The sequence below is a fragment of the Diplotaxodon limnothrissa genome, linkage group LG7 (genome assembly GCF_057381915.1).
Source record: "Diplotaxodon limnothrissa isolate DT_005_m linkage group LG7, D_limnothrissa_male_GT1.1, whole genome shotgun sequence".
NCBI lineage: Eukaryota > Metazoa > Chordata > Actinopteri > Cichliformes > Cichlidae > Diplotaxodon > Diplotaxodon limnothrissa.
Window position 1 is genome coordinate 36725710 of NC_140602.1, and position 71628 is coordinate 36797337.

Here is a 71628-nt window from a genome sequence, read left to right on the forward strand (position 1 = left end):
GTCACTTAATAATGCATTCGTGATAGCTTTCTGCTGTGGATGAGTCATGCTGTACTGTCCGGCACAAGTGTCCATAAACTGTGATATGAAAGGCTGTTAAGGTTCATTTGTGATCCTCTTTTTCATCTGGTATTCTTCAAATCTGATGGAGGTAAGCATATTGACTATGTGCACGTTAGCATATGCTACTTCCGGTGCGGAAACTCCTGTGGGGAGCTTTGTTTCCGGTGTCCTATTTGCGCCCTGTTTACGGTCCAAAACAAGTTAAGCAAATGAATGAATCAAGTGGCGATTTACATTTCTATAGATGTCTTGGGCATTTACCCAATATATCTGTAAATGATGTTCATCGACTTGTCGATATTTTTCCCCCGCGCCTCAGAGAAAAAGAGAAAAGGGATTCAAATGTTATATTTCTCAGCTGTCCCTCGTTTATCGCGGGTGTTATGTTCTAGAAATAACCAGGGATAGGTGAAATCAAGTAGCCAATTTTATTTTTTGACGGTGCAAAACGTTTCGTGGACATACAGTACTGCACTTCAGAGTCACACCGCTAGCGATCGATGCAGCGATTCTGTACTGTACAGGAGAGACGTCACGGAGGAGATCATCTGCAGCGATCAGGACGCAGGAAACAATGTGACGTAAAAAAAAGCATGCAAACTTGCACTAAAAAATCCGTGAAACAGCGAGGTGAAAGGTGAACCGCGTTATTAGCGAGGGACCGCTGTAATTTTGAAGGTAAGTCACAACATACCCTTCGTAAATACTAATGTATAGAAACCCTTACCAGCAATCATTCATTTTTTGTGTGGCTTTTTTCACAGTTTGTTAACATGCTGTGTAGGTGTGTACTTGACTAGCTGATCTCGACATAATGGGAGAAACATCTGGTTTGACTATTCTTCACCTGTAGTTTGAATGCTGCCTGTTTAAATCATAATAACTGACACTATACAGAGATGTGCTTCTGAATGTGGATGATGTGTCTTCTGCTGCAGTAATGCAGTTCTGCTTGTGTTGAGTGATGTAAACAACTGATCGATCTAAACGCTTTAAATGTCAAAATTGATCATTAGATTTTTTATGACACAACAGTGGTGAGTGTTCCCACCTTCTGGTCTTTGTAACTTAACGCAATCTTTACGTTTTCGAGTTTTGGACATGATTTTGGAATATATCTTCGCAGTAGCGATTGACCGCAAAGTAAAGCTACCGGAAATGCACAACCCCACATCCGGTCTCAAACCAGTAAGTTAGCATTTTCTCGTGCACATAGTCAATTAGACTCATGTCAGAAATTCCATTTCAGCCATTCATGAATTGCATTTGACTTTAAGTGTGCGTGTGTGTGGGGGGGGGGGGGGTGGGGGGAGATATGTGTGTATTCACATCATTTATGTTAATGAGAGTGCGGGGAGTGAGTTGGAGGGTGGGGTGGGCTGCTTTTAACTATGTAAAGCACTTTGTGCTACATTTTTTGTATGAAAAGTGCTTTATAAATAAAGACTGATTGATTGATTGATTGATTGATTAAGTTGATCCTAATAATAATAAATAACTATTAACACTTAAACCCTCATAGTTTTCAGACAATAAAAATATAAATAAAAAATATATAAACAATATTTATTAAAACACTTTTCTCAAAACTCTGCATACAGTTCTAATAAGCAATGTTTAGCATCCCTGTTAAGAATAACTGACCTTTGCAAATAAACAACAGCTAATAACATAAGATCAAAGTATTTTATTTCATGTATTGACATAAATGACAGAAGAAAAAGGCCATATATAGCAGGACTACTCAATTACACACTAAGGTGGGCCAGATTTTCTAACCAAAAAAAATTTTCCCTGGCTCAGACTTGCAAAAGTTAAACACGACCATACACTAATTGCAAATTAAACAGTGATTTTGAATTGTGATGTGATGGTAAAATAAATATTTGTCAGTCTAAACTGGGTCAAATCTACGGGGTTAATGATGGGGAGGAGACGGAGAGAAACTCTCTTCCCTGAGTACAGCTACAGAACCCACTTTCTGAAACGGACCCTGCTCACCAATTCTGAGCTAACAAGTTGCATATTATTCTTGGATGCGCTTGTAGGACCGGATTTAAAATAGCATGACAAACATATCATACCTGTTAAAGCCAAACAGTATCATCAACGTAGCCCGGAGAACATTTGCTAATAAGATGAAGTTAGCTAAGTCGCTATCTCATCGTAGCAAAAAAAGGCAGCACCTACCGTTCTTTATGCAACTTCAAATGTCGGACAAAGTTGGAAGTTGTTCCATCTCCGTCTGTAATTCTCTTCTTGCATGTTTTGCATGTTGCATTTCGTTTTTTGTTGACTACTTCGTAGTTTATGTAGCCGAAAGAAATTACTCTTGGGAGCATTTTTGGCTCGAGCGTTTTTGTAAATCTGGTTAATTTGATTGGCTGTGCTACAGCTCGCGCTCACATACATACGGAGTGTGGTAAGAATGAATGAATAAAGTGAATTAATGGTCCACACTTTTTATATAATATGTATGTTAAATTTTAGATTTGGGTAAAATATCAAGTCTTTTCAAGTAAACAGGTTCAAGTCCAATTCAAGTCCCAAGTCACTGGTGTAAAAGTCCAAGTCAAGTCACAAGTCTTACAACCTTTTTTCAAGTAAAGTCATAAAATTAATGACTCGAGTCTGACTCGAGTCCAAGTCATGTGACTCGAGTCTACACCTCCGCAAATTTCCGTACAATCAGATATCAAGTATATACAAATGTCGTGACCCTGACGTTGCCAGTACTAGTTATTCTGAAGATGTGATATTCTGTGATGCAGTTTGCCTCGCCACTAGAGGGCGCGGTCGTTTTTGTGAGTAATGTTCTGTTGGGATGTGAAATGTGTTCATGGAGGCAGTGTGAATCAGTGTGAATCTGCAGAAATTATGCTTAGGGGCAGTGGATGTGGTTTCTTTCAGAGTGTGTGTACACAAGATTGGTGAGTTACATTAAATCTCCTGTTTTAGAAGGATAGTTTGTCAATTTTATTGCTCTTGTTATTTTCTGCTCACTCATTTTACCTAGTGGGAGATATAGCTAAGCTAAGTTATGGCTAAGCTAAGTTTTAGTTTGAGTCATACTTGCCAACCTTGAGACCTCAGAATTAGGGAGCCATTCAAAACGGCTGTTGGGGGGGGGGGGGAGTAGTATACATATACATATATATACCAAAAACTTGAATTTTACATTTTTTATTTATTGGATAAAGTAAGTTAAATGTCACCGTTATTATTGTCCAGCCGGAAACAGCGGGGCTGCCCAAATTCAGAAGCTGCATCCACCTGAGCACCTGGCCTTCGCGGTCTAAGTGGGCCGGGTCCTCCGAAAGCCGGGTAGGCCGGAAGCGAGCAACTGTGAAATCCAGTCTTTAAGAGTTCCTGGGACCATTTTGTGGCTTTTGCATTTGTCAAATCCAAGCCATTTGCACTGTGTTGAATGGAATATAGCCAAATTTTCTAAAAAAAAAAAGTTTTTTTTTTTAAATTTCAGTCTGATTTCCTTAAATTAGCTTCAGTGGCTAAGCTACAGAAACACATCCTCTATTGTTCCTAGTGGTCGATTTGTGCCCCATTGAAAACCATTATAAACGCTGTTTTTCATTGCATGATTATTTTAACTAAAGTTAATGCAGTCCTGTAAGTGACGGTGACACTTTGGAGCCCGGGCTTGTAATGTTTTTATATGTCCACCAGGTGGCGCCATTGTTTCACATTTAGCGCCTGCTGGAAAATCCCACATTTACAGCAAATTTTCTTTCTGCTCAAATGATGAGCGTGGGTCACTATCAATGTGTGTGTGTTAAAAAAAATAAAGGTGTGTCTAATCTCAGAATAAAAGAGTGTGCGTCTAATTTCAAACTTTTTTTTCTCCTTTGAAGTCCACACTGCAATACAAACAAATCAAATATAACACTAAAACCCAAAGCCAAATTAGACTTTATTTTGTCTGCAAGCTCAGGTTGTTTATGCAGCTGCACTAAAGCCGTGGTTATAAGAATGAGCAGAAGCGCGGGAGTAGTCATTTTCACAATGGCAAGACACTGCAACACAGAGGAAGCTTTGAAAATGATCCTGGACCCCGAGGATAGCTCCTCATCATCCGCCGAGGATTCTGGGGATGACGCGGAGATCTCATCGGAGGAGGAAACGGAGGAGCTGGAGTCAGGTTCCGACTCATGTGGAGCAGAGTCGTCTGAAAATGAGAGCGGAGAGACGGAGGAAGCACCAGCAGTGTGGATTGCAAAAAACGGAATAAAGTGGTCTCCTACACACGCCGAGACGCTCCGCTATGTTCCAGCAGCCACGGGACACACCGGACCTACTCATTATGCCACCGCTCGTATCAGTGACCCACAATCCAGCTTTTCACTGTTTGTTACCGATGAAATTATGCTGCATATTGCGTCAATGACCAATCTCCAAGGGAGACGCACAATCGCATACTGGAGAGATGTGGACACAGACGAACTGCGCGCTTATGTGGGACTACTGATTCTTGCCGGTGTTTACCGTTCCAAAAATGAATCTATGCTCAGTCTCTGGAGTGAGAAATCCGGGCGGATGGTTTTTCGCGCTACCATGTCCCAGAAAAGATTTCATCAAATCAGCAGGGCTCTGCGATTTGATGATAAACTTTCCAGACCAAGACGCCGTGGTAATAAATTTGCTCCATTTCGTAAAATCTGGGATATGTGGACCCACCGCCTCGAGATGATGTTCTGCCCAGACCAGGACATTTGAACTTGTTCCGTTCAAAGGGAGGTGCGGTTTCAGGCAGTATATGCCCAAAAAGCCAGCGAAGTATGGTCTGAAAATATGGGCAGTCTGCGACGTCATACGCCTGGAGACTGCAGCTCTGCACAGGCAAAGCTGCTGGGGAACGCGCTGAGGTCAACCAGGGGATGCGGGTCGTTCTGGAACTGACAGAGGGGCTCCAGGGACAAGTCATCACATGTGACAACTTTTTCACTTCCTTTCCTCTGTCAGAATAGCTGCTCAGGAGAAAAATGACCCTGGTTGGCACCATTAGAAAAAACAAACCCGAGTTTCCGCCACAGCTGCTCCAGACAAGGCAGAGAGAGGTGTTTTCCTCCATTTTCGCCTTTGCCATGACGCACACGGTGGTGTCTTACGTCCCCCGCCGCGGCAGAAATGTCCTCCTATTGAGCACAAAACACCGCACTCCAGGCGTAAGTGGTGACCCAAAGAGAAAGCCCCAAATAATAAAGGATTATAACAAATCCAAGGGAGGTGTCGACAAACTTGATCAGGTAGGTGTCATTACGCATCAGTTGCGCACGAATTTATTCATTCTTGCTCATATATTCTTGTGTAAAATATACGTAGGCTTAATGTTTTTTTGTTTTTTTTTAATTAGGTGGTTGGCACCTACTCGTGTAGTAGGCAAACGAGTCTGTGGCCATTGGCCCTTTTCCACCATGTCATTGACGTCTCGCTTTACTACAACGGTTACGTCTTGTGGACCGCAGTTGACCCAGCCTGGCAGCAGGGCAAATCATACAGGAGGAGGTTGTATATCGAGAAGGTTGGAGAAACGTTAGTTAAACCGCAGATGGCGAAGAGAGAGCGTCTTCCCCGCCCATCACACCTAGCAGAGTTACTCAAACATGCGCAGGGTGCTGCTTCTGCAGGCCCCTCTGCAGCCATCAAATCGAAGGGCAGGAGGCAATGCGAATTTTGCGCAGAAAACAGAAGAGTCGTCACCACCTGCTGCAAATGTGGAAAGGGCGCATGCAAGGACCACAGCCTGACCATCTGCAAAAACTGTTCCACCTGAGCAGGACTACCCGCCCCACCACCACCACACTCCCATCTCTCACTCTTTCTCACATCTCATATCTCTCATACCTTTCCCCATTCCAAACAGTATATGTTCATTGTTCTAAAGTTCTAAAATAAATGTTTTCTGGTTCAAAGTGATCTTGTATTTTTATTTTCATATTTTATTCTAGAACACAACAATGTAACGCGCATTTAGTGGTAATACGCAATAAGTAAATAATAAGTGGTAATAAGCAGTTAGCATAAGCAAATGTGAAAACATGATTACCGTTATATTACATTTACTGTGCTCCTAGAAAAAAACAGTACTTGGTTAGAATAATGGTTGGTGCCAATCTTTGGACCATCTAAAGGCCTAATTATAATAACAATCGAATATTACTTCAAATCTATTTTATGGAAAATATTTAGGTTTTTTGTTTTTTTCGGCTAAAAAACCAGTGTGCTCATGTAACGAAACTGGGATTTAAAGGGTTAAATCCCCCGAAATATAATTAAAACTTTATATGAATATTTCAGGGAGAAGTAGTTTTAAAAGGCTGACTAATTTAAAGTGGGAAAAAATATGAATATATAATATTTTTATAGCACTTTTTGGGGCGTGGCCGTTTTGTGGCCTTAGGAACACAAAAGGGTGCATTTTTTGAAATGTGCTCCTGCAAAAAAAAAATAAAAGTGGATCAAAATGAATGTTGGTGCCAATCTTTGGACCATTTTAAGGCCTAATTATAATAACACTCGAATATTACTTCAAATGTATTTTATGGAAAATATTTACGTTTTTTTCAGCTAAAAAACCAGTGCGCTCATGTAACGAAACTGGGATTTAAAGGGTTAAAACCTCCGAAATATAATTAAAACTTTATATGAATATTTCAGGGAGAAGTAGTTTTAAAAGACTGACTAATTTAAAGTGGAAAAAAATATGAATATATAATATTTTTATAGCACTTTTTGGGGCGTGGCCGTTTTGTGGCCTTATAGAATCCGGTTGTTAAGTGATGACGTGACAAATCCTACTTCCGGGCCTAAAGTAATCTGCGTTTAATATGGCTTTTGTGTTGTTAACATGTTTAATGTTTTGTATTTTCTTCTATTTAATCTCAAAAAGCTCCTAAAACAGTCAGTGATCACTGTTGTCCTCCCTCTGCTTTTATTACCGCTAATCATTTATTTAAGCTCAGTTTTTAAAACCTTAGGATGTAACTACAGCACAGCCCATGCAGCAGTATATGAATGACTAACCTCGTATTGTGGATGGATTATCTCAGTTGTTCTCCTGGCTGAAGTTTGGTCCTTTTACAGCATCCTGCCATGCGATTACATTTGTTCCTGACCACCGAGAACACTCACGTTAACTTTTATCAGTGGAAAAAAAGTTAGCTTGTTTATATTATGCTAACATAGCTGTGTCGCTAGCGGTCACGTAGCACATCATTATATACCAGCTAGCCAAACTTCAGTAACCCTACAAACGTCACTGCTGTTTAGTTTTCTGTCTTCATTTATGCTGGAAGTGATAACAGAGCTGTACGTTTTAATTTGTTTCCAAAACCCCGCAGTCAGGACATGCTATATTGTATTTAGATAGAAGCTAGTGAGCTAACTTCCTGCTAACTTCTAACTCCGTTAAATGTCATAAATTCCGTTTTCATGGATGCCTGGATGCTAAACTCAATTGTTACACCTGGTAGAGCAGAACGCTGATCATTTTATTAAAGATGAAAGACTTTAGACAGTTTTTCAACTCTCAGTAATGCCATAGTGATCGTTTGATATATGGACCTGCAGCGGAGTTTAGGCCCAGACACGGCTAGTGATGTCAGACTTAACCGGATACGAAAGGGTGCATTTTTTGAAATGTGCTCCTGCAAAAAAAAAAAAAAAAGTGGATCAAAATGAATGTTAGTGCCAATCTTTGGACCATCTTAAGGCCTAATTATAATAACACTCAAATATTACTTCAAATGTATTTTATGGAAAATATTTACGTTTTTTTCAGCTAAAAAACCAGTGCGCTCATGTAACGAAACTGGGATTTAAAGGGTTAAAACCTCCGAAATATAATTAAACTTTATATGAATATTTCAGGGAGAAGTAGTTTTAAAAGACTGACTAATTTAAAGTGGAAAAAAATATGAATATATAATATTTTTATAGCACAAACGTGGCTGTTTTGTGGCCTTATGCTGGGCTTACCCTGTGCGATTTATGGCCCATTTTGAGACGATTTTTGAGTCGTTTTGGCGATCGGCCCGATTTTGGCCTTCATCGTGCATCGTGTAGTATACGTGGGGTAACGAGAAGCGATTAACACCTCACGACCAGGTCCTGATCCCTCGCGACCGTTGTGAGGGTGTCACCGCAGCTTCTCACACTGCGCACACGCAAACAAAAATGTCAGCGAAAAAGACGGCGCAGCACGGCAGTGCAGCGTGTGATCTGGACACAAGCGATGGAGGCACAACTTGTAGAACTATGGCAAGCTCATCCGAGCCTTTTCGATGTGGCTTCACAAAATTATCACGACCACAACAACCGTGAAAATAGTTGGATCTACACTGCTGCTCAATCACAGCTGCCTGATCAATGTTTTTCATTAGCAATTTAGCAAAGTTGATGGTGGTGGTGTGCGTGTCTGTGTGAGTGAAAGACAGAAAGGGAGAGCGAGCGACAGAATTTCTGTTGTAACCTTCATTTTATGGACGCACAGTGTGAGCACTCAGGTCGCATCAGGCCGTATAGTGTGAGACCCTGCATCGTGACCTACGAACTTCCAACCCCTGCAAGTCAATCGTACAGTTTGAGCAGAAGCTGAATAACACGACTGAAAAAATCGCACAGTGTAAGCCCAGCATTAGGAACATGAAAGGGTGCATTTTTTAAGGAACAACCAGGGGTTAAGTCTGATGTCATTAGCCGTGTCTGGGCCCAAACTCTGCTGCAGGTCCCAAAGTCACTCGATCACTGCGGCATCACTGAGAGTTAAAAACTGTTTAAATCCTTTCATCTGTAATAAAATGATCCGCGTTGCTGCTCTACCAGGTGTAACTAGTAAGTTTAACATCTAGGCATCCATGAAAGCTGAATTTATGAAATTTAACGGAGTTAGAAGTTAGCAGTAAGTTAGCTTGCTAGTTTCCATCTAAATATAACATACCATGTTCTTACTGAGGGATTTCTGAAACAAATTGGTAAATGATAAATGGCCTGTATTTATATAGCGCTTCACTAGTCCCTAAGGACCCCAAATCGCTTTACATATCCAGTCATCCACCCATTCACCCACACATTCACACAAATTAAGACGTACAGCTCTACTATCACTTCCAACATAAATGAAGACAGAAAACTAAACAGCAGTGATGTTTGTAGGGTTACTGAAGTCGGGCTAGCTGGTATGTAATGATGTGCTACTTGATCGCTAGCGACATAGCTATGTTAGCATAATATAAACAGTGAAGCTGGATGATGAACGCTAACTTTTTTCCACTCAATAAAAGTTAACGTGATTCCCGAAGGTTCAGGGCAAATGCAATCGCATGGCAGGATGCTGTAAACAGGCTGAACTTCATAATGACTGAAACTAGCACCACTGAAGGAACAATCAGTATTGCCAACTCCTCAGTAAGGAAAATTGCTATTGGTTGTCCTAAAAGTCACTAGAAGTCGCTAAATGACGTCATTGCCTAATTTGCATAATTGGTCATGCTAATGTGATTTAATCTAACCTACGTTGTTGAAGAGAGAAATAACATAGTGGAAGAGACAAGAAGTGAGTAAAAACATTGTAAATGCATTTAGAATTTATTTAGAACTATAAATTAAATTTCTTTTAGCAATTATTGTTTTTTAATGTCACAATTCCAACCCTGCTCCTTTACCCGGGCTTGGACAGGCATAAGTGACCCGAAATTGGCACTCTGGTGGAGTTTGTTAGATTATAATATTATTTTATGCCATGTTATACCCCTAATTAAAGATTGTGAATTATTATGTAGTTTTAGTTTGCATTATTCTCCTGAATTAGAAGAAGCTGATAACTATTACATTAGTTAAACTGATTTGCATTACATTAAATTGCTGACTTGTTGTGAATGAATGATATTGTTTTATGATGCATTATATTGCTGAGTTATAAGAAATACTGTTCGCAGAAGGTTATTGTCTAATTTGTCTGAGTAGAAGAGAACAGAGTGTGCTGGAGTTTTCTGCCCCATTTCAGCAGCAGCAGATAAACAGGGAGCCAAGGTCGTAGCTCAGGCGCTGTGTGAGAGAGAGCATGTGAATGTTTAGGCTTTTTATGATAAGGAGGCACCAGAGGCTATAAAAGTTTGAGCAATGCTCCACCATTTTGAGATTTGAGGCTGTCTGCATCAGTGTCCATCTCCCACGTGTGTGATCATTAAATCATCGTTTGACTCAACCCGACCGGACCAGTGTTGTTATTGTGGTTTTTCTCTTGTCTCCATCCCCAATATTTTGAACCTTAACAAGTTACTGTGTGTGTGTGTTTATAAGTAGTAGTGGTGTGCGGATCGATCCTGAAATATCGATTCCTCCGATACCAATCATTTATGTTCTAGAATCGATTCTCACATTAAAATATCGATATTTTAGTAATTTAGGGTTAATTTGTAGTTTATCATTAACAGCAACACAGTGGAAAGAAACTATAACATTCGGATTGTCTACATTCAAAGGAACTACTTCCTCTTCCGCCTTTCATAGTCATGTGTGAAATACGGCTGTATAAATGTCTGGCCGCCCCCTGGCGCGCACTCACAACAATGGCTGAGCGTAATTGTGCGGACGTATTTTACCTCCACAAACAGCTGAGACGTGGTTTGCTATACATGTGGCAAAAAAGTGCTCCAAGAGTGAGGTGTTGTGGCCATACTAGGGAGACATTCAAAAGGGATGCTTGGGGGGGGGGGGCATTTCTGTACCTTTTACAGGGTTTATTTATCGGATAAAATATGTTAAATATCACCGTTATTATTGGCCGGCCCGGAAACAGCGGGGGTGTCCAAATTCAGAGGCTGCTTCCACCTGAGGACCCGCCCTTCGCGGTCTAAAGAAAGCCGGGTAGTACGTCACAGGCTCCATTGGTGGAGTGAAACTCTGCCGTCTGCTCCTTGCTATCTAAAATATAACCGGACACTGGCGTAAACTCTTCTGTTTAATTAGTTTTCTGTTTGATGTTTATTCAGCTTTGTGAAAACCCTGGAGGAACCCACCCGATGGATTAATAAAGTTAAATTTAATTTAATCTAATCTAATAATTTTAATCTCAGCCAAACCGATTTGCTCACGAACAAATAAAACACTGAAAAAGCCAAACAATAACATTTTTAAGTTATCAAAGTGACTTATATATCATGTTTAACCCGAGTAGCGAAAGCCCGCGGGGGATTGAAAACGATGTGTCAGTTGGCTCAGATATTTGAAGTTTACACAGCTACATTCTGTGTAAATACAGCGGGGAAAATAAGTATTTGACACATCAGCATTTTTATCAGTAAGGGGATTTCCAAGTGGACCATTGACACAACATTTCCACCAGATGTTGCCATCAAGCCAAATATTGAAGTCATACAATCAAATCAGAACATATAAGTATACAAGTTAAACCATAATAAATAAAGTGAAATGACACAGGGAATAAGTATTGAACACACTTTATTCAATACTTTGTAGAAAAGCCTTTGTTGGTGATTACAGCTTCTAGACGCCTCTTGTATGGATAGACCAGTCGTCTGCATTGCTCAGGAGTGATTCTGGCCCATTCTTCCACACAAACGGTCTTTAAATCTTGAAGGTTCCTTGGGCCTCTTTTATGAACTTTAATCTTCAGTTCTCTCCATAGATTTTCTATGGGATTTAGGTCAGGTGATTGACTGGGCCATTCAAGCAACTTGATTTTCTTTCTTTGAAACCACTTCATTGTTTCCTTGGCCTTGTGTTTGGGATCATTGTCTTGCTGAAATGTCCACCCTCTTTTCATTTTTAGCTTCCTGGTAGATGGCAGCAGATTTTTATCCAGAATGTCCCGGTACATCTCTCCATTCATCCTGCCTTCAATAATATGAAGTCTGCCAGTACCCCTTGCTGAAAAGCAGCCCCAAACCATGATGCTTCCACCCCCAAACTTGACTGTTGGTATGGTGTTCTTGGGGTGGTGAGCAGTGCCATTTCTTCTCCAAACATGGTGTGTAGAATGACTGCCAAAAAGTTCAATTTTGCTTTCATCTGACCATACTATAGTCGTCCAATAATCCACAGGCTTCTCCAAATGCTGTTGCGCAAATGTTAACCGAGCCTTGACATGCTTTTTGTTCAGCAATGGAGTCTTGCGTGGTGAGCGTGCATGGATGCCATGGCGGTTCAGTGCATTGCTTATAGTTTTCTTTGAAACAACAGTACCTGCTGATGCAAGGTCTTCCTGAAGTTCTGTCCGAGTGGTTCTTGGCTCTTGGAGAACCCTCCTGATTATTCTTTGGACTCCTCGGACAGGGATCTTGCGTGGAGCACCTGATCGTGGCAGGTTTATGGTGAACTGATGCACTTTCCATTTCCGGATAATGGCCCCCACAGTGCTCACAGGAACATTCAGCATTCTGGAAATGCACCTATAACCATTCCCATCAAAATGCTTTTCAACGATAAGATTACGAAGATCTTGAGAGAGTTCTTTGCTTTTACCCATCATGAAGTCTTTCCTGTGTGCCTTCTGGGTAATGAGGAGCCTTTATAGGCCATCAATTAGGACTAAAGCAGCTGATATCAATTAGTACTGATAGGGGACAGGATTTCTCTATCAATACTGACAGATTTCAGGTGATCTCCTGGCTTTCTATGTCATTTTGCCCCTTGTTATCTCCGTGTATTCAATACTTATTCCCTGTGTCATTTCACTTTATTTATTGTGGTTTAACTTGTATACTTATATGTTCTGATTTGTTTGTATGACTTCAATATTTGGCTTGATGGCAACATCTGGTGGAAATGTTGTGTCAATAGTCCACTTGGAAATCCCCTTACTGATAAAAATGCTGATGTGTCAAATACTTATTTTCCCCGCTGTATGTTAAAAGGTTTTTTGCGACCCAGAAAGAGAAATAAGAGTAATATTAAAACTAAGTAGCTGCCACCGTTGTTGGAAACTGGAATTGGCTGGGCTGCGCTATGAATTCTGCGATATGGTTTTTCAATGTTGTTGTCCGGGTGGAAAATCGGGAAAATTTCGGGAGAATGGTGGCTCCAGGAGATTTTTGGGAGGGGCACTGAAATTCGGTATTCTCCCGGAAAAATCGCGAGGGTTGGCATGTATGGTTGTGGCAACATCACTAACCTTGTCAAACACCTCAGAGTAAATCATATCACAGAATATGACAAGCGTATGTTGAGGCGAACTGAAGAGGAAGAGAGGGACAGGTGCTGCTAGGGCGAGACAGACGTCTCTCACGGAGTCCTTTAGTGCTGCAGGCAGGCAAGGTGTTCAGATAGCCACAACTTCAGTTTTTTTATTTATATATGATGAACTCTGCATTAAGTGATAAGAACAAGTAATCTGATGTCCTGCAATCATTATGATGCTATAATTTGAGATACAATAAATAAAATACGTTTTTGTACAAAGTATCGGTATCGGATCAGTATCGTCGATACCACCCTGAAAATTACTTGGTATCAGATCGGAAAGGAAATCAGTGGTATCGCACATCACTAATAAGTAGTTTTAAACCTTGTGATCCACAAAACAGCATCACAGTAAAAGAAGAACTGACTGCGTTACAGTCAGTGCGGAGCAGCGGCTTCACTCATACGCACTTTAATTTGCAGTTTGGACGCATAGGTGTGAACGTCTCGTGCCCTGATAGCAGCTGGGGGAGGACTATCCTCCGTCCGTGAGCGCTTTGGCACTGGCGAGGTGCCCACGGCAGCACCACTGCTTATTTAGCGTAAAAGCGATAAGCATTTCACGTCAAAACGTCGTCATAAATAAGTCTCCAATAACACCAGAAAATGTCGCCAGATTTGTTGCTAGTCGCTTTTTAGAAAAAAAGTCGCTAAAGGGGTCTGAAAACTCGCTAAATATAGGCAACACTGGGAACAATGGGCTGGGAGCAGTAGCGGAGCTGGGGTGGGGGGGTGGCTTACTGGGCTTAAGCCCGGGTTGTTTTTTCAGAAGCCTGGCGTCTTTTGGAGTGTAATTTTTTCATAGTTAGATGCCTGGCTGACAACTGTATAAAACAAAAACTACACACAATATTGTAGTGCACACTGTGGGAATTTACGACTGTGCGTAAATCCCCCCTAATATTGGTATGATCCGAGCTCAGACACTAAACGACTGAGCGAGGGGGCGGGGGGAGCTGCTGCCTGCGAGTTTGCTGTTGGAGAAGTGGAGACAGGCAGACAGAGGAAAACTGAAGTTCGACCAGGTACCAAAGCAAATCATTCATACTGTACAAATAATGTAAATATGACGGTGTATCACGAAAGATTGATATCAAACTGATCACTTGACCCATATTACGTTACTTGTTCAAGTGAATCAACAAATGGCGAAATGAAAAGCCGATCAACAACAATGCTGCTTCTTTAGAGAGTCTTAGCTTACGTGTGTTTATTTCATATTTTCAGTTGTTACCCTCCACGGCTAAATAAATCAGTTTCAGTAATGTACTGATATACAAGAATGGACATAAGGAGCTTCTTTCAAAGAAAAAACTCTGGTAGATGTTATTTTCTATATTATGCTTCGTATGTTGTTCAGTATATTTCTATGCAAAACAAGAGGAATTTCAATACACAGCAGTATATTCACAGTTTAAACCAGATATTTACGTACACTTTATGGAAAACACAAGAACATTTTTTTACTGTACAACATCAATTTAGAGCAGGGGTAGGCAACCTTTCTGATGGTGAGTGCCATTTAAATTTTCCTCAGAGGTCAGTGTGCCATATGATTGCATTAGCAATACATTTAATAACGCTCTATATTAACACTTACACACTATATAGAACTACTTTATAGAATTATATTTGTTCGAAGATGTTATCAGCGAATAGTTATCAGCTATTTTGAAACAAAAAGACACTTTTTATCCATAACAGCAAATGAATTGTACAACAGAAAATACAAATGCTATTTATGGTCTCCTCCCAAGAATGATAAGAAAAATAAACTGGGCCAATATGGCATGTCTGTTAATACAGAGACACACATGTTAATGTGATCTCTGGTCTCCCACTCAGAGACACAGGTCTCCGAGTGTCCAGCATTCAGACCTGAGGACACTCATGTGAGAGAAAATCTGCTCACACAGATATGTAGAGCCAAATACTGTCAATAAGGCCTCTGCAATGTTCTGAAGACAGTTAAACTTGTCAGGTAGTGATGTCCAGCAGGTGAAAATGAAAGCTCCATGAATACGCACAGCTGTGGATTCTAGCTGCTTCGATGTTGCATTAACCCAGCCAGTTAATGCGAGACAAACCCAGCTGCTCATTAAAGCTTTCTGGTTTGATCAGAAAATAAAACATTGGTCCATACACCTGAAAGTCCCAAAAATGCATTGTGTCTCGAGTCTACGGATGTATCCGTGTATTTCCGTGGTGCTGATGCTGTGCTGAGCGGAAAGCTCCTGAAGCTTTGAAGTGTCAGAATGTGGAAAGCTAGCAACGTCCCTCTCACCAGTAGGCTAAGTTATTTTTAGCCAATTACAAGTTGAATCTGGTAGTTGGGGTTGTTAGTTAAGATACCGTCATTAAGAAGAGGCACAACTAATGTGTCTATGCGAGCTGATTTGCGATGTGATGCACCTTCTCAGATTAATTCAGTGCATGTCGTGCCCAGGGCTGGACTGGGACAAAAAAACAGCCCGGGCTGTATTTCTTTGTGCCCCCCTTTCCCTGTTAATGCCGCCACCCCACCTGGCCCCCTGGCAAAACTTTGCTAGACCCACCCCTGCACAGTTACCAGCTGTCAGCTACTTAGAAAATGATATTGGTGTTATTTGTCTCTCAGAAACAGTTCATAACTTCCCTTCAACTCATTCATGTCACCTAAAAGGTAAACCTGTTTCTCCATCACCTGTTCAGCTCTGATGATTCAGTAAGGACATCTCCTGGTTTCATCTTCATGTTTCCCTCTCACCACATATCCAAACCGATATCATGACCAGCAGCTTTTACAGCTGTGGCTCCAGCAAACATCAGCTGATACTAGAAATTAATATTAAATAAATTCTAACAACAGCTGATCAAGCTTAAACGTGCTGCTGTTGTTTAGCGTGACATCCAGCAATTTCCTCTTTCTGGCGCAAAGTGAGCGATAAACAAACAAGAGAGAAAAGCTGATCAGCTGATCATTGATCAATTTCATGATTAAAGTAGCAACAGGAGAGAATGAGAGGAGAAGAGGCAGCTGTGCAGCAAAGACAAAGAATAACTCCACCTTTGTGTCTTTTTTCATTGTAGCTGAAATCCGGGACAAACTGCGTCCCCTCTCAGCTCAACATGAAACGCACAATAATTTCTCTGAATGCGGGACGATTCCGTCTTTTTACGGGACGGTTGGCAACTCTACTAACTAACCTTATGAATAAAACAAAGTTCACTATCAGTAACATAGTAGCACCCACCCAGCTGTATAGAAACTCCGTCATGCTAGCTAGAACGCAGTACGAGTTATTGTAACTGGCTGTAAAAAGTCAGCACAACGAAAATAAACTCCACCTAAACTTGGTTTATATCTGACCCAGATAGACTGCAGGCCATAACTTCTTACCTGAAGTTCAGTTCACCTGACACTCGGACCGCCCCGCCTCGGGTCTCTCCTCCTCCTGCCTCCAATCTCCCTCATCCAAGTGCTGGCCTCCACCACTTGTTAATTTTACTGAATCTGTGGAAGCTCCGCGATGCCACTACCAAACAACTGAGTTATTTTTACACACCGGCCAGCATCTGGCCAATCCAACACCTTTCATTGTTTATACCGTTACAAAAAATATATAAAAATCATCGGGCCACCGAGCAAATGCCCGGTATGCCCGATGGCCAGTCCAGCTATGGCCGTGCCATCAGTTAACCCTTTGCGTGCCAACTATGGCACGCGTGCCCAGGGTTGCCGACCCCTGATTTAGAGTAAACTTGTTTTGTTTTGGTTAAATAAATATTGAAATATCTTTTGAATTAGTTAAATGTCAGAATAAAGAGAGACAGAGCTGTCTATTTTTTATCACTTTCATCAAATGTAGGAGTACATATACACCAAGTTTGTTGTTAATTAATAAGAAACTCCAGACGATTCCATTCTGAGCTGAAGAAGCTTCTGATAGGTTAGTAGAGTCCATGTGAGTAAACTGGTGGCACACCTGTGGATGCATATAAGGCAAAACACAGAGCCTGTTTCTATGACATGGGAAAATCAAGAGATGTCAACCAAAACACCAGGAAAAGAATTGTGGACCTCCATAAGTGTGGCTCAATTTTGAATACAATTTGGTGCCATGTGCAATTAAGAAATACAGATAGTTTCTCTCTTTACTCTTAAAGTTAACAATTATGTTTTTTTATATTTATCAACCTAAAAACCTGTTTTCAACTTTATATTTGATGATGTTGGTGTTTGGCTTGATTGTCAGCACAAAGAGGGAGAGAGAGAGGAACAGAGAGGGAGATGGAGAATGAGGACAAAACAGAAATGGAACAGGAGCAGGTGAAACAGACATGTAAGTAAATATGGTTTGTTTCCTGAGCGCAGAGCTGCTGGTGCTTGTTTCCCTACAGAGCACTTTATAGGCAAACCCACTTTATCAGCGGCTGATATTCAGTCACTGGCACACAGCTTTGAACCCTCTGCTGAGTTTTAGCTCTCAGTTGAGTTTAAACAGGTTTTAAGCCTTCAAGGCGTGATTGTAGATGCCGTACAGGTGAGTATTTCTCACCTGCAGTGGCATTGCAGGCCACGCCCCGTCACAAGCATTTTCTATTTAATTGACTATGTGCACGTTAGCATATGCTACTTCTGGTGCGGAAACTCCTGTGGGGAGCTTTGTTTCCGGTGTCCTATTCACGCCCTGTTTACGGTCCAAAACAAGTTAAGCAAATGAATGAATCAAACAGCGATTTACATTTCTATAGATGTCTTGGGCATTTACCCAATATATCCGTAAATGATGTTCATCGACTTGTCAATATTTTTTCCCCGTAGCCAATTTTATTTTTTGACGGTGCAAAACGTTTGGTGGACATCGTGGACATACAGTACTGCACTTCAGAGTCACACCGCTAGCGATCGATGCAGCGATTCTGTACTGTACAGGAGAGACGTCATGGAGGAGATCGTCTGCAGCGATCAGGATGCGGGACACAATGTGATGTAAAAAGAAGTAAGCATGCAAACTTGCACTAAAAAACTGCAAAACAGCGAGGTGAAAGGTGAACCGCGTTATTAGCGAGGGACCGCTGTAATTTTTAAGGTAAGTCACAACATACCCTTCGTAAATACTAATGTATAGAAACCGTTACCAGCAATCATTCATTTTTTGTGTGGCTTTTTTCACAGTTTGTTAACATGCTGTGTAGGTGTGTACTTGACTAGCTGATATCGACATAATGGGAGAAACATCTGGTTTGACTATTCTTCACCTGTAGTTTGAATGCTGAACATTTGCCTGTTTAAATCATAAGACCAGTCACTATACAGAGATGTGCTTCTGAATGTGGATGATGTGTCTTCTGCATGCAGTAATGCAGTTCTGCTTGTGTTGAGTGATGTAAACAACTGATCGATCTAAACGCTTTAAACATCAAAATTGATCATTAGATTTTTTATGACACAACAGTGGTGAGTGTTCCCACCTTCTGCTCTTTGTAACTTAACACGACCTTTCCATTTTTCGAGTTTTGGACATGATTTAGAAGTTAGCATTTTCTCGTGCACAGGGTCAATTATAAACTTTGTCTAAATTATGTCCTGGGTTTTAACTATTTAATAATAAAAAGGAAACACAAAAAACACTGAAGGTCATGAAAATTAATTGAGATTTAGCAATTCAAGAACACACCCACCTTATTTATTGAAAAGTATTGGTATTGGTATCGGCGATACAGGTCCGTATTTACTTGGTATCGGCTCAATACCAAAATATGCAGTATCGCACACCACTACGGAGCATTACGGCTATTGTAGTCAGGAACCTCGCGGAGTAATCTGGGTCCAAAACTCCGTCTGTTTCAGGTCCCAAAGTCAAACGAACACTCAGCATCACTGAGAGTTAAAAACCATCTAAATTCTTTCACCTTTAATAAAATGATCAGCGTTGCTGCTTTACCAGGTGTAACAATTAAGTTTAACAGGCCAGGGATCCATGAAAACAGAATTTATTAAATTTAACGGAGTTAGAAGTTAACAAGAAGTTAGCTTGCTAGTTTCTTTTTTATTTAATGCAAAATTATATTTTGTTTTAATTTACTTTCAAATTCTTCAGTTGCTGAATGGGCTGCATAGTTTTCAAAATTGCATAGTTCAGAATAGCTATAATTGTACCAGATGGTTGCATTCAGTTAAGTTGGACTAGACTGTAATACAAACCGTTCAAGTTTGTCAACAATAAAACTTACTGAAATGAGAGAAAGACTGAGTGCGAGAATTTGATATTAGATAAAATGAATATTGATAAAGTTTACCTTTATGTACAGACTCTGAATATCGCAAAATATTTTTAAAAATTGCAATAATATCGTATCGTGCGTTAAGTATTGTGATAATATAGTATCGTGGGATGTATGGTGATTCCCACCTCTACTAAACAGTAAAGCTGGAGGATGAACGCTAACTTTTTTCCAAGTTCCAAGGGTTCCCAATAGTTAGGGACAAATGCAGTTGCATGGTAAGATGCTGTAAACGGACCAAACTTCAGTTGGGAGAACAACTGAGATAATCCATCCACAATACGAGGTTAGTCATTAATACACTGCAACAACAGGGGAATAGAGCAGCTGCAAGAGAATTCAACATTAATGAATCAATAGTATGGAAGTGGAGGAAGCAAGAAGAATGAATTGAGTAAAGTTTGACTTATCTGACTGTTTTGTTTCGCTTAATGCACCTTATAATCTGGTGTGCCTTGTGGTACAAAAAATACGGTACGCATTACCATTTTTTTTTGTTGTTGTTTTCCTGTCATGCCTGTTTCATTCATTCTGGAAGTACCGTATCCACTAGGTCACTGACTCTGGGAGAGACCAATAGTTATCAGTAGTGTAGGAGAGAAAGGGACAGGTAAAACACAAAATAGTATATTTTACCAATTATGTAACTGTTATACCTAAAAGAAAAAAAATCTTTGTTTTGATAATGTGGTTTCAAGATCTAATATTTGTGATAGAGATGGACCGATCCGATATTACGTATCGGTATCGGTCCGATACTGACCTAAATTACTGGATCGGATATCAGAGAGAAATAAAAAATGTAATCCGATCCGAAGTATCACAAAATCACCTCACAAACCGCGCTACTTGGCGTAACCCAGCTCGGCGCATCGGAGCAGTATGTGTCACGTGATAGAGCGGCTGTTGTCTGCGAGACCTGTCGGTGGTCTGTTGGAGTATTTGGAGCTTCGCTACATGCTTTCTAACCGCGGCATTTCATCTCGGCGAAAACTATCCCAGAGAAGTAAAACAAGTGTGTAAGTTCATCCCTGAATGTTTGCATAGTATTTCCACGTTAAGCTTAATAACTGATAACTGATATATTGAGCCCCAGCTGGACTGGCCATCGGAGTTCTGTATTGAGGTGAAAAGGAAGCGATTTGTCCCGTACTTCAGCTAGAATTAAAAATTTGACATTTTTGTCTTTGCTGCGCAGTTGCATCTACTTCTCTCATTCACTCCCCCTTCCTCTCCTGTTATTACTTCAAGCATGAAACTGATCAATGATCAGCTGATCGGCTTTTCTGCCACAAGTCCCGTCTTTCTTGTTTGTTTATCACCCACTTTGCGCTAGAAAGAGGAGACCAGCGGATAAACAGCAGCGCGTTTAAGCATGATAAGCTGTTGTTAGAATGTATTTAATATTACTTTCTAGTATCAGCTGAGGTTTGCTGGAGCCACAGCTGTAAAAGCTGCTGGTCATGATATCTGTTTGGACATCTGGTGAGAGGGAAACATGAAGATGAAACCAGGAGATGTCCTTACTGAATCATCACAGCTGAACAGGTGATGGAGAAACAGGTTTTCCTTTTAGGTGACATGGATAAGTTATGAAGTTATGAACTGTTTCTGAGAGACAAATAACACCAGGATCCTTTTCTACGTAGCTGACGGCTGGTAACTGTGCAGGGGCCAGGTTGGGCATTAACAGGGAAAGGGGGGCACAAAGAAATATTTTTCTTTGTTATGTCATTTAAAAACTTTGAATAAATAATTATCTGAATTTTACAACAAAAGTGGCCATCTGATTAAATGTATAGAAATCCATTATTGTATATAGTAACTAATAAGTCTAATATACATCCTAGTAAGCTATAGTACTTTATCCTTTGGGAAGGTACCATCTGTGCAGTCTGCAGTTCTGTTGAAGAAAGATGTTGAGTCTATTTAATTATTGTAGAAAAATAATTGATTTCTGTGCATTTGTTTTACACTTGCATTAAATTAAAGTTGATTACATCGATTAAGGGAGCGAGCGCAAATGCAAAAACTGAGCGAGAGGGGCTGCTATTGTGTGTATGGATAATAGCAAACACTGAAATACATGTTTTGCACACAGCAACGAGTTTTGTTCACTCAAATTTAGCTTTTCTTCACTCAAAATAAATTTCTCCTCAAAATGCAACACGTGCACCTGCAAATGTTTTTTACGTGCGCTCAGAATAATGGCACAAAAATAACGCCATACACCCCTAGTTTTAATGGTTTGGGGCATAGTGGGAAGTATATTACATGTACTTCCTAACTGTCTGTCTAACACTGTCATTTGTGGAAAAGCCCAATGAACCTCTTGACATCAACTATGAAACAATTTGTTTTTTGGTGAATGGATCATGAAGTAGTTTGTTGGCGCAGTTATAAATTACATTTACATATAGGACAAAAGAGTGCAAGATAAGTATACCACTAGAAATTTGGACTTGAGTAATGTTGTCAATTACTTTGCTGAGTGCAAAGCCAGAAAGATGACATTCAGATTCAACAATAGTTTGTTTTTTGGAAGGACTGATGTATGTAGGATATATCGAGAAGCTGGTCCATTAGAAATAGTTATTGAATGAGGAATTCTATTCATTAGTGTGCTGGTTTGGTACAGTGACCACAGTGAAGACCTGTAGTTAATGGACTTCACCCAACTTCTGTTTGAGATTGCTGTTCATGGCACTGGAATGATACAGTTAATACTGTTGATTATTCCTGTACTATACAATTTTTGCATTTACACAGTGTGTGTCTGTGTGAGAGAGAGACAGAGTGAGATAGTGTGTATACTCGGGTACAAGTTGGTGGGAACGATAACCACTGTTTTTGTCTGCTAGAGTGGTTTTTTCACTGCATATTCTGCACCAAAACTCTGTGCGTTCATCATTTGTTTGAAGCCAGCTCACCTCCTGCAACCCCTTTTCCGAGAATACTTTTTGCAGTTCAGACTCCTTCTGACATTTCTTTGGAGGTGGAGGAACACCAAAGTAATTACGTAAAGGAGCTTGCTTCTTGGACATCTTTAAGAGTTCTAAACAAATGTTTGTCCTCCTCCAGAAAATCTTATGTACGCAAACGCGTGTTGCAACTTCTTATCTGGTGCGCGTCTTTTATTTTGACAGAAAATGCACACCTGCGGACCACTTATGTGCACCCCTGGTCATATTGTAAATCCAAACACATGATCATATAAACCCAACAGATTAGTATTTTTGTCTGCTATCCATTTATTTTTTTATGAGCTAGTGATGCAATACTTGTCTACACATATCCACAGGTGACAGCACATGATGCTTATTCTGAAACAACTGTGGGAAGGCTGGGCAGGATCCTGGTCCAGAAATTCACGTAAGGCATCCTCATTTTCTGTTGCACGTAGTTGTTGTCCATATCAGAATGGATCTCCAGGAACTGTGGTGCACTTCTGGTGAACGTTGGCCAGTTAACAGGCACGCTTGAGCCTCCGTTGTTGGGATCTCTGTGGACATAAAAAGAAAAAAGTAAAACATAAATACAGCAGCTTAATTTATATTTCAATACTTGGTTTAGTTGTTTGGTTTCTGTGATACTCTGACAATCGTTTGTGTCTGCAGAATTATACCCAGTTTTGGCAAAGTTGGTCCAGTAGGAGATCATGGCGCCGGAGACACGGCGATGGCTTGGCCAGTATCCAAGTGGTGTGGTAAAGGGCTTTCCAAACACGTACTGCAGGTCGTCAGCGTGGTCAGCTCCCATCCAGCTTGGGTAGGGCATGATAAGACCACCCATACGGTTGGGCTCAGAGAAGAGGTAGGAGTAGGTGCGCCCAGTTCTTTAATGAGAAAAAACATTGATGTGACAATAACTACACAACTGACAAAAACTATTTGACTTTCATTTCTGTAATTATTTATATGAATGAAATTTTTTTTTTTTTTTTTTTTTTTTTTTTGGCCTGTCCCGTTTGGCTCTTTTGCCCTCAGAATTGTTGTCTAAAGGCAAAGAAAGATGCCCAACGGATTTACTTTATATGAATGAAATTTTACTGAGACCACTATTATCTCATTAAACTGTGACATCTGTATTGCAAGATAATATTCTCACGTGGCATTGTCAGCATGTAGATAAAGGGCAGCCTGTGTAGGAACCAGGAAGATGTAGTCCGTTCCTACTCCCACAATGGTTTTCTTGATGGTCTTCTGGCTGGGATTGCTTCCCCAGTTTGAAGTATAGGTGGAGTAGGCATTGTTCAGACCAACCGTGCCCTTCTCCTTTGTGTACGCTCCCAAGAGCCTCCTCACATCGTCACTGAAATCCGAAAGTGAGGATTAAGGTCTGATAAAACACCTTACTGTCACCTAAGGTTTGATATAGTGTTACATCCATGTTGGCATTGTTATTGTTTCAACTGATCAAATGGCTCAAACTCACATAGGGGTGCTAATTAGATCTGAGTTGATTGACGGAACATCTAAAGCAGTGAAAATATGCCCGTCCATGTCATTGACTCCAGCAATGTAATCAATTTCAGCTGCATTGTGGAACAAGTGGGAAGGATCTTCTGGCAAGAAGTCCCCATCAATCACAGGAGACAGGATCAGGTTGAAGACAATGGGGTCTGAGAAATGCAGACAATTAGAACATGTACTATATGCAGAACAAACTTTGTTTTATATATACTGTGTTAGCCAGCATATAGTTTAAACTGTTGGATTTGCTTGTATCCCATTGAACTTTGTGAGCAATCTTGTCAGAAAAGCTTTCATCGTGTCTAAAATGAGAATGTAAAGTAGGCTGTGTGGAATGTAATCCTTACTATCGGGTGAACCGGACAAACTGATAGTGCCTGCCAGTGTTAGGGCTCCAGGATCAGCCATCTTCAAACAGGCAGCCATTCTGTTATCAGTTGGGCACTTGACCTTCTGAGCAACCTGCAGAGTGGGTGTAAATTAATAATTATGTGCTATTGTTAAAGCTGTTTACACAGATTTTGTATTCCTATTATTTGTTCCGAAAGAGTGATTATATCCAGAGAAGCTGCTATGTACCTCCTCAGCGAACTTGCGAGGGTTCTTGTTGATTCCCCAGGGGCAAAGTGCCACTCCACTCTGGGAGATGGCTCTCCTGATGATGCCTTTATTGTGGGGAGTGAGAGTCTGTGGGTGGAAGGTTAGGAAGAATACTTAGTTTGATCTTGTGCAACAACTTTATGGTTTCCAGTGCAAATAGCAAGCCAACAATTGTAACCACTGTAGCAGATGGGTGAGAACCAGGTCTAGGTCTGCTGTAAGTGTCACCTCAACATAAATTACTAAATTTGATCTGTTGACTGTGATGTTGCTGTACTGCTTACAGTGTTTTTATTTTAGCAAACAGTTTGTGCAGGAATTCGCTTCTTCAGTTCCTTGCAAACTAAGTTGCTAGTGTGAGTTTATAGCTCAAAACTCTATAATCTTGTCCAAATATGGTCACTGGTTCGAACAACCAAGGATTTTGATATATGTGTGTATATATACATATCTGTGGAAATGTATTTTCACCTGGAAGCTAACACTAGCTCCACCTGCAGATTCCCCAAAGATGGTGATGTTGCCAGGGTCGCCTCCAAATGAGCGGATGTTTCTGTGTACCCAAGCAATGGCAGCCTGCTGATCCCACAAACCGTAGTTTCCTGAGGATCAAATATATTTCAGCTCATGAGAAGAATCACTGCTTTAATGGAAGTATTTTTTAAATGGCAACCTAGCATGTACCAGGCTCTGTAAAGTGTGTGTAACTTACCAGGCAAGCCAGAGTCTCCACTGCTCAGGAAGCCCAGTGTTCCCACACGGTACCCCACCGTCACTACAATAACATTCCCTCTGTCTGCAATCTCCTGTCCGCTGTACAGGTAATTATCCAGGAAGTTCGCACCCATGGAGCCTCCAACCAGGAAGCCTCCTCCATAGATCCAAACCATGACAGGGAGACCGGCAGATACTAGAGGACAAAGTTAGTGAAATTTAGTCTTTGTCTAATTTACATTAAAAAATAAACAAATAACCTAGGGCTGCGCAAGTTAATGCGTTATTATCACATCAACGCATTCATTGATTAATAACGACAATTATTTTATTTTGAAGGTCCATGCTAACTGCCTCAGAACATAAAAAGCCACGGGTCACAGGAGGGATGGGATGTTGATCTGTGCAGGCTTGAAATGGGTGACATTATGCATCTCAACCAATGAGATCATTTATGGTGGGCTTGATAGTACTGCAGGGCAGAGTTGATAGAACTAAAGTTATTTGTAAGAGCTGCAAAGTTGAGTTTTCTTATCATCGGAGTACAGTGGTCTCTCGCTATAACGCGGTTCACCTTTTGCAGCCTCGCTGTTTCACAGATTTTTTTTTGTGTGTGTGCAATTTTGCATCCTTTTTTCCCCCTGCGCATTGTATTCTGCGTTCTCATTGACTGTAGACCATTGTCAATCAATCTCATGCCGTGTCTCCTGTACAGTACAGAATGTGTTCAGCTTGTCAAATTAACATAAATCTTTGATCGCTAGCAGTATGACTCTTACGTGCTGTACTGTATGTTTGTAAGTTATCTCCCCAACAAACACAACAGTGTCAACGAAACCTTTTTCAAAGGCACCTGTGGTAGCACCCAAAAGGCAGAGGAAGATGCTAACCACCGCACAAAAAGTTGGACTTCTGGATATGCTGAAGGAAGGTATAAGTTACTGTATTTTTTGGACCATAAGGCACACCAGATTATAAGGCGCATTAAACAGGGTTTGATCTTTGGTTTCATTCTATAATACTGGATTTATTTTTCTACGAAGGTTTGAACTTTGAGAGTGTTTAAACAAGAGAGAAAAGTGTGAAAATGTTCATGTCTGTCTGAGAAAAGTGTCTAAAGCGTGTAGTGAGGGGTTTTACAGCCTTAACACATCTATAATAACTGTAAAAAATAAAGCTGACTACTTCATGGATTTCACCTATCGCTGGTTATTTTTAGAGTGTAACTTGCACGATAAACGAGGGACCACTGCACTTCAAGTCTGAAGTATCACTTAAATGCATTACACGCTATTGATGCCAGCAAAACACCCACTCAAACAAACAGTGGCAGGAGGATCGACAGACTACATTGGATGCAGCTTGTAGGAGAAGTATAGTTAAACAAAACGGGAGAAGCTAACAATCGCCATAACAAAGTGGCTAGCTACAAACTGCAAGTCAATTATTATCGTGGAAGATGTCGGTCTGATGAGCCTCCCTCAAGACACACCAGAATTCACAAGCTGTACAAAAAGGAGAGCACTATGAAAGCAACTGTGTCATTATGTGCACTAGCTGTTGCTCCCTCTGGAATCTAGTGGATGTCACTAGGTAACCATAATTACCTGAGAGTTGCAGTACATTATATTGATGAACAGTGGGAGCTGCGTTTGCATGCTCTGACTGCAGCGAAAACAGAAGAGAGTGGCAAAGAGTAAGAAAATTTCAATTTAGAGGAATAGATAAATGCAGTAAATTTTGTCAACTCAATCTAGATTAGTGAAGGTGGGTTTTGGGGCGGGGGGATTCTCATTCTCCACCAGAAATCAAGAATAAACAGACTTCACAGAATAAAAGTCCTTTGACAGTAAATGATCTTGAACATCTCCCTGACAACAGAAAATGTTTCTGGTGGTACCTGAAAAAAATCAACATATTTATAAATGTTAACTTGCTGTTGATCAAAAGGTGCCTGTTATAAAGTTATGCTCGTGATTCTTTGTTGGATCTGATTAGATTCATGTTTATGTTGAGATCGACAAGAAGTGTTTTAACTGCTACTGTGTTAAGGAAATAGTGCTGTTAAAAAGCACCTTATTTCTTTAAAGGCGTTGCTAACTGATAGCAACGTTGCTAACTCATATAGCACATCCGCTATATGAGATGTGCACTTCTCATATAGCAGTGCTATGGGTGCCAGTTTAGCTCAGTGGGTGAGCAGGTGTATGGCTGGAGAGCAGTGGGCCTGGGTTTGAGTCCGACCTGCGGCCTTTTCCTGCGTGTTCTCGCAGAGAATCATGCAATTCATGCGATCACAATTTAAAAAATTTCATCATTGCCCAGCACTAAAATAAACTTTTGTGCATTTCTGTTTTTACCTGAGCTGCCATGAGGAACCCAGATGTTAAGGTACAGGCAGTCTGTACTGCCAATGTAGTCAGTCATCACAAGGTTCAACTGAAGGCATCTGGGCTTGTAGTCTGTGGCCTGTAGAATACCTGACCAGAAACACATTAAAAGAGTTAAATATTACATTTGAAAAATTATCAGGATACATGTGTATGTTACTTCACACAGCGCAGGTCTTAGCTTGCCTACCTTTGCAAGTAGTAGAAGTAATTTTCTATTGACTGATTAAAGTTAACCGGAGACATGCAGAAAAGGCTGCTGAGAGTTTCAGAGATAACAGCTAAAGACTGATGAGAAACTTAATCAGTCTACCTACCATCCCAACCACGGTGAGGCCTTGGTTTCTCAAATGTTCCAGGAGCATCAGCAAAGGGAATCCCCAAGAAGATATCCATGGATCGGCCTGATCCCAGACTCTTCGATTTTCCCTCAACCTTCCCTCCCTCGGTCTGCACCACACCAAGCTAAAGAGATAAAGCACAATGAGATTAAAAAATGTTGATACGTTTGTAGCTAAATAGTCTTTGCACAACAAGATGACAAAAAATCCTGTAAACATGAAAAATACACATTTTGTGTAACACTTACAGAGGCCGCAGAGGCCGTCTCTAGAAACAAAGCAACAGCAATCAAAATCCCCAGCGTCAGCATCATGAGTAACTGGCAGAATGGCACCGATTGTCACCCTGACTTTTATAAAGCGGACTCCTCCCCTGGACAACATCTGACCTGTGTGAAGTTCGTGGGCCTGCTTTTCTCACAGTTACATAATATTTAACCACCTTGTGTACATTACACCTTCCCAAATACTTCCCGTGTATCATATCATTATATCATTAATTTCCATATTTTCGAGAAGGAAAATAAGTTGTTTTAGACTCAGTGAGCAGAGAGACAAATTTAGCCAAATGTTCATGTAAGTTGCCTAATGTGTAAGAATGACCACAGGTCAGGATGTATTTTGAAATATTTCACGCAGACAAATAATGACAGTCTGATTCTGGACATGCAAAGAAGGCTACTAGTAGTATGTTTGGCATCTCGTTTTTTAATTTAATGAATTACTTCAAAAATAGAGAGCTGGTTCAAAAAAACACACAAAACAGACAGAGATTGTGTTACAGTCCTGACCAGAGCCTTCGTAAGACATGCAAGTGATTAATCTTTCACGTGTGACTTGTGAGTTTTCCCCCACTATTTATCAGGAAACCATCCTCTATTGAGTTTACACAGCTGTCAGACTGTGCACAGAGTCACACTCCTCTAGCCAATCTGAAAAGTTAACCATTATGTTTTGAATGCTTCAAAACTGAACTGTAAATACCTTTATTATAGCCTACAATTAATAACTATTTCTACTATAAAGTGCAAATTTGCTGAGTCAGCGTTATCTCTTATGTGCTTTTCCACGGCTACTGATTTTATCTGTGACATAATCTATACACCTATGGGGTCCATGCATATACAGCAACAGTGTCTGCATGTGCATGACACTCACCTGCCACATATCTAGTCAGCCAATCACATGACAGCAACTATTGCGTTTAGGAATGTAAGCATGGTCCAGATGACCTGCTGACCCCCAAATGGCAAAGAAAAGCAATTTAAGTGACTTTGAATATGACTTGGTTGTTGATGCTATCCTATTTCAGAAACTGCTGATCTACTGGGAGTTTCCCTCACAATCATCTCTAGGGTTCAAAGGCATGGTCTGAAAATGAGAAAATGACCAGTGAGCAGCAGTTCTCTGGGTGAAAAATGCCTTGTTGATGTCAAACATCAGAGGAGTTGACTTTTAGGTTTGTTAGGTATGAAGCTATCATTAGCTTGCTAGCCCTGGCATCTCCACATATATATATTTAGAGCTTCAGGTGTAAATTCAAATAGATCAAATAAAACTAAGACAACCATATTTGTCTCTGCTATGCTAATTTTTAATGAACTATCACTGATACTGATACTTTTAGATCAACATGTCTGCACATGTCCACAGTGGACAGCACATGCTCCTTCTTCAGAGCCCACTGTGGGAAGGCTGAAGCCCTCGGTCTGCACCAGCTAAAGAGATAAAGCACAATGAGACTAATATACATAACGTATCCTGATGTTTTTTCAAATGTAATATTCAACTCTTTTAATGTGTGTTTCTGGTCAGGTATTCTACAGGCCAAAGACTACAAGCCCAGGTCATCTCAAATTGGTTTCCAATTGAGTCCAATGTGCTTAAATGGCCTCCACAAAAACAAAACCTAAATCCAGTTGAGCACCTTTGGGATGTGCTAGAATAAGAGATGTGCATCATGCATTCGATGCTAATATTGCCGGCGCTGGAGGAGAAAATAAAATCCTACTAGCTGACACATTTCTTACACAAGTCAAATCGCTGTCTCCCTTCGTGACATAATAACAGGTGAATTATCTTTTAAGGATGAGGTGGCCAAATTTGCTGAGTGAGATACCCATTATGAATGTGGGCATTGGGAGGTGACATGATCGGTATCTGGGACCACAAAATCACTAAACACAGAAAAAAAGGAACCATTTCACTTTTTAAGAAGAGAAAAATATGAGGAACCGTAGAAAATTTAACCCAGTGTTAAAGCACTCTGAGCTGTATTGTCTCTTGTCCTGTCCTTGTTTATCTTACATAGATATAGTTAGTATTAGGGCCTTTTTATCTTTTTCATTTTATTTAAATTTTGTGAGTTATTATTATTTGTAATTTCTAGTTTTATATCTGTTGCAGATATATTTTGATATTCTTATAAATGCACCATGGGCGGCTTTGGGTGAAATGGCATTTCGATTCGCTGTATACTGTGTATATTGTTGTATTAACAACATGAATTGAATTGAACTGGCCTTTGAGCTAAGGGTGCTTAAACTAACTTTGCAAGGTATGAAGCTATCATTAGCTTGCTAGCCCTTTTGTCTCCACATATTTAGAGCTTCAGGTGCAAATTCAAAAGTCATCTTTATTTAGCACATTTAAAGCACATCAAGTGTCTGCCAAAGTGCTGAACAGAGGGATAATATAATCAAAAAGAAAGAATTAAAATAGATATGATGAAAACATTATAGAAACCCCTGATAGTTGATCAAATAAAACTAAGACAACCATATTTTCTCTAATATGTTTATTTTTCATGAACTAGCACTGATACTGATACTTTATTTAGATCTACATGTCTGCACATGTCCACAGTGAATAGTACATGCCCTTTATTCAGAGGTGACTGTGGGAAGGCTGGGCAGGATGCTGGTCCAGAAATGCACATAACGCAGCCTCATTTCCTGCCTTATGTAATTCTGGTTCATGTCAGAATTGATCTCCAGGAACTTTTCACCACTTCTGGTGAATGTTGGCCAGGTAGCAGGCACGGCTGAATCTCCCTTGTTAGGATCTCTGTTGATCAGAGAAATTGAAAACATCACTGATGTGTTTTTAATTTGTATTACAATAAGTGATTCAGTTGTTTGATTTCTTTGACGCAAAAATCTGTGTTTGCAGAATTATACCCAGTTTTGGCAAAGTTGGTCCAGTAGGAGATCAAATAGTCAGAGACACGGCGATGGCTTGGCCAGTATACAAGTGGTGAGCTGAAGGGCTTTCCAAACACGTACTGCAGGTCGTCAGCGTGGTCAGCTCCCATCCAGCTTGGGTAGGGCAATAAAGGACCGCCCAGAAGGTTGGGCTCAGAGAAGAGGTAGGAGTAGGTGCGACCAGTTCTTTGATGAGACAAAAAGAACAGGAAAATTAATGTGATGATAACTCCACCACTGCTAAAAAAATATGTATTTTTATTTCGTAAGTAATTAATTAGATAAACTGTGACATCTGTATTTCAAGGTCACATTCTCACGTGGCATGGTCAGCATGAAGATAAAGGGCAGCCTGTGTAGGAACCAGGAAAATGTAGTCTGTTTCAATATCAACAATGGTTTTCTTGATGGTATCCCAGGTGGGAAAACTTCCCCAATTTGAGGTATACGTGGAGTAGGCATTGTTCAGGCCAGACTCACCCTTCTCCTTTGTCAAGGCAGCCAAAAGCCTCCTCACATCGTTACTGCAATCAGAAAGAGAGAACTGATAAAATTCCTTACTGCCACCAAATCATGGTTTACCGTTTTGCGATGTGTAAGTTGTTTGAAATTGTTTCATGATGCAATTCCAAATCACTCCAAAGCTGATCAAAGCACTCAAACTCCCGTAGGGGTGACAACCAGATCAAGGTTGACTGATGGAACATCAAAATTGGTGAACATATGCCCGTCCATGTTGTTGACTCCAGCAATGTAGTCAATTTCAGCTGCATTGTGGAACAAGTTGGAAGGATCGTCCAGCAAGAAATCACCATCGATCACAGGGGCTATCTCCAGGTTCAACACAAGGGGCTCTAAGATATGCACACAATCAGAAATCATTATATATATGCCAGAAATTGTGCAATAATTAGTATGAATATAATTTGGTGGGTAATTTAAGCAGAACTGTTTTCATCACGTATAAATTAGGTTTTGTGGAACGTAGTCCTTACGATCAGGTGAACTGAGCAAATTCACAGTTCCCGCCTTTGTTAGGGTCCCAGGATCAGTCATCTTCAGACAGGAAGCCATTCTGTTATCAGTTGGGCAGTTGACCTTCCGAGCAACCTGCAGAGTGGGTGCAAATTATCTGTAATTACCCCCATGTTTTATGCATGTTTCTATTATTATTTCCTTATTTGATCAAAAAAAAAAAAAGTGGTTATATGTAAAGAAGCTGCTATGTACCTCCTCAGCAAACCTACGAGGGTTTCTGTTGAGTGCCCAGGGGCAAAGTGCCACCCCACTCTGGGAGATGGCTCTCCTGATGATCCCTTTATTGTGGGGAGTGAGAGTCTGTAGGTGGAATGTCAGGAGAAATACATATTTCACTATCTGCTTTGAAACGAGTTCCACCTATGGATAGATGGTCAGAAAAAGAACAAATACTCTCACCTGGAAGCTAACACTAACTCCACCTGCAGATTCTCCAAAGACGGTGATGTTGTCAGGGTCGCCTCCAAATGAGCGGATGTTTCTGTGCACCCAGGCGATGGCGGCCTGCTGATCCCACAAACCGTAGTTTCCTGAGGATTAAATATAATCAAGTTTGTAGAAAGAATCACTATTTAAATGGAAGTATTTCTGTATTGGCAGTCCAGCATGTACCAGGTTCTGTAAGATGTGTGTACCTACCAGGTAAATCAGAATCTCCAGTGCTCATGAAGCCCATAGGTCCCACACGGTACCCAAGTGTCACTACAATAACATTCCCTCTGTCTGCTATCTCCTTTCCATAGTACATGTAGTTATCCAGGTAGTAAGGCCCCATGGAGCCTCCAATCATGAAGCCTCCTCCGTAGATCCAAACCATGACAGGGAGACCAGAAGATACTAGAAGGATGAAGACAGTTAGCACTGGTCTAATTTAATATATAAACATTTTTGGCTTCTGTCTTTACCTGAGCTGCCATGAGGAACCCAAATGTTAAGGTACAGACAGTCCTCACTGCCTACGTAGCTATTCTGGAAGAAGTTCAGCTGAAGGCACTCGTCTCTGTACTGTGTGGCCTTTAGAACACCTGACCAGAAACACACATTAAAAGAGTAGTGTGTTATCATTTAAGATTACCATGAAGCATCAAGTATGTTATTATTACATATTTCTTCACACAGAGCTGGCCTTAGCGAATACTTATTTCACTTTGCAAGCAGAAGATGAAACATATTTAAAAGGAAATGAGCAGAAAAAGCTTCTGTGAGTTTCAAACATAATTGTTAAAGAGGTCAAATCTAGTGAAAAATGCTGTCCACCCACCTCCCCAACCAGGGTGACGCTTTGGTTTCTCAAACCTTCCAGGAATGTCAGCAAAGGGAATTCCCTTGAAGATGTCCATGGAACGGGATAATCCAAGACTAATTGTTTCACCCTCAACCATCCCTCCCTCAGTTTGCACCACGCCAAGCTACAGAGATTAAGGCAATAAATGGACTAAATATGTGAGCCATAAAAAAAGATGGATGTTTGGGTTTTTTACCACACTGATTAAATTGAGCACAATATGTTTCAATTTGAACACTTAGTGTAACAAAATTACACATGTTGTAATCACGCAGTCACAGCTGAATTATCAGTGCACAACCGAACTTGAAACATATTCTGCACAGTGAAACCTTTAGAGATATCCAAAAGAAAGTCTGTAAACATGAAAATTACATTTTATGTGATACTTACAGAGGCTGCAGAGGCCGTCTCCAGAAAAACAGCAACAGCAAACAAAATCCCCAGCTTCAGCATCATGATCAAGCTGTCAGAATTTCCCTGATTGTCAGCCAGACTTTTATAAAGGAACCAACATTGCACAACATCTGACCAACGTGGAGTCCGTGGCCCCTGGTTTTCTCACTGTTGAATAATATTTAACCACCTTGTATACACTACATCTTCCCCCAAACTTCCCCACATTTAACTAGAAAACCAAAATCGACTAAAAAGAATGGTTAATGGTAGTTATCATGAGTGTAAGGAAGAGGACTCCCTTACTGCATTTATTTATATTGTATTGTCTGTATAGCACTTTAGAGCACACCTTTCACTTTATTAAAAGCACCTTATCAAGCACTTTATGTAGCATTGCACTTTAAGCATGGATTTGCACACAAGAAGTTTAAATATTTATTGACTATTTATTGGGAATTTTAAAATCAGTTGGTGGCCTTGTTTCAGATCCTGCACAGCTGCTCCTCATCAAGGAATGTGGTGGTTGTCTGTCAGGAGAGAAGAATGGTGATTGAGATTGTGATTAAGGTTTACCAATAAGGAAAACTAATGCAAATGTGTGTGTGAAATCTAGGGAAAAGTGTTGCAAATAAGTGTTTGTAAGTTAATGATTACTCACCTTTCTTGCCTGTGTCCTCTTCAAGGTGTTTGGGCAAATGTTTCCCCGGGGGTCCAGACACCATTTAAAGGTTCCGGGAGAGACCATGGGTAAAGAGTGTGGTGAATCTTTTTGTGCTTGGGTTTCTGGGTTTTTATAATATTGGGTTTGGTGTAACATTAAAGTGTGAAGTATTTATTAATATGTAAATGTGAAAATGTATTTATGTATTTATTTATTCTTATTGATATATTGTATACTGTGGTGGAAGGTTGGGATTTAAGAATTTACCTGAGAGTGGAATAATGGTTAAGTCTGTGACAGCTGAACATATTTAAGGCTGCCAGTTGTCATTAGAGGATGGATTTTTGTGCTGTGAAGAAGCTCGACAAGTTAATTGTTGTAAGGAGAGCCATATAGCAAATAAATACTTTGTTCCACTACACTTGCCTTGGTCTGTCTCACTGTGTTTCCAGCCGCTAAGGGCTGCCCTGTTACAATGAGACATCTCTTTTAATGTCTGCTCTAATAAGTAGGTAAGCTATTTATAATTATTTATAAATATACAATAAAATTACAAATGATAAACAAGGAGCACAAATACTTTTATTCTTAGTCAACAGAAAAACTAATTCCGATACATACTCGTGAAAATTAGCTGGAGTTAACTGGTGTTATTAAAATCTTTCTTGGGGAAAAAAAAGAAAAATAGTCTCTTTTTATTTTATGTTCTGCACTTCTTCTATTTGCAGGTTTTCTCTACATCTAAAGAATATCTGGAGGTGCAGATGCCACCAATATTGTGTTTGGCTTGTATTTAGTTTAAATACTTCAAAAACTTCAAAAACAGTCAGTGTATTAAAAAAGGAATACCATGACACAATATATATCTGTTTTTCCTTACTTATCATCTGATACTCAGACTGTCTCTTGCCTTAACCTTTAACCTCTAACCACTTGGCTTGGAAAGGAAAAGTGGGCAGGAGAATTGCAAAGGAAAAGACAAGGCGTATGCTGAGAATCAGAACAGCCTTACACTAGTATCTCCTTAACAGGGTGAAAACTATACAGAAGATAGACTACAAAACATGCATGTGACTTCACCATAACGTGTTCAACCCCCCTTTTTTTCAGTGTTGGTCGTATAAACAAGAACAGCCAAATATTCCTTAATTTCAAAGGTTAAAATTTTAAAAAAGAAGGAACATTCAGGGCCACATGAACTGACAGCAGCAGCACCACAAAACCAGCTTTTGACATTGGAAAGCTGCTGGATTTACTAGAACGCCACAGTGTCAGTTTTATGACTGAAAGTTGTGAACAGAGATGTTTTGGTGGCTGGTCTCATGCATATGTATTTGTAAGAGTTTCACTTTCAGGACAAGAATTAACGTGATTGTGATATTTGCTGCTAAAAGAGTTTATTTCTAGGAGCGGGAGATGAAGTCATCAGGACCAGGTCCTAAACGGCACTTTGCTTGGATGGCTGAAAGCCGCGCGCGTGGTGCCAAAACGTTCGCCCTAAAACTCTTCACTTATTCCTCAGGCTGAGTGTCTAGACACAAGCCCCACTTACTCTCCGTCAGAAACACTGGGAGTTTCACTGGGACAAAAATGAACTGAATTGAGCTTTTTTTCTTGGCATTGCGCACCCAGCGAGCTGCTTTTCTCTGCTGAATCTGTAACAAATAGGAGTGTCAGCCTTCTCACATTTATCTGAATTGCCAGCAGAAGTGTCAGCAGTGTCTTTGACTACAGCTTAAGAGAAACTGCTTTTTGGGGCTCCTCTATTTACCCAAAATGCCTGAACATATTTAGAAAAAAAAAGAGATCCACAAAAACAGTACAAGTACAGGACCAAAGTTCATGTTGTTCTTCAGTGTTTTGCAGTTCATAGTTCAAATTGAACACTCTAAATATTTTATTCATGTACTTTCTGAGTGCCTTGTTCAGTAAAAACAAACAAACAAAAAAAACTTAAAACAGGAGACTGGAACAGTGTTGTTTGGTTTGAATCTCAATTTTGGGCCTTACGGTCGAAAATTCAAAATTCAATTTGTAGTCGTTTGTTGCAAATTTTAAGTAATTACCCGTTTATTAGTTACTTTGCTATCTTTTTTTAAAATCTTTAATTTAATACGCCTAAAGGAGGAAGACCACAACAACAGGACATGGCATCCGGCGATTTTTAATGTTGGTTATGAATGTTATTTGGTCAGAAAAACTGAACCTTTATTTGTGTCCATGGTGAACTCCAGTTATACTGTAACTAACAAAAATGTCAATTTAAACGCAAACACAAACGGTTTCTCTACATTAACAGCAAAGGGAACACAACTATTACACAAACCTTTCAAAAGAACATAATTTCTTTATTTACACGGTCACATTTTTAAAGAAACTGATGACACAACATATTAACAGTCAAATTTATGTCAACACGTGGTTTTATTGTGTTACATGTAATCTAAAATTTCGGTCTCCATCTCATTTTCACTTCCTTCAGATGGCTGAAATTCATCTTCCTCATCCTCCTCTTCATCCTCCCTATTCTCATACTCCCCCACTTCATCTTCCTCCTCCTCTGCATAAACATCTTTTACGCTTTGGCCTTTACGTCTTCGTCTTTTGGGTAATTCCGGCAGCACTGAAGGACAAACAGAACAAAAAGCCAAAACCAAAAAGTAAAAAGTGGGTGCTAGGTGGTCTTGTTCATGACTCATTTACTTCAAATACTGAAAATAGTCACTGTTAAGTTTTGTCTATGAGTTTTGGTTTGTCATGATAATCCATAATCAGTGCTTCAAAATGTTAGTGCACAAACAAACAGGTTTATTTTTAGGGTAGCATGTTAGCATTTTTCTATTAGAACAACGCAGGGCATCAATGTTTCTGCAGGAATTGTGACTCCAATCATGGAACCAAAAACATAAAAAGTTGACCTACTATCAAAGAAAACATTAATGGATAACAAGAGCTGCTAAAACCAATTTTGCTCGAAACATGGATGTTTTTTTTTTAAAGATTTATTGTTGGCATTTTGCAGATATTGGATAGTGACAGAAAGAGAAAGGTGCCCAGCAAAGGTGCCTGGGCTGCAATCTCAGTTGGACCACCGGTTGACTAACGTTAATATCTGAACATAGTTCAGTCCATCCAGTTGTTGTTCACACTCTTTTACTTAAAACTAGACTATGTAACTGGAGTAGCTGCTGGTCATAAGTAGGCTTAGAGGGAAAAAACTTTGCAGCTAATGAATAGAGAAGAGCAAAGAAAACTATCAGGTGAGAAACTAAACTAAAAGCAGGGCATGATTTGGAGTAAAAGTAAAACAAGTTCTGGGTGCACACTGTGTCAAGTTAACATACTCTAATGATCAAGGCGGTTACACAGTAATAAGCGTCACAACTTTTTCCTTACCTGGCTTCTGCGCTCTGATCACCGCCTTGATCATGGCTGAGATCATGTCCCTCAGCTTGTCTGTGGTGCCAACGACACACCAGCCGTCACGCTCGTCACAGTGCTGCTCGTTTCCGTTGTTCTGCTCGATCTCCTTTTGGATGCTGCAAAATGGCAAACGCTTACATTAGTCATTCTAATGGAACCACGACATATTTGATAAATCCACCAGATAATTAAAATGCTACACTGGATACTTTAAAATAATAAAATCTTATTCATTGTTGCTCCTGTTATGTATTTCATAAAAAATAATTTCACAGAATCGTACATTCATGTTTTCCTCCCTATTAACATTAGCACATCTTGCTATCTTCTCTTATCCCACCAAAAACAGAAACAGCCAGCACTTCGGAGTATACAAAATATATCTGAAAAGCAGTTAAATCTACTCTTTGAGAATCTTTAGATAACAACATTTTTAGGAGTTAGGTGAAAGGACCTGTGGAAAACCCAGACATCAGTTTGATCAACTTTATTTAGATGAAAAATGATGACAGATGCGAGTAGATATGACCGTTATGAACATTACTGTGTATTACCTTTCCACATCCAAATCACAGACCTGGTAAAACATTTGTCTGTGAGGAGGCAGCATGCCCTCTCTGAAAATGTAGGATGATTCCTGTGGAGATGAAACAGAGGACACAGACAGCTTCTCCATTACTTTTTTTGCAAGACAGCTTGCATTTAAACTGTCATTAAATGCCTTTGTAGCTTCAGGCATTTTCACTATCATGCTATAGAAATGTCAATGTGTTCAAAAAAAGAAAAAAAAAAGATTTCAATAAATGAACAGAATATACAGCACTGGGCTAAAGTTTTGATCCACCCCTCATTTCCTTTTGAGTGTCATCTGTAAAACACGGTGGCGTCTCTGTCATTATTTGGGGCTGCATTTCAGCCAGTGGTGTCTTGTCAAAACTGACTGAATTATAAACACAGAAATGCGTGTTTAGATTTTAATCCAACATGCAGTGGGATCTGGAAAGTATCCAATAGGGGTGCAACGATATTCGTATCGATATTGAACCGTTCGATACAGTGCTTTCGGTTCGGTACGCATATGTATCGAACAATACAACATTTGTAATTTATTTTATCAATTTTCCTTCTGACGATGCTGTCTGTGTTGAGCGCTCAGTGAATCTGCGTTCGACTACTCCGCCTAGGCTGCACTGAGCGCTCAACACAGACAGCATAGTCAGAAGGAAGAGCGCAGGGCAAGCTAGCGAGACAGAAGTTAAGCTCTCCTTGCAACAGGCAAATTGAACCTCATTCAGATCTGGCGTTTGGAATTATTTTGGTTTTCATGTGACGTATGACCCTGAAGGTAAGCGAGTCATGGACTAAAGTAAAACAGTATGTTGGATGTGCCATGCAATGCTCAATTACATTGGTGTGAACTAGTGTGTTAGCGCAGTTAGCTCGTTAACGTGTTGGCCGTCTAGCCCCATGCACGGAGTGATCGGCGGTAGCTCGTTAACGGAGATTTGCCGTGTTGTGGCGTTAAGGTAATTTCAACGAGATTAACCTGAAAGCACTAGTGGGAACACAACGAATATGACTGCACATTTACGCCGACATCATCCTAGTGCAAAGACAAAAAAAAGCAAGCATGCTACTAACTTTAGCCGAGTCATTTAGACAGCTGTTAGCACATGATTCTCCTTATGCTGCTGAGAATATAGCCCAGAAGAAGCGGATAGTATAGCTTTTATTTTGGAAAGAGACATTTCTCTAGCTAGCCCGACGTCCCGGAGCTAGCGATTTTTTCAGTCGGGCTACCAAAATCTCTCTCTTCCCTGCCCGTCGGGCTATTGTAGGAAAAATATATGTCAATGCTTTTGCATTCTTTCAGAAATGTAGCTGGGTAATTATGTCATTGGCATCGGTGAGCCACTGTCAATATGTGACATATTGAAATCGCGTTTGAATTTGCGCTTGTTTTTTTGCTTTCACTTTGCAATCGTGCGAACTGTGTATAGAGAGCGACAGCACTGATCTGTGAGTGATGATAATTTGTGCACCAATTCCTCTGACATCGTCTTATTAATCGTTAGCTTACTATGCAAACATGACAAGTGAAATCTCCCACAGCAAGCTTAAACATGTGAGAGGTTGATCGCGCAGAGAATCGCTGAGCTTATGTGAGTGCGTGTGTAAAAGCAGCAGTATATATATTTTAGTTCTGCTGAGCCAAATAAGACAGGTCAGGGTGAAGAAGTGACAGCCAAAGAAAAGCTTACCACAAAACGGAGAAGTTATGACAAATCAGACTATGAGGCAAAAAGAAAGTGCAGCTTTATGGTTTCATGGACAAAAGAATTTCTGTGGCTGCAATATGACGAACTATATAACCAGGGCTGCACATAAGTGGTCCGCAGGTGCGTATTCGCTGTCAAAATAAAAAACACGCACAAGGGTTAGGGTTAAATTCAAAAACTGTACTTTTGAGTTAAAATATATATTTATAATTTTAATAAATGACAAATTAAAAATGCATGAACATTTTTTTGTATCGAAAAAATATCGAACCGTGACACCAAAGTATCGAACCGAACCGAACCGTGAATTTTGTGTATCGTTGCACCCCTAGTATCCAACTGACAGCAGTTCGGTTTTCAGCATGATCCCCGACCCACTTCCAAACAGTAAAAAAATACCTGGATAGAAAATCATGTCATGGATTGGCCTCCCCAGAGCTGTTTCAGTCTTTAAATGCTGTATGTATTTCAAGCGAAATGTAAAGAAATAAGGCATGGCTTCAGACTCAAGACCTTTGCACAATACTGTAAACTCTGGCCATACAATCATGAAATTCATCCCATCATATATTCTTTTTTAAGCATGCTTCTAGAAGAATACTCAGGGTCCCATGAAGAAGGAGAGCTTTAATTCAAGTTGGGTTCAATTTAGTTCTATTTACAAAGCCCCAGTTTACAACAATGGTCACCTCACAGTGCTTTATATTCTAAAGACACAAAAATAGAGAGAATTTCAAAATGAAAAATCCCCTCCCCATCCTGCAAGAGGTTTGTTTAACAGGAAGACACGGCAGAAAAACTAGGTTCAAGGCTCTGACTGGATGGGGAAAAATATAACGGAAAATATGAACATATAAAAAACAATTAACAAGCAGCACCAAACACAACTTCTGAGAGAGCAGACAAAACCTACTGACTATCAACAGAGGCTTATAAAAACACGAGGAGTAAAATGAGGGGAATGAAGGAGAAGTACATCATGGGAAGCGTACCTCATCAAGCCTAAATATAAGTGTTATCAAAAATGTTTTTTTAAAGCCTGATATTGTAACTATAGAAGGTGTGTGTGCTTAAAACATCTGGCATGTTTGCTCTGATAATGGTCACTGACCTTCAGCTGGTATGTGACTGGAGCTGGATCTCGACTGCTGCTGGGACCCTCCTGAGTGGGAAGATCCATCACACTAGCTGGCTGGGGTGCTGGGGAAAAAAGGACAGCACAACACTGAATAGAGCAATGACTTCATTTACTAACTTAGTAACAAGGTTACTTTTAAAACACTTGAGTCTTGACAATTCATACACTGCACTCACCGCTCTCCCTTTTGTGTGAATATATGTGCAAATCAGAGGCTCTGATAGGCTCACAAATAATATTTGTGTGCATTATCCTCCATACTTCTAAAACACTTACCCGACTTGTTTAATGTGTTTGGCAGACTGTAGTTCAGGGAGCTTCTCTTGGCTTTTATTGGTATGTTGGATAGCAAGTAGCCTAAAAATGGGAACAAATGAAATCAAAAATGCTCATCATAACAAACTAGCTGATTTTGCAAAATGACTAAATTGCTCAAGTTTGTTTTTTGCCCTTTTGAAACACAAACGCTGATGTTAAATGTAGAAAAAGTTTCAACAGAAACGGAGAAATCCTGCTCTCACCGTGCTTGGAGCTACAACGGATCCTGAAATCCAGCATCTGATATTTTTTGGCCTCTGGGGTCTTTCGGGGATCGTAGCCGAGCTTCACCCACAGGCTTCTCCACGGCCCTGTCACCTACATACAAAAAGTCTACCTATGTTAATCTCTTTTTACAGGAAATGAGAGACTGCACAAGTCTCTCATCCAGCAGATGGACATAATAATATCAACAAAAGCATGTAATCTAGTAATCTTTATTACTTTTGAGCATTTATTTTTTAGGACTTGTGGCATTTTAGGCTTTGACTTGATTCAATGTTGTATAGTAAATGGATATTACTTATTCAGTGTCATATTAAATAAGTCATAGCCTTAAACCAATGGCTAAACTTTTAGCCAAATAGGGAAATGTAAAGTAAACTATTATAGCTAAATTACCTCTAAGCTTAAATTCACCCTACAAATATAAATTCTGCTTATTGCTATGCAGTAAATTAAATATTAATAGGTTAAATTTGTCTTTTTAAGTATTTCATTCACTACACAGTTGTATAAGTGTACATTCTTATTCATGACAATATCACTGGTATTTGATTAAAATGGAAGCAAACACAGACATTTCTAAGATTTTAGGGCAGACTGAGTAAGTACAGCAGATTTTTTTAATTAAAATTTCAATATTTCAAAACACCTGAGTGAAGTCGTTGATAACCTCACCATGTAGTAGGCATAGAAGGGCAGCAGCAGCTTCAGTTTATCAGGGTGGAGGTTGATGTTGGCTTTGACTGCGTTCCGTGACCAGATGGGCCGGCTCTCAAACATCTAGGTGCAAAGTATTTTGAGATTAGATAATAACCAAACATGATAAAAAGCAATATTTATGTAACATTATATAAAAGATAGCCTTGTAACATTTTGCTATTTTGGAGAGAAAACTGCTGATTATTGTTGGTTGACCTGCGCTTCTGAAATCAGGTGATGGAAAATGAACAAAAATATCAGTAGATGCAGATTGTGAGCCAAAAAACACAACAAGACAGAGTTTTCAAAGTGTCCGAGCAGATGTAAATACAGCTGTGCAATCTCCCCTCAGTTCCTGCGCTTATCAACTAGTGACCCTTGCAATCAGAGTGTGGCTGAGTGCTGGACACACCTTTTTCAGCTGCTCTTCAGCCTTCTTGTCACACTCATTCATGCAGATTCGCTTCCAGGTCACTTTAGCTGCCTCGAGGCACTCTGCAGGCACGACGGGATCAGTGAAGCTGACAAAAATGGCGTTGTGGGGCCGGCCAGCGCGATTTAAACCAATGAAATTCTTACTGTCACCTGGCATTTGGCTACAAACGCAAAAAAGAGGTGAAATATTATAGGTATCACCCTGAAACTAAAGATCGATAAAGGCTTCCCAATATTGCTGTTTGGGGGTTTACAGTGGTTTACTAACTTTAGATGGACGTCAGGCCGATAGAAATAATCCACGGGACTGTCGAGGCGTGAGAAGATGGGTGGGGGGAGAAAGTAAGGCATGGGCTGCTCAAAGAACTCTTGACTCTCGGGTTTGCGGAGGATGATTTTGTCATACAAAGACGTATGTTTTCCACCTTCTGAATGCACAGCGAGGCACTGGAAGTCTGCCAGCCCTGCAAACGGCAAACATCAGAACAAACATTGTCACTTGCATTATTTGTACTTTTTCTGATACGCTGTCATCTTCTGTCTGAGATCAAACCACCCTGTGACAGGAAGCATTGCCATGCTGGAATTTAAGACAAAGGGATTGAGTGCATGGACATTTTTCGCTTTCAGAAGTGTGGCATGCCAGAAACCACTGCCTAAAACAAGTTAATATGATGTTTGGTAAGATCATGGGAGGGTCCCCGTGTCAAGACAATATATAATATAATTCCCACAGATGTGACCCCCCATTACTGAATTTCATTGAAAGAAAAAAAAAAAAGAAATTCTGCGCCCAATAAATTGCACCGATAATCTTCATATTTCATCTCCTTGTTTCATGTGCTGGCATTTGATGTCTGAAGCAATCTTCCTAAGTTGTCTAAAACAAAAAGTAAATAAATAAATCTGCCATTTGGCCACTGGAGGGCACTGTAGTAAACATGTACAGCATCAGTCAAACTGGATTTCCTTTGATTGTTTAAATTCTCACTTTTAACATGATCAAGATGCCACATCGGTAAGATCATCATGACTAAATTACGTATAAACTGTATGAGGAACGAATAAATATTAGAGATTCTTAAAAAAGTGAAACCAAACATTGAAAGAGGACCAAAGGCGAACAAAATTAACACTTTATTATGCTACAGGTGGATAACTGAGAGACACACCCGTGAATTTGTATGTGGTTCCAATGACTCCGAGCATGTCCATGTGGATTTCAGCATCCTTGGGGTCATTTTTTCGCGCCCGCCGTCGCACTCTGAGGAGGAGGTTGCCTGATGAGACGCGGTTTCCGTACAGTGAGTGACAGAAAGGGTCTTGGGGCCGGTAACGCAGCTCGAGACGCTTGCTGGGGTTGGAATAGGTCTGTGGGATTAATGGGAAATAAAGGGTACAGGTATTAACCACAAAAGTGAGAAAGATTTGAGTATCAGTTAATTACCCACAAAAAAAAAACAATTTAACATGCAAAATAGACAATACATTTTAAATAAAACAGCTCTCCCCTCCAATCCCACAAAGCTACAACCAAGGGCAGGAACGTATGTTTCATATGTTTTATGAAATATTTAAACTTCAAAGAAATTTAAATACCAACTTGTTATTTGTGTATCTCAGTGGAGCACAGCATTCAAATTTCTCTGTTTCAACCTATGGGAGCCAGTGCACCTGGCTGTAATTAAGCCAGGTTGCAGGAGAGGGCGCTCATGAGAAAGTCTTCAAAGGATTGGAGCTAAAGAAGGTAAAAGGCAAAATAATTCTAATAATTTGTGCTAATTGTTTGGGTAACAATTTACGAATGGCCTTCCTCCCTTCGTGACAGCTTTTTTATCTGGAAGGTTAAAAATGTTAAAATGTTGTTGTTATAATCATAAAGATGGAAAAAACAACTGGTGTTACAGTTTATTGCCTTTCCACTGTGATCCTAGGTTCTGGTGGTCATGAATGAGCTTTTCCTCATTCAGCAGATGTAGATTAGATTAGAGATTAGATGAAACTTTATTAATCCCTCGGGTGGGTTCCTCCAGAAAATTCAGTTTCCAGTAGCAAAGCACCGAAAGAAGTTGCAAGTTACAGATACATTAAGGGGAATGAGAGTAAGGATATAAGCATAAATACACCATATATACACATATATAGATACAGAATATACAATATGGATAAACAGGATTGCTCATTTGAGTGAGTATATTGCACAGTGATTATTGCACAGTCAAATATAAGAATAAAAACAAAACAAAAACCAAATATTGCAAATATTGCACAGTGTAGAAAAGCCCCTACAACTCAGTTGTTCCCCCCTCCTTTGTCCTCCTGTCTCCCCTCCCTCTCCCCTCCAGTGAGGAGTTAAACAGTCTGATGGCGTGTGGGACAAAGGAGTTTTTAAGTCTGTTGGTTTTTGACTTTGGGAGAAGCAGCCTGTCGCTGAATAGGCTCCTCTGATTGTTTACGACCGTGTGCAGAGGATGCCCGGCATTGTTCATAATGTCCATCAGTTTCTTTAAGGTCCTCTTCTCTGCCACTGTCACCAGAGTGTCCAGCTTCATGCCGACCACAGAGCCCGCCTTCCTGATTAGTTTCTCCAGCCTGGATGAGTCCTTCTTTGCTGTGCTGCTCCCCCAGCACGCCACGCCATAGAAAAGGACTCCTGCGACCACTGACTGGTAAAACATCCTCAGGAGCTTCCTGCAGATGTTGAAAGACCTCAGCCTCCTGAGGAAGTACAGTCGGCTTTGGCCTTTTTTATACAGGTGCTGCGTGTTGCATGTACTGAATGAGGAAAAGCTCAGACACATTGTTGCAATGAATCTTTTTTTCTTCTTAAAATATCTCAGGCTGCCCTTCATCTGTTTTGTTAATACCTTCTGATGACTGGCAAATTTTAGTGGAGTTGAAAAATAGGATTTTTTATTTTTATTTTTTACTTAGGCTCATGTTTTATATGCATACACATATACTCACTGGTCGTGTTCAACTGCTCATCTAATCAGCCAATCACATGGCAGCAACTCAAACAGTAATTCAAACAACTGCTCATTACAACCATGTTTTGCAGAAGAGCATCAATGAATGCAAAACGCATCGAACTCTGAAGCAAATGAGCTATGGGAGCAGAAGACCACACCTGATGCCACTACTATCATCTAAGAACAGGAAATTGAGGTTATGGTTCACACATTGTCACAGAAATTGAACAACAGATGACTGGAAAACTGTCTCCGGCAAGATTCTGATGTGACGGTCCATGTCACAAAGCTCAAAGATCATCTAAAATTGGTTTCACTGCACTGAAATGGGCTCTACAGTAAGCAGAAGTCAATCCAAAAGAGCAGCTTTGCATGTGGTGCAACAGGAGATTTGCATCATGAATGTGACGCTGACAAATCTGCAACAGTGTGATGCTATCATACCAATATGGACCAAAATCTCTGAGGACTATATCCAGCAGCGTGTTTAATGTATGGCACAAACTATTAAAGCAGTTCTGAAGGTAAAAGGGGGTCCAACCATGTACTATCAAGGTGTAGATGGTTCATTACATGTGAAAATGTGGAGGTTTTCAGGACACACGTTTACGTCTTTACATTTAATATAGAAAGAGTAAATTATAGGGAGGTGTGGCCAGCTTGATTTTAAACTGGAACTGTATAGGAGACCCAGCCCTAAAATGCGTTTTACAGCGCTGATCCAAAGCCTGAAAAGATCCCGGTTTTCCTCACAGACCACTTGAATTACAAAATGCTGAAAGACTGTAACTGATATAGTTTAAAACACCAAGTAAATAAAGCGATACATCAAATAAAGCGATGTATTTAAGTTACAATGTTTAAAAAAATGAAAATATATTTTCTATGCGCTCATTAGCCGACACAATGGTTTTCAAAATAAAAGCCCGAGACTGATCTGTGTCCCAGCTTACTTTCCGCTTACTTTTGTTACTTTTTGTTCACCACCCAAAGTGGCCAGCATCCTGTCCGCGCTGCTGAAGACCCCCGGATACTCCACACACACCAACTTCTTGTCCTGGAGCTCCACGGTGGACGAGCTTCCCGGGACATCCTCGTGTTCGGCGGGAAACGTCAGCTCTTTGAGAGTAAAATCCAGCTTCGCGTCCCTCATATCCGCCATACTGACTCCTTAGCTGACTAAAAATTAAGAGTAATGTAATGAACCAACTACTTTAGCCAAAAAGAACACGAAAGAAAACACATCTAACTCCTGCACCAACAGCCGTACGAGCATGTGTTCAAGTCCAAAATAACTCCGGGCGGAAACATTTCAGCACGCATGACGTTCCGGTAGCCTTTCAAAATCAAGACTCAAGAAGTTTATTGTCATTTTGTATGGTGTAACCCAGGCAAAAACGAAATAGTGTTTCTCGCCAGCGTCTACAGTGCAATAAACAATACAGTTTAAAAAAGAATAAGCTTAAAAAGAGCAGTAAAAAATTGCAACAATGGGTATGGATAAATGACATAAAATCTAAGTTATAAAACAAACTCAAGTCACATTCATTTGGGTAGGTAGAAGCAGTCCTTTCACAGAAAGGGATGGTTAAATTAGGTAGTCTGTGTGTCTGTGTGCATGCGTGCGGGGGCATTACAGTCCCTTTGTGGACCTCATAGTGTAGCTGTGTGAATAGCTGAGTGGGTGGGGAGGGGGCACAGTCTGTTTATCACTCTCACAGCTTGTGCAAAGAACCCTTCCAGCATCCTGGTGGTTCTGCAGCTGATGCTCCTGTACCTCTTGTCAGACGGCAGGAGGTAGAACAGGCTATGCGAGGGGTGGTGGGGGTCTCTGATGATGGAGATAGCTCTGCATATGCAGTGCTGTTTGTAGATCTCCTCCAGAGACGAGAGAGGGACACCAACAATCCTCCTGGTAGTCTTAACAATCCTATTGAGTTGACACTTCCCATAGGACTTGCAATTGCCAAACCAATATGTAAAACTTTGTGTTAGGATGTTTTCAATGGTGTGAGGTGAAGTGTGGAGAATCCTGCTTTTCTGAGTCTCCTGAGGGAGTAGAGACGCTTTGTGCTTTTTTGATAACTGCTGCGGTGTTAATGGAAAAGGACGGGTCATCAGCTAGGTGTACACCCAGGAACTTAACACTGCTGACCCTCTCGACAGCAGCACCATCTATGATGAGGTCTGTGTGGTGATCTCTGCCAGACTTTATGAAATCGATCACCATCTTCTTTGTTTTGTCCACATTGATGGTGAGCTTGTGGGATCTACACCACACTTCCAGCTGCTCCATTTCCATTCTATAGGCAGACTCGTCATTGTCAGTGATGAGACCAACCACAGTTGTGTTGTCTGCAAACTTCACAATGTTTGTTGTGATTTATAAGTACACACCACTGTGAATTTATAAGTACACAGTGGTGTGTACTTATAAATTCATTTTAAACAACTTAAAATCCCATAACAACACTATAAATACAAGCTTTTTTCAGCCTCTTTTTTTTTTTTTTTTTTTTGCCTGTCCCGTTTGACTCTTTTGCCATCAGAATTGTTGTCTAAAGGCGAGGAAAGATGCCCAACGGATTTACTTTACCAAATTGACCATCCCAGCCTTTCCATAATGGTCCATTTGATTCACCTTTTATTGTTTATTTTATTTTCACTTGCTGAATACGGGACAGACTTGACTGGGGGAAAGAAAGGGAGAAAGAAAGAGGGAAAGAGAGACAGCTGAGAAGAGGGACGGGGGAGAAGGGCAAAAAACAAAAACCAACAGAATGGGCAGAAAAAAAAAATAAAAAAATGCATCTATCGATCACCTGGGTCACCTGTTGAGAAAGAAAAAAGAAAACAAGCAGAAGAGAACAAGAGTAATAGAATAAACAACATCACAATGATATATGGGAATATGACAGTAAATACTAAATATTAAACATTATTGTGCAGCACATAAGATCAACAGAACACAGATTGAGGCAGAGGCAGCCAGAAGGGGACAGAGAGGGGGGGGGGGGGGTAGCCTCCTCTGCACCCTGGTGACATACCCCTACTCCAAGGTCCTGCATGTGTGGGTGGTTGTGGTGGAGCGGGAAGAGGGAGGCAGCTGGAGATGGGGAGGGAAGGAAGGGAGGGGCAAGTGACCCCTCCCTGGGGCCAGCTCCCCCGCTGACCCCAGTAGGCACCCCCATACTCCGCGACCCGCCCGGGAAAGGGGCCCAGGCCCATCCAGACCGGGGCCCAGTGCAGCAGCGCCGCCCGGCCCCACAGAGCCCGGGACAGTCCACCCAACCCCACCAGAGAAAACTGCACCCACCCCACCATCCACTCCTCTTCCAGACTACATAAGACAATAAACACCCAGGCTGAGATCTTCCTCCACCTCTCCTGTATCTCCCCCTCCTGCAGAGAGAGTTCCTGAAGAGAAGAAAGATGTGACAACCTCCCCCACCAGTTGAAGAGCCCCCCAGGTGGCTCGACGCACCGGCGGCACCCTGGGCCAGGGATGGGCCCCCATGCACCCACCCGCCCACAACCCCGGCAACACACCAACCAGGACCCAAGCCCCCGAGGCCCGGCCAGGGCCCCAGCCCAGAGACGGAGCACCCCCAGAACCTCACGCCCATCCCGGACCCACCCAGGCTACCAGGTCAGTAACCCATGTCCGTCAGCACAGACCCTCCCCTAGCCCCGCTGCACGCAGCCACGAGGAAACAGTCACCTGAGAGCCAACAGAGCCCCTAATTGGACATGACCGCTACCCCGGGTTGAGCCCCCCAAGAAAGATGCCTCCGGGGAACCCCCCGACGCCCTAAGCCTGTCCCTACCCCCACACCAATCACAACAGTGAAGGCGGGACCAAACTATGACCCCCCACCCCCACTAGGTGATGAAGCTGATCAAAGGAGCCCAGAGCAATTGATCTGATGTGGTGGCAGAGGCTGTATCAAGACTAATGTAATTGTAACGCTAAGTTATTAAAGGACTAGTTTATGTCAATGGATGAATTTACTGACTGACGCGCAGAAGAAATAGTTCTTTATGGAGCCCAGATGGTGTGAATGATGAGACCAAAAACTGCAATGTCTTGTACCAAAAATATATTGAATAAATAGGGGAAAGGGGAAATGGAACAAAATAATTAACACAACACACAACGTAAATGTCCACAATTAAATAATAAATCAATGCTGTGATTTTTCTGTGCAAGAGTCCTTTTGCTAAGAGTCCCTTTTTTTTTTTGGTCCTTTTCTTTTTAAAGTTCACTTTTAAGGTATTCCTCCTTAGGGTCCAGCTTCATACAATGGGAAATATGTCCGTAATCCAAAGACGGCTAAGTGGGGGAAAAGAGGGGAAAACAAAGAATGGTCCTACCGGCTCGCCACTTCAATATGAAGAAGATCAATTCAAAGGGGAAAAAAAACCTGACCTGTAGGTCAGAAAAATGTCCATTAGCACATCAAGTTCGATTCAGTGTACCGGTAAACAAATATATTCTTCTGCAAGTCTAGGTAACAATGCAAATCATAAATCATCATCAATCAATGTACAACAGTTAAATCATTAATCATCTTGGCTACGTAGCTTAATCTATACATTCCAGTAGCGTTCGCTACAAACAATACAAAAACAACAATAAAGAAAAACCACTGTCTAACAGACAGCATAGCCGAATTCAAGGCAACACATAACAATAATCATTCAATCGCACTTTGTTTCAAAGTAAGCCCATAAAAATGCTTAAGTAAACAGAAGTGTTCAAAAACAGCGGTTTTTGAACCGAAGTTCTGCTCGCGGTGGGAACGCCGCCGCACAAAGTCATTTTTTAATCGCGAAAACGATCGGCTGGTTACTGACAACTAGTGATGGTCCGCTTGAAGCTGAAGCTCCGGTGCGTGTGTCAAAAAAATCAACACACTGCTTCAGAAGCACTGTGTCGAAGCTTGATTCGTTTGGCCAGAGTCACGTGATCAGTGACGTCCGAAGCTTCATTTAGAACCTAACTGCTTCGGTATCTGATTCAATGGTTTATAAGGAAGCGAATCATTTGCGGGATTTTTGGAGTGTTTTGATGGTGACAGATAGCGAACCACTGATCATTCTACTGAGAGATTTGGAGCCAGCGAGGAATAGAGGAGGTTCTGTTGTGTGGGAGTATTTTGAGTTGATTTTTGTCAATCGGGTGGGTTTTCCAGCTTTGTGTTCTGGCCGTTTGCTTTTGTTTTGTGGGTGTTTATTTGATCTGAAAACGGGAAAAAGGTAAAATGTCAAAAATCTGCTTCCATAATATAAATATCATTAAATAACTTTAGAAAAACTTCCACTTGACTCTTTACATGTAATGTTATAAAAATATATATTTTATTGTTTAATTAATCTGAAAATGTTAGTCTGCCAAATGTGCAGCAATTGAATTTCTTTATTCTCTTTAGCTGATAGTTTGTGGGGCCCAGTTAGACTGTATAACTGCATCTCTACCAGTTTCTCTGCACTCCAGCCTCCTCTGTGCCATGTGAAGGGATTTTCCTTAAGGCACGATAAATTATCTCCACGAAAAGGAACAGGTTCGGCCATCGCACACTAGAACAAATTCTCTTTTTAAATAAAAATGAAAAAGGGTTACCGTCAATGCATCATGTTTTTAATTTGCAAGTTCATAAGCATTTTCCTTTTCCATTTCACAATCAATTCTACCCCCAGGTCAAAAATATGTCTGGGAAAATTTCCTTAATATAATATTATTTATAAATATACCCTCCGGCGATTAATTGCATACCTGCATGGAGGCAAGACCTCACAGCAGAAGCCTACTCCATAATGTGCTGTACATTATTATATGTATATATATGTAACGTGGTATTTTTCAATTATTGTATTTACCAACATCAAGAAGTCACAAGCAAAGAAAGACCACACCATGGCGCATGTTTAAGCAAGGGGAGTTTGCTGGTCAAAACTATTTATTAAACAAATAAAACACATTTTCTTAACCACCAAAAAATACACGTTCAAAGCAACACAACAGCGGCCCAATATCAGACAGGATTCCACTCTGTAGAGTGGGCAATCATAATGAAGCAGTTGGTTTTATTTTGTGGATTCAAGCTGCGCTTCATATTTCTGGCCACCAGATGTCACCAGAGAGGACTGTGTTGAAAAGCTTCGAGTAATGAACCGTTTTTCAATACAAGCTTCAGTGCTTCAGAAAACTTCATTTGGCCATCACTACTGACAACCAAAGGTTGTAAGATATTAAGGACACTTACCGCTGAGTTTAAAGTTTAAAGATGAATTGAGGAGAGAAAACGCTTTGTTTTCCAATACCGCTCTAAATGCCATAAGCTCACAGCCACAGCAGGAGTCGAACCCGGAAGTATCCCTCCACAGCCGGTTTTCAGAGTTGCCGCGACGTGAAAGGAGCCAATCAGAAGAGGGACCTCAAATCAGCTGACGTGGGTCATGTGACAGGCAGTAGTTGATATGGGTTACATAATCTAATAGATAATTTCTATATTGGTTAGAATTAAGATTGTTTTTATTTTTCCAGTTCATGAGGACTGTTTTCTTGGCTATGCATAGGGCAGTGAAAACCATATGGGCTATATTCTTTTCTGAAGTGACAGTATCTAAGCTGCCCAACAAACACACTAAGGGGGAAGTTGGAATGTTACATTTCAGACACTTTGATAAGTCTTCACATATCTCGCGCCAAAACTTCTGAACTGGTGGACAGAACCAAAGAGCGTGGATATAATTGTCCGGTGAATTGGTTTGGCAGTGTGAGCAGTTGTTGGTAGACGTAAAGCCCATCTTGAACATCCGATGACCTGTATAGTGCACTCTATGTAATATTTTGTATTGAATTAATTGAAGACTGGGATTTCTGATTAGATGAAAGGTTTTTAAGCAAATCTGAGACCAGAAGTTTAGGTCTAAGTTAACTGATAAATCCGCTTCCCATTTTGCAATAGGAAGTGATTTAGAAAACATTCTGTATATTTTGGATAGTAATTTGGGGGTTTTAAGAGTAAGAAATTGAACCACACTTGGTGGTGTTTGTAGTTCAACTTGACCCGGTTTAAATTTCTTTTTTACTATGGATTTAATTGGTTGATATTCTAAAAATCTTTTCTTGTTGATCCCATATTGTGTAACTAGTCCGTCAAATGAAATAAATTCTGTTCCTTCTAGTATATGTTCTAAATATTTGATTCCTTTGCCACTCCAATCTGAAAAGTTTATCATATTATTGTTTTGTAATATGTCAGGGTTGTTCCAGATAGTGTACCCAACGACTGTCTAATGTGACGCCGTATGTACTTTAATTCTTGCTTTTCTCACAAAACATGACAAAAGAATGTCATGTTTTGTGAGAAACAAATACAACTTTCTTTTTTTCAGAGTTTTCCATCTTTCTTTTTCGCTTTCTTTGTTAAAATACATTTATATGTTTTGGTAGAATATAGTACTTTACATCACAGTAAAAACAAAGTACAAAAGGCAGCCAGAATGGAGCAATGCTTCAGGCTCCCGAGAGCTGGATTCACTCATGTATTTTGGTTCCCCTTTAGTTTAGCATTAATAATTGGTCTCTGTATGTTATACATAATATACTATACATACTATAGACTATATGTCATGTTTCGGCTGTGTGGCAGGCAGGAGAGGACCCAAACGCAAACTCACAGAGACAAAAGGTAAACTCAAAAAACACAGCTTTATTGCTGGCGTGGAGTGGGACACGAAAAACAATACAAAATAAACTAAACTGGGAAAACTAAAGCACAAGGAGCCACAGGGAAAAATTACACAGCTATGATGGAGACTACGACACTGACAAAGAGAAACACAGGGCTTAAATACACAGAGGGATAACGAGGGAATGAGACACAGAAGGAGGGCACAGCTGGGAGAAATCAGGACTGGAGGAGACAGAGACGCAAAACTAGAAACACTCACATGAGGCATGGACCTTCAAAGTAAAACAGGAAGTATCACACAGAGACACGAACTAGACACAGTGGAGACAGCAACTAAGAAACAGAGACAAACCATAAGGCAGAGGTCTAAGAACCAAAATACACAAAGGGAAATACTCAGCTTTGAACACAAGAGACTAGACTAGAGGGAGTAACAAAAGACCAACCATGAGAACATAATGCACAATGCAGGGTGACAGAAAACAAGAAACTCAAACATGCAAAGACACACAATAAACAGAACAGAGGGGGCACAGAGAGACATGAAGGGCAGGGGAGACTTAACATGGGTTGAAACACAAGGGGGAACTAATAAGCAAATGAACATAGGAGGCCTAATGAGCTAAACATACTATAAACATCAAAATGAACTAGAACTCAAAACACTGGGTCCTAAGACCCAGGATCGTGACACTATATATATGCTGTTAACATGTAATATGTTTTTTGGTTTATCCCTTAATGGGGATTTTTTTTTTAAATATTTCCTTTTCATTCACTGTGCAGAAAGAATAATACTAGAAAATACTTGACTGTAGGTTCTTATGCTCACTTTATTTTTTTATAGGTACTGTTAAAAAAATGCACCTTCCTGTACAACTTTTAGCCTCATGATGGTGATGTGCAGATCTTCTTGGTTGCTTTAACATAATGTAAAGTCTATGTATTTTTAAATTGTATTAAACGCTGGGCACTTATGCAGTCACTAAATGTATCTTTGATTTGACTGAGAGATTCACTGCCGTCACTGTCTTTCTGTCCCGTACCCCACAAACTGCACACTGTTGAGACTGCTTTCTACTCCGAGGGGATGACAGTGTTTGCTGACTTATATAGGCAGATATATATATATAAATATCTGCTGTGACACTCTGTTTACATAGATTCTTGTTTTTCTTCTTTTTGTCATACCTTTAGGGGAGTCAATGTTTTTTAAGACTTTTCATAGGATCATCTTACTTTTACTTTTTCCTATAATGTTCATTTGTGATAAAGCACAAGATGATTTATTTTTCCAATTTGGTAAATTACTTTGTGACATTTTAGTTAAATATTTTTACTTTAAAGAATAAAATAGAAGAGGTGAATGCAGGCTACAGAAAGTCACCGAGAGCTACCATGACAGAGAGAGCACAGGGAAAGGTCAGCTACTGGAAGACACAGAGATAAAACTGATTACGACTTCTTCCTGTAGTTCTGAGGTTTCTTTCACAGTGGACTTTTTTTTTTACCTGGCAGAAGAGATAAAGTACAACTCCATTAGCCCATTATGATATGCAGTTTGAAATGTGCAAAAACTAAGTGATTATAAATTATGGTTGCATAACAGGGAAGAAAACATTTGTCCCAGAAAAATTTACATTCATCTGACACCTGTTACACATCTTGTTAATAGCAGCTGGATCCTTTTTGCCTAATCTTGCTCCTAACGCTAATCCTGTTCCATCCCCAAGGTGCACTTTTGGCTTAAGATCTGGTGACTGTGGAAGCCATTTTAATGTTTAGGAAACCAGTTTGCAAATGATTTGATTTTTGATTTTTACAATCTTCTATGGTCTGGTTTTGGTGAGCTCGTGCAAACTGTAGCTTCAGATTCCTTCTTAGCTGACAGGAGTGACACTGTGTGGTCTTCTGCTGCTGTGGCCCGTCTGGTGTTTTGTGTTTAGGTTTGCTCTTCTGCTGACCCTGGTTGTAACTAGTAGTTCTTTGGGTAACTGTTGCCTTCCTATCAGAATGAATCAGTCTGGCCACTGAGTATATAGTAGTGGAAAATAGAAAAATAGATGGCTGCTGTACTACTTTTGGCCTCACGATGGCGGTGTCTTGCTAGACAACATTAAAGCTAACACAAGTAACCATCTTTTTGAATCCTCTCAGTCTGACTGAAGGAACATTATTTTTTGCACAGCATTAACAATCATATAAAATCTGATATTTTAACAGTTGATGAACATGCAGTTGTTCAGAAAGACAGAACCACAGTTGCCAGAGGCAAAGAGGAGTGGTCTCTGCCCCTCCCAAAAATGCAAACTGACTGTCACCCCCTCAGAGAAGAGTTTTCTGTGTTTACCAACGTAAATATGTGTGTGTCTATAGTGACACTGTGTTTACTTTGATTCTTGTTTGTCTTCTTTTACTTTTTAAGCGAGTCCAAGGCTTAACACAAGATTTTAACAGTCATCAGTAGCAGCAGTTTTATTTATTTATTTTTTAATTACATGCATAGGTGTTCTGCAACTATACAGTATAAATGATCAAACTGTTGGTTACACTGCATGCTTCCATTACAGGAAGATATATACTGGAAACAGAGATAAAACAGATGATCACTTTCTCCTTTATGGTAGACATTTTGCCTTGGTGGAGCAGATAAAGCAGAGCTGTATCATAATCATTAACTATGACTCTATAAAGTGCTTACATACTGGATGACATGAACAGAAGAAAGGCTTTAATGATGCGGTTAGTAACGCCTGCATGTACGTTTCCTAATGTCCTAGTGTCCTATCCCAGTAGACGCTATTGTAGCTCATTGTTTCATGATAAAGAGGAGGGGATAGAAGACACACAAGACTCTGACTGACAATCTGTTGTGTGCTGTGGTGAAGTGAAGATTTTTTAGTCTTTCTGCCGTCCCTTTTTTCCTCTAGGGGGGCCATCATCCACTGGATATCCAACCAGCTCTTGGTGGTATCTGGCTTGAGAGCCTCTGCACTCCTCCCTGTCTTGCTGCTGGCCTGTTCCAGCCGTTACAGCGTGGGGAGGCCATGATAAGGTTATCAGTCGGCCTCCACAGCTCAGTTCACTCTGGAAGAGTCTGCTGCCCACAGATTTCATCCCTCCTTTCCTCCCACTCATTCTGACTTCTCACTCAGCACATCCCTTCTCCTGTCAACTCATCTCAGCAGCTGGCGGTTTATCAGCTGTAAAGGAAATCTGTATTTATGGTCATATTTGGATGTGTTATGTGAACTTCAGGCCACACCTACAAAAGCCCAATCATTTTCTGTATGTAAAGCACAAGATTAGTATCAGTGATTTCTTTTACTGCTCTCTAGTTCATTTAAAAAGTGTCTTTTGCATGTTTTCTAGATGCTTATTAATGCTGAAAAGATCCTAAAATAAATCAATGACCTGCTGTGACCTTCTGTCAAATGTTGCATGACCAGGTAAAGATATGAAGGAATTTATTTCCCTGTGTTATTTGATTTAATCAATTTTTTTGTGATTTTGTGTGCCTAATGATTAATGGTTAATTTAGTAGCTATTAGCACATTTCAGTGAAATCAAACTTTCAATCCCCCTGGTGAGTTGCCCAATATTCCCCAGAGTTTTATAGCATAAATAGGGAAGATCCCATACTCACAGAGGCCTGTGAGCTCCATCTGTGTGCAGGGCATAATGCAAATCTCTGTGTTTGCTTTATACAAGAGGCCATTGTGACAACTCGTTCACATATTAGTTTTCCATTTCAGGCACGGGGAAAGAGTTAGAATTAGGGTTTGCTCTAAAAACATGGGATAATATTTAACATTTAACAACAGGAAGCTTAATGTCTGTGAGGGCCCTGAGACAAAGACAGATTCTCTCTCCTAGTGGCTGAAAATGTAACACTATTCCTGGCAATGATCAAATATTCCAGCAATCAGTGTTTTCTATGTTAAAATTCAAACTTTCTGCTCTTTCATTTGATGTATATATGTATATGTATTCATAGAACAAAAATATGGTCACTGGTAAGTTCGACACAGCACTCAGGCAAGGCCAGTGTGCTTCATCATCTAGAATATGTGCAGGAGCCTACTGTAGTGATTCATTAGTGTTTCTTACAGTACCACAGCAGGCTTCATCCTCTGGGGACTATGCCTGCAATATTCCTAGAGACTGACGAAAAATTGGAGATAAAACCTGAACCTGTAGGATCTCATGGTGAGGTCATTAGATGGCTCTGCTGTGTTTCTTAAACCACTTTTTCTGGTATGGTTTAGTCCTACTTGTTGAACTACAAATCAAGTAGTTTTGAATGATCACTTTATCCTCTGATAAAATGCTTCTATACAGATGGCAATGCTTTTTTCCAGCATATAATGTTCCTTCCAAGGACCATAAGAGCCTCTGAAAGGCTTGAAAAGTCACCAGTTCTCAACCCAGTTGAACTGCTAGGAAAATATTTTGGACCAAACTTTAAAGAGCTCTCAGTGACCATCATCAGAACAACAAGTGGGAAAATATCACTATTGAAGAAGATAGATTCAAGAGACTTTAAGACCCTTATCAGCCACGGCTAAACACCTTATATAGAGATGTTTTTTTATTTATTTGTTTGAAATTTTTGTTTTTATTTGTGACGTCAAAGACCAACAGACTGGCCCACAGCATTAGACTAAAATAACATTAAGCTGTATCGTCTTGATGAATTCTCAATCATCCAGGTAAATAAATCTCCAAAGGTTGAATCTGCTCATGAAGAAGTCACTTGGATGAGTGATGAAACATTTCTCCCACTGAAAACGCTACGTCCAGATGAACAGAATCAACCTTTGGAGATTAAGCTGTATCTGCTTTTAAAATCATCTCAAGATCTCCTACTGGAAAATAAGCCATGATTAATTACTAACCAATGTGACTTGTTTTGTACAAAGAACCTTGTTTTGGCAGGAAACAGTATAAATATAAAATATAACTACATGGCTAACATCCAAGACTGCTGGCCAACCAGGACATCCCAGCAAGTATTAACACTTATCATTGCTTACAATTTTGTTTTAATTATGGTGGAAAGACAACACAGTGGAAGAATCTTCCACATCAAAATAATATTTTATTACCTGCCTGTACTTAAAAAGATCAGTTAAGGAGCTGAAGAGCCAATAAAGGTTACAATTCCTAAACTAAACGAAAATATTGCAGTGCTGAAGCTCTCCTAATAATTATTGACAGTCTGGATGCAACTTGAATGCAACATGTTGTTTCTGCCTCTAAAAAAGACGAAAAGCTCCCTCAAACATGCCAATCTGTTTTTTGTTTTTCTCATGACTCTTGTGGAACATTTTGTAGGTGTGTCCGTTTGTACACGTCATCCCTGCACTTATCTAGAGGAAGGCAGGACCACAACACTGTGCCACTGGCAATCAAATAGCATCACACCCCGACGTTGTGTGACAGCAGTGGTTGTGATCGGTGGAGGCATCTGCCCCCAGTCCAGTCTTACAGAGGAAATCTGCTGACAGTTTGTTTTGTATTTGGTTTTTTCTGTTTGCCGATGATGGATCGTTGGCATGTCACACAAGCCTGACTCCACAGAGACAACAAACGTCTAGCTTCCTTGTGTTTTTTTAATTATATTTTATGGCTTGTATTTTAGCACTTGCAGGCTATATATATTTTACACCTCCGAGTTATTTATGAACCGGTCCAAAAATCCACCTAAAAGAAGTGTTTATACCAAAATTTTGAGTGCATAGTAATACATTCATGGTTATTATATTTTAATGGTTTACACCACATTGGCTGTCACACGTTATGTCCTGTAGTAGACACAACCTTAACAGGCATAATTGAATAGTACAGTCATGATGGTGAGAGATCTGGTGTCATTAAACTGAAACTAATACAACCACTCTTGTTCAGGGTATTTTCGGCATGATCTTATGAAGAACAACGAGCTAAAAAGGCAGGAAAGCTATCTTCTTAAATATTAAGTTGTTACACTAAATCTGTGAGACAAGTCATTTCAATCCTAAATCTGTCAATCACCAGGAATGTCAAATAAAAAGAGGAACAGGGACATCCGTCAGCCATAAAGCTTAAAAAAGAAAAAGAAAAAAAGGAAAAAAGTCTATCCCTTGTTTCTGGGATCAACTGTCACAGCCAGAGCAAGCTGGAGATGTGTCTTGTGGCACAAGTTTTGTTTGGTTACTGGTATATTACAACAGTAATGACTGAGAGACCTGTGACGTTCCTTTGATCTTACAGGGAAAGACACACCACTAGGGGAACTCCCACTCTGTCCTCCATGAATATGTCATTGATGCCTCAGGCCTTCATCCTGCAGAGTTTCCAGTGTACTGGCTGAGACTCATTTGCATAGATCAAATTTGCAAGACAAATTCAGCGCTGTGCTCTATCACCTCGCCTGTTGCTTGTGTCTGTGAGATAGAGACACACTCAGTACCTGCGTGTGGATTAGGGTGTGTTGTTCATAACACAAAGAGCTTATGTTTTAGTCTTGATTTTTTTTTTAAATTTGTTGGTTTGGTTATTTGCTGGATGGATCAGATTTGGCAGATAACTGTGGCTGCCAGTGCTGAGACTGTTTCTGGTGTATGATTCTGACATTTGACTTGAAGCCATTTTACAGACATCTGAGACACATCAAACAAGTACACTCAAAATATTTCACTGCCCTGCACTCCATGCAAACGTGCAGGGATTTTGCATATCTTTACATACAGTTTCTAAAAAATGTTGTTTTGGGAGAGTATTTCTGACTGTTTCCTGTTTAGTAGATTTACAACTTTGAGGATACAGCACCTCAGGCAACAAAATATACAAATTAACTGTGGCTCCCACTTTGGTCACACACAACTTTAACACAGCTGCTATGTCTGGCAATTGTGTTAGAAAATCAAAATTACTCCCCTTAATTAAGGTTTTGTATGCCTCTGCTTCCATGTGGGATTGTTGCAGACACATGCAGGCATGCATGCTACCTTCATGTTCTCTGGTTTTCCCCCAGGCTTCCCCAGGCAGCACCACCCCTCCTCTTTCAGGACCCATGTCCTGTTTGCTCGGTTCCACCCAAGATGATCCTCTCCTTCCCTTTCTGTTGGTTTACCTGGGCAGGATTTTGATTTGCTCAGTCTCCTCACACCCACAAGCTGCAGAACCAGTAAGTCTAACTGTTGCAGAGGATAACAACAGACCCTACTGTAATATCAACAAATTTTGCATAGAGACCTCAGATTTGTTTGCCTGACAGTAAGCCCTCATGTTTCTACTCGTCCCTTCACAAACACTGATTTCTGCACCACTAACACAACTGAATACACACTTGCTCTTGAATTTATAATGTACGTTTTTATACTTTTTGTATATCTATTTATCTACAAGCCATCTAGTTCTTTAACTGTACGGTGGAGAGTTGCTGTATGTGGGCCACTGAGGTTGGTAAACTCAGACGTACATACAATAACAAAATATGTAATGCGCAACATTTTTAATATCAATGAAAATTGGAGAACAGATGTGAATTGTTGCAGTTTTGCATAGTGGAAAAACTGTAAGACTGGAGTCTTGTAGCGTGCCAGCTGTTCATTTTTTCACAGTCTTTTAGGCCCATGCATTGTGGATATAGATGCATGCATTGAACAACAGAAACTATTCGTTCTAATATACCAGTAACGATCCACTTACCTGAAAAACTGATATCATCATATTTACATCACAGCATGGCAGGGAAGGTGGCGGTGGGTGGGAGCTTCAACTTTGGGTTCACTTTAAATGTTCACAGTGCTTCTTTAAGTTCTTGTCAGATTTAAACAGAGCAGGTGAAGATCTGATTTGCATTTAGCAGCTTAAACCTAACAGGTTTGGTGTTTGGGGAGGGCGGTGTGTCTTCGTTAGAATCGCCATTTGTTTGTTGAAGTAAATCCAACAGGCTGCCTGGGTGTGGTTAGAGCTGAGTAAGTAATCGGTACCTTTTCAACAACCTTTTATTAATCCCTGTATCCCATTAGGCTGAATGCACTGCAAAGGCCATTTAAAGGTGTGTAGGGAAAACATACAGTATGGCGGGGCAGACGGTTTGTGTTATTTTGATTTTTACTGAGATTACAGAGCTCCTTTTTGCTCTTGAACATAAAAACTGGACGATGTATTTGCTTCTAACTTTCCTTTAGCTGCTTTCTAGTCGACTCTCTGGAACGAATGGCTCCCTGCGCTTGGATTTGCATAATGTTCTGGGTGTTATTTGAATGCAGGATAACTCCACTACACACTATATCTAGTCTTGCGAGAGATTTCCACCTGGGGCCTGAGTCACAGTTTCATCCTGTATGTGTTTCTAACTATGAAAAGCAGAATAAACCAGTCAGGAAGGGAAAGTATGTTACAATGTTCATCACACTATGTGTGTATTTTACTGTGGGGTGACAAAGGACCAAGTATTATATTTTGCCTCATTCAAAAACAACAACCACAGACATTTGAGATTGCTTCAATATTTATTGGACTCTAAGCAATGGAACATTGTAACACTGCAACAACACAATGAAAAGTGCATCAGAATAAACATTCATTCATATCTTGAAAGATTTCTTTCAATGTAACTTACATAGTGCCTTTTAACCTTAACTGGGTTCTACTGAGCACTTCATAATGTGTTTCTCATGTGCCCATTCACAGTCACACACAGCTGCCGTGCAAGATGTTTGTAGGCCAAGAGGATCTTCCCCAAGGACACCTCAGCATTCGAAGGGGTCAAAGGCTGAGCCCTCAACCTTGTGATATGTTAAGAAAATGCTCTACCAGTTGAGCTACAGCTTCCCCCAGTGTCAGCATATTGTTAAATATTATTTATCACACAGGTTAAAAAACAACAACAACAACAAGAAAGAAAACACTTCCTCTTCAGTTTATGCCATGCTGGCTCTCGTGGTGCCTGCGCAGATCAACCTTGCGTTGGAAGCCCTTTGAACAAATGTCACACCCGAAGGGCTTAAATCCTGTGTGTTTCCGGCTGTGTGTGATCAGGTTGGAGCTTTGGCTGAAAGCTTTGCCACAAACTTGGCATTTGTGAGGTTTTTCACCTACAAAAAGAAAATGAAACACACAGAAGAACACATGCCGTAAGAAATCTACACCAGGGATATCAAACTCATTTTACATCATGGGCCACATACAGCCAGCTTTCGTCTTATGTGGATTGGACCAGTGAAACTCCCCTTTCTGTCAGTTTAAACAGCATTTTACAGGAGAAAAAGAAGCACAATGTCCACAATGCATCTCAGTTTTTCTACATGAGAAAGAAATACTGCTGGAGTGAATGAAGGAAATCTGTCAGTACAATTAAGTAGCTCACTCCCCACAACTCCCCAAATCCAAAATGTATGCCCTTATACATATTTCCCAAACCTGTCAAGTGGGCCAGACTGGAGTCTTTGCCAGGCCAACTCTGGCCCCTGGGCCTTAAGCTTGACACCCCTGATCTGCACAATCAAAACTTGGACAATTTTCAAGTGATTTGTATAAAACTGTTATAGTTTTCTTTTCACCGCTTTGGTAAAATCAGGTTTTCCAACATTACCAAAAATGGTGCCAAGCGTTTTCGTCATACAGATAACGTTTTTCATTAAAACCATGAGAGAAGAATCAGGCCATTGTTCAGATTTGTCAGAGACATACTGGCAACAAATATAAACTAAAGTTCCTTTTACAGAGCTCTGTGAAGAGGAAACCCAGATATGCAAATCAACAGGATATTTGTTTAAGCTTCTTTTTTCTGATTTATCAGCAGTTATATTACTCCTAGAAATAGTCCCTACATGCTTGACCTGGAAAGCAGGTGATTGCTGAAGATGGATCATATGCAGGGTCACACTGATGGTCACAAACTGTGAGAATGTTAAGACATTTACCAGTGTGTATGTAGGTGTGCTTTTTCATATCAGATTTCTGATGAAATCTCTTGCCACAGTACTGGCAGGGGTAAGGCCTGGTGTCGGAGTGGATAAGCAGGTGTGTCGAGAGCGTGGATGAACGCTTGAAGGATTTGCCGCACATCTTGCACTCGAAACTTTTTTCCTGATCAAGGACAAAGACAAAAAAAGTGAGGCACAATAATCAGTTAGTGAATAAATGTCAGAAAAAAATTTGTCTTTAAAAGTTCATTCCAATAATTTTAGTAGATTTTTGGGATCTTTTGATGGGGAAAATTGTAATAAAGGAAATGTATATGTTCACATTTCCTTCATTGTTTCTACTTTAAATGATCAAGAGCATTTTACGAATAGGAACTATAGTTGTGTTCACTAAATGTAAGCATGAATCTTGAAAGCTGTCAGCATATCAGACAAGTAGAGTAAAAAACTGAAGCCTAATCCACACTAAAGATTTAAAGGCCAAGATGTGTTGTCCTCTGCATATTCAGGTCCCTAAACTCTTTAAACACTGAAATAATTCCTGCTTCGTCAGTATACCTGAGAGTGGACGTTCATGTGCTGCTCCAGGCTGACAGCATGACCAAATGTTTTTCTGCAGATGCTGCAGCCAAACGGCCTCATTCCACTGTGAGACCTTCTGACATGAACCTCCAGTCCATGGGAAGTTGAAAATACCTAGAACACAGTTTGCCCATAATTGCACTCGTCAGTGGAGTCAAAGTGACAAAGTGAAAGCCGTGAAATATGTCTGCACCTGACATAACAGCTTCGCGAGCTGCACAACCAGTTTTAAGCCTTTGATCTTGGCCTAAGCTGCGGTACCTACCTTGTCACAGGTGATACAGTGATAGGTGTTCGAAGAAGGCGAGTAGTGAGTGCTGCAGTCTAGAGGCTGCTGAGGCTGAGGACTACGGTTGATGTTGGTGCTGTACAGGTTACTGGCATGCTGCAGCACTGTGGGGCTGAAACTCATCTGACGGAGCTTGTAGGAAGGAGACAATGTCTCCCAGGCATAAGGTTGGAAGTCAGCCAAGTGAGGCTCTAAAGGGCGCACACATAAGAGACAAAAAAAAAGCATATCTTATCTTTGTTATAGATGCCTTTTTAAAAAGTTTGCATCAGGGGTGTTTTTCTAGTAGCACAATTTTTTCAGTGTGATGGTACAAGGTTTATGAAGACTGAGCTGGGGTTCATTGGAAATAGTTTAAAAAGGCTTGAAAATTGTTTGAAATTCAGCGAGTTCTAATGATTTTAACTGTGAATAGACCAATAGTCTCTAAAAGCATGCATCAGATGACATGGCTGCCACGTAACAACAGTACACATATGTTGGATTCTTTTAGGTAGCAGAAGTTAAAAAGCTTCAGCTAACCTAAAATTCAACTAATTAGAAAATAGTTGGCAGTGAAGCAAACCACTGTAAGACATGAAAGGGCCAATCCAGCCTAAAAATATATTGCTTTATATCTGTTAAATCACACCCATGTCATTTTTTTCTCAATCTCGTAGATGTAAACATAAGGCTATAATTCTATTTCAGCATGAAAGCATGAAATATTACTGTTTTTCCTTATAGTATTTTTCTTGAAAACAAAAAGGATCCTGTACATTAAAGGTGTACATATCTGTTTCTTATTTGGATAAGATGTAATGCAAAATTGAGTGGAATGCCAGTGCAAACAGAAACTTCTACACATGAAAAACAAAGCCAAGGTGGAAGTGCTGGATACCTCCTAGCATGAAAAACATGTTTAACAACTGATATTAAAACTTTATGCTGACAATGGAGCTGAATATTTTTACAGTGCATTCACCTATATACTGGGGTTAACTGGACTGCTGTCCTGACACACAGACAGCTTTTGTGATGTTAGTGCTTTTTCATGCTCATTAATGGAACAATTTTCTTTTTTTTTTTTTTTAAAAAAAACACTTTTATTTATCCCTTAAGAGTAAATCTTTTTCAGAGTAGACTTGGCCAAGACTGCACACCATTACAATGTTACAAAATAAAAATCAAATTACCTCAAAACACATCAAACAAAATATTATGTCAGAGTCAAAATAATACAAAAACTAGGTCCAGCTTATGAATAGCAGTTACACTCTTCAGTTACAGCAGTCTGATTAATAATCTGATTGATAACCATGTGGTACAGACCAAAGAGTTTCTACTTCAGGTTTTGTGAGTGAAATTAGTGTTTTGTTAGTTAGCTACTCAGTCTAAGGGAATAACCTTTAACCCTTTTTCAACCCGAATATGCAAATCTTTAATAAAGAAATAAATATATAAAACTGTGGTCAAAATGCCAACTTTGAAGCTTTAAAATGCTTTCCAAAACTAATGGGCCACGTCTACTTCCACCTCTGATATGCAGTCTCTATTCCAGCCTAGTCTTTTGACTTCCAGATGGCAAGTTTTTAAACTTACCTGGCAGGTAGTACGGCTGTGTCTGAGTCATGAGAGGTCTGCTTGGCTCTGGGTGAAGCGGTAAGGGACATTCAAGCTCCGGTTCCTCCTTAGTAAGTAAGCGGGGGGCTTCAGGGGAAGATTGCCCCTCTGACTTAGGCCTGTCTGAAATGTCTGTGGTCTGAACGGCTGCTGGGATTTCTGCAAATCCAAAACAAAGTGAAGTTCGGTTGATTAGAGAGAAAGTAAATCTAAATTAATATCTTCTTTTGTTCAATTAGGTATTTTCTTTAATAAGAAAAAGCAACAAATAACATCAGAAGTTTTTTTTTTTTAATTTTTAATTTTTAATTTGCAAAACAAATAAAAATTTGTTTAAGACGGCAAGGAGATTTGGGGTTGCGATAAAAAGCAGTTACATCCCGCAGCAGTAATTTCATTTAATTATTTTAATAGGGCCCCGTTCTTCACCTATTCAGATCAACTCACTTCTTTTTTTAAAGACTTACCAGATGTTGCGGAGGCCTCCGAGTCATCTTCATCGAAATTTTTTTGCCTGTAGGAAGTGAACTTTTTGCTTCTTACCATAAACGACAGAGGCATGGTGATCCTAGACCGGAAAAGTATAATAATTAAAAATAATTTCTTTTTTAAAAAGGTGATGCTTTTACGTAGGCTTTTACGTCAACGTCAAGAGTATAACAATAAATAAATACACTTAAACTCCCGGAAATTCTCCTCTTATTTGAATTTTAATGATCTCAAAGCTTCACATGAAATGATTTCAGTGCGTCTAATTATTTCATACCGTTAAAAATCCGCGAAGATTAGGAAAAAAGAAAAAGTCCTCCTGCTGATTTTGTAGCTCCTCGCAGCTTCTAGAGACGAAAACAAACGCAAACGGGGAGAAAAATAACCCAGTTAATATTTCCTTTTTTCCTGGAAGAAAAACAAGTTTCAGAGGAGAGATGCGTCGATTCCAAAAGTCTTTGAAAAGCAGTGTAAACCTATCAGGTTTATACCTCCCGCTCATCCCCCCTCCCTGATTTTCAATCTCGCAGCGGAATCTGACTGTGGTTTTAGCCAATGAAAAGGCCAAACGGCAGGTGGAAATTTGCTTAGAAAAACACAGGGCCTTAGGAACAGTTATACAAAGCACACAGTACTCACAGGACCAAAAACAACAAAAAAATGCCGGAACTAAAGGTAAAATATATGTGCAGTAGGTTTACAGGCAAAAGACCAATATAGTGATATGCTCGGCGAATTATTATTTGTTTCTTTTTTTAAAAAGGCTTTTAGACTTCGACCGTCACCAGCAAAGCAAAACCAAATTCAGCTAAATAAAAAAAGCTTAAAATAATAAATATAAACTGGAATTTGAAATTACAAAACGAATTAATTTAATAAATAAATATTTTCATCGCTCCGTGTTTGATTTACAGGATTTAATTGCAGTAAAGATGTATGATTGCGTGCAAGATTTAAACGGCTAAAAGATCCTATGAGATTGTAGGACCTCCAAAGATACACACACCAAACCAGTCCGGAGATTAACCGTGTTGACTCTTTTTGTGTACTTTTATCGAAGCTTGTCTTTATTCGTGTATGACAGATTTCCCGGCAGTCTGTTTTAGATTCACACAAGAGGAGGTCCGAATGACAGGAGACCTATAATGTGAGAGGTCTGGGCTTTTCTGGTTGAAATGAAAATATCAGCTTATTAAATCGCATAACTGTCGTCAGATTAAAGGAAGGATGGAGAAAACGTTTTGTGGAGAAGGGCGAGAAATGCGAGCGCGCCATCTTGTGGATAACGTGTGCATTTTCAATGAGGATCATATATTTTTATTCGGATGTTACAGTTTTTCTCGATTGGCTTGGCTCATTTCTTGAAACCGAGATGACACTCTCAAAACCATAAGGTCATTTGGCCAAACAGTCTTACAGTTCTGCCCAACATTATAGCTCACTAGCAAAATCAAATATCTGTCCCCAAACTCTTCGTCCATGCTTCAAAAGCAGATTCCTTTTCCATATAAAAGGCCAGTACAGTCAAAATAGCACAGATCCTTCTCAAGTGCCTTGGCACATGTGCATTCATTTAGTGTTTTTGTCAAAATAACCTGGATGGTTTAGCACAACACCATGGATCCCCTGCAAAAGCTCATATCTCTCCCAAAAGAGTTTATCCATGTGTCAAAACTAAATATCCTTCCCATATAAATAGTCAATGCCCCCAAAATGCATTATACCTTTGGCATTGTTTAAGCACTGCAAGTCAAAATGCTTAGACGTTTTGTCACTGAGGCACAGGTCTAGCAACAGAATACCACTATGAATAAAACTAAAAGATTTTACAATAAAATCAGCCTCCAATAAACCACTCATACTCAAGGAAACTGTAAACATTGTCATTCGTACAAAGAAATGTTAACATTAGAGAACATACTGTGAAAAGAAAACATATACAGGATTCTGTAAATGTGAACAGTTATAAACACAAACAAAAAACAAAAAAACCCCACAAATAACCCTAGCCTACCATACTGTACATAAAGTTTCAGAACTATAGTACAGTAATATTTTCAGTGGTCGCCATTGTCACCCTCTCTTTCCTGGCCACCATCCTCATCCCCCTGGCCATCGACGCACTGCTCTCTGTCAGAGTTTCTCTCAAATGGTACCCTGTAAATCTGTTTCATGGTCATCTGATGTTTCTTCAATACCCGGTCTATTGTGGAGATGCTGATAGAGTTTATATTTTGGAACATTACATTGTCTAGCAGGATTGCATTACGAATCTGTCTCAGTGTGATGGCATTATTTGCAATGACCATGATGCATATTTCTCGTTCTTGTTGTTCATTTAGAAGTTTTCTTCTGCCACCCACTTGAGGCTGTCGTCCAATCCTAGACATACAAGTCAAAGGTCAACACTGTAAATTTGTTATGAAATGAGTTACCAATGTAATTGTACTGCTGTTTTATGGTACTAAAAGTGTGATGCACTGCACAGTGACTGGAATACTATTCACAGTATTTTCTCCATTTGTTTTCTTTGTCATTGTTATAGTATCATATGACATCACATGAAGATATTACAGTACTCTAGGCCTACACACACACCAACACTGAATAGTTCAATAGCATAGTTCTGTACCTGTTTGCCCTGCGAAAGGTTTGGATGATGGAGGAGACTGTAGACCGAGGCACATTAGGCTGCACTCGGCGACCTGCCTCTGCCATTGTGAGGCGATGGTTTATAACGTGGTCAATAAGGGTGGCCCGGATTTCATCTGGGACATCATGGTGCCTCCGTGCTCCTCGGCCTCTTCCCCCTATTCCTCCACGCATTCTCACTCCTCCTCTTCCTCTTCTTCTTCCTCCTCTTCCTCGAGCAGGAAGTTGCTGTTGTACTTGGCGAGGTGCTTCCATGTTCACACTGCAAATGAAACTGGCCCCGGGCCAAGCTCTGTCTATATACATTTGGCAGCAGCCATAATCATAGACAACACCTGTCAGGTATCTAAACAACCTGTTTGATTGGTCATCTGAGATGTGGGAAACTGCTCCTTCGTTAGTTCTAATTTCACCTTGATTGTCAAGTACTGCCATAACTTTATCAAATGTTCCAAGATATTCTTTCATGGTATTATATCTTTGACTAATTTTGACAGTTGAACAGACAATTGTGCATATGATGACTTACACAATGAAACCATGCTGATATGTTTTGGAGTGAGTAATCATTTCACTGAAAAATCAACTAATCAGTTTAGATCGTCAAGATCTATTAATTTGGAAAATGTGCTAAATGTGGGCTCATTGTGCTAACTGTAGCTACTTGTACATAATCATTTGAAAAGAAGCACAGAGTCACTTGAGACATGTGCTAAAGTATTTGCAATTTGATAAAACCAATGAAAAATGACATTCTGTTGTGAACAATTGCAAGGTGGTTTGGAGATTTGTCCATGTTATTTTGAGAATGTCATCTCGGTTTCAAGAAATGAGCCAAACCAATCGAGAAAAACTGTAATTCAGATGTTAAACAGATTAAATTGAACATCTATTTTTGAATGTGTAAGTTTTTCTGATTACGTTTTGTTGTGTGTATTGTGTGTGTTGTTATATCATTTTATTAAATTTAATACATCAGTAAAACATTTGGAGTAGACTTCATTGTACAAAACAAACTCAATAATAATAATAACAATAATAATAGAAGTATGAAAATCTCACAAACCTGCATTTTATTCACAACAGAACATAGAAAATGTATAAATGTTTTAAAGAAAAATTTATTTTTGCAATTGATGGCATCAACACCTCTCAAAAAAGTTAGGACAGCGGCATGTTTACCACTGTGAAGCATCCCCTCTTCATCTAAAAACAGTCCGTTAACATCTGAGAACTGAGGAGACCAATTCATACACATCTTCTAGATTCTAGAAACCTATCTGCTCAGCAATGCAAATATTTTCAATCAGTGGTCTGCAGTGCTGGCAGGCCAGTTCAGCACCCAGACTCTGCTGCTATGAATTCTGTGCCGTTAGAATAGATGCAGTATGTACTTTAATATTATCTTGTTTAAATATACAGGTCCTTCCCTACAAAATTGCTGTTCTAGCAACATTTTTTGCTCTAAAACATTTCTGTACCTTTCACTGTTGATTCATTTCCAGACTAACTACTGTATTTTAAATCTGGCTGATGCCAAGCATGTCCAAGAGATTTCTCCAGATTTTCTTATTCTTTATTATTTACGGTGTCTTATATGCTGTGCTGTAGATAGTCAAAGTCTTCCCAGCTGTTCCACAATTTGTAGATGTGTTTTTTTTGTTTTTTGTTTTGGTGAATGTCTGTCCATCTTTACTTCTGAGAAAGTTTGTATCCAGTCAAGTCTCAGATCTGCTGCCAGATCTCTTTTTTTTCTGGCCTTTTGTTGCCCTGTCCCAACTTCTTTTTGAAAGATATTGCTGCCATAAAGTTCAAAACATTAAAATATATTTTCATGAAATAACATTTAATATGATTTCAGTGTTCTGATATAAATAAAATATGGGTGTATGAGATTTGCATTCTGTTTATTCACATTTACATAGCATCACAGCTTTTTTGGAACTGGTGTTGTACACACTGCATACTATAGATACAAACATCCGATCACCTTCTGCACTACATCACTCCCAGTCACAGGACAGATTAATAAATAATGAAGAAATGAAGAAATGCAAAGATTTTTACAGTGATGGTAATAAACATTAACCATCATGCCCTGACTGGGTAGTTTTAGTCTACTCAGTCATGTCATTCCAGCAGTGACATTTCATTTGCTGTCATGTAAAAATGACTATGAATGAGTTAACCTGTTACAATATGTGAGACAGATAGTGTGGATTCTTTATGTATTATTCTTTTATAACTGAACATACAC

General features: G+C 40.0%; 4 protein-coding genes across 4 annotated transcripts; all 4 read right to left on the minus strand.

The window, feature by feature from the left end:
• Nucleotides 1–22784: 22784 nt before the first annotated feature.
• Nucleotides 22785–28377, minus strand: LOC146628704 (bile salt-activated lipase-like). Its single transcript, XM_085358024.1, has 11 exons — nucleotides 28311–28377; nucleotides 28039–28186; nucleotides 27692–27811; nucleotides 25330–25527; nucleotides 25089–25219; nucleotides 24597–24704; nucleotides 24365–24479; nucleotides 23980–24166; nucleotides 23653–23856; nucleotides 23171–23380; nucleotides 22785–23047 (listed from the first exon to the last, which is right to left on the minus strand). The coding sequence occupies exons 1-11, from the start codon at nucleotides 28374–28376 to the stop codon at nucleotides 22864–22866; spliced, it is 1671 nt and encodes a 556-aa protein (XP_085214150.1). The 5' UTR covers nucleotide 28377; the 3' UTR covers nucleotides 22785–22863.
• A 2538-nt stretch (nucleotides 28378–30915) lies between these two features.
• Nucleotides 30916–34050, minus strand: LOC146628705 (bile salt-activated lipase-like). The gene is made up of 11 exons (XM_085358026.1): nucleotides 33982–34050; nucleotides 33565–33712; nucleotides 33209–33328; nucleotides 32943–33140; nucleotides 32703–32833; nucleotides 32496–32603; nucleotides 32261–32375; nucleotides 31929–32119; nucleotides 31586–31809; nucleotides 31242–31451; nucleotides 30916–31128 (listed from the first exon to the last, which is right to left on the minus strand). Exons 1-11 carry the CDS (start codon nucleotides 34045–34047, stop codon nucleotides 30945–30947), a joined length of 1695 nt encoding a protein of 564 aa, XP_085214152.1. The 5' UTR covers nucleotides 34048–34050; the 3' UTR covers nucleotides 30916–30944.
• A 3030-nt stretch (nucleotides 34051–37080) lies between these two features.
• On the minus strand, nucleotides 37081–47372 carry gtf3c5 (general transcription factor IIIC, polypeptide 5). The gene is made up of 11 exons (XM_085358027.1): nucleotides 47102–47372; nucleotides 44338–44536; nucleotides 43434–43629; nucleotides 43143–43326; nucleotides 42707–42811; nucleotides 42010–42124; nucleotides 41765–41845; nucleotides 41462–41550; nucleotides 38626–38708; nucleotides 38045–38187; nucleotides 37081–37271 (listed from the first exon to the last, which is right to left on the minus strand). Exons 1-11 carry the CDS (start codon nucleotides 47297–47299, stop codon nucleotides 37081–37083), a joined length of 1584 nt encoding a protein of 527 aa, XP_085214153.1. The 5' UTR covers nucleotides 47300–47372.
• A 15297-nt stretch (nucleotides 47373–62669) lies between these two features.
• Nucleotides 62670–67114, minus strand: gfi1b (growth factor independent 1B transcription repressor). The gene is made up of 7 exons (XM_085358028.1): nucleotides 66997–67114; nucleotides 66698–66798; nucleotides 66210–66389; nucleotides 64605–64819; nucleotides 64316–64453; nucleotides 63755–63920; nucleotides 62670–62926 (listed from the first exon to the last, which is right to left on the minus strand). The coding sequence occupies exons 2-7, from the start codon at nucleotides 66789–66791 to the stop codon at nucleotides 62748–62750; spliced, it is 972 nt and encodes a 323-aa protein (XP_085214154.1). The 5' UTR covers nucleotides 66792–66798; nucleotides 66997–67114; the 3' UTR covers nucleotides 62670–62747.
• Nucleotides 67115–71628: the final 4514 nt, after the last annotated feature.

Excerpts from the sequence above, each read along its gene's own strand:
- LOC146628705 (XM_085358026.1), bottom strand. The coding sequence starts at position 34,047 with ATGATGCTGAAGCTGGGGATTTTGTTTGCTGTTGCTGTTTTTCTGGAG. Across the intron at positions 32,120-32,260 it reads TTTGCTCAGTTCACCTGATC|AGCCCCTTGTGTTGAACCTG; the intron begins GTAAGGACTACG and ends TGCATATCTTAG. Across the intron at positions 31,810-31,928 it reads TGGTTGTCACCCCTACGGGA|TTCTCTCTTTCTGATTGCAG; the intron begins GTTTGAGTGCTT and ends GAATTTTATCAG.
- gtf3c5 (XM_085358027.1), bottom strand. The coding sequence starts at position 47,299 with ATGGCGGATATGAGGGACGCGAAGCTGGATTTTACTCTCAAAGAGCTG. Across the intron at positions 42,125-42,706 it reads CCTTCTATGCCTACTACATG|GTGACAGGGCCGTGGAGAAG; the intron begins GTGAGGTTATCA and ends TTTTGTATGTAG. Across the intron at positions 41,551-41,764 it reads AAACACATTAAACAAGTCGG|CACCCCAGCCAGCTAGTGTG; the intron begins GTAAGTGTTTTA and ends TTTTTTCCCCAG.
- LOC146628704 (XM_085358024.1), bottom strand. The coding sequence starts at position 28,376 with ATGATGCTGACGCTGGGGATTTTGATTGCTGTTGCTTTGTTTCTAGAG. Across the intron at positions 24,480-24,596 it reads CTCGCAAGTTCGCTGAGGAG|GTTGCTCAGAAGGTCAAGTG; the intron begins GTACATAGCAGC and ends CCCACTCTGCAG. Across the intron at positions 24,167-24,364 it reads TTTGTCCGGTTCACCCGATA|ACCCCATTGTCTTCAACCTG; the intron begins GTAAGGATTACA and ends TGCATTTCTCAG.
- gfi1b (XM_085358028.1), bottom strand. The coding sequence starts at position 66,791 with ATGCCTCTGTCGTTTATGGTAAGAAGCAAAAAGTTCACTTCCTACAGG. Across the intron at positions 66,390-66,697 it reads GGAGGCCTCCGCAACATCTG|AAATCCCAGCAGCCGTTCAG; the intron begins GTAAGTCTTTAA and ends TTGGATTTGCAG. Across the intron at positions 63,921-64,315 it reads ACATGAACGTCCACTCTCAG|GAAAAAAGTTTCGAGTGCAA; the intron begins GTATACTGACGA and ends GTCCTTGATCAG.